Source organism: Vicia villosa, linkage group LG3 (assembly GCF_029867415.1).
Source record: "Vicia villosa cultivar HV-30 ecotype Madison, WI linkage group LG3, Vvil1.0, whole genome shotgun sequence".
Lineage (NCBI taxonomy): Eukaryota > Viridiplantae > Streptophyta > Magnoliopsida > Fabales > Fabaceae > Vicia > Vicia villosa.
Window position 1 is genome coordinate 47,942,461 of NC_081182.1, and position 72,089 is coordinate 48,014,549.

A 72,089-nucleotide genomic window follows, 5' to 3' on the forward strand; every position below is an offset into this window, starting at 1 on the left:
ATTCGCCTCTTCCCCCATGCTCCTGTTTATTCCTCCACAACCAAATATAATAGCAACCTGTAGCCCAAATCAGCCGTTAAAGCAACATAAAACAATTGGAATTGGTAATGTTCCTCATAAACCACTCATCAAGCTCTAAATCAGAGAAAATTGTTGCATTAAACTAATTGGCGTCAAGCGATTTCACACTTGCATGGCCCTACGGAAGTCTCGCATCACATGCAACATCAACTCATTAACGTGCCCACACAAACTACACGCAGTAGTACCTAACCTTCAAGGACCATACATGTTCCCATTTTGCACTTTCCACCTACTCGTCAGTGTTCAAAAGCTCATTACACATATCCTTAATTGAGTTAGAACCATCCCCAGCCTCAACTAAGATAAATATGTCATCTCTATTATCGGTATTAGGCAGAATAATGGCTCTTATTCTATTTAAGATTTCTTGTGGAAGCCACCCATGTAAAAGTTGCTTCCATTCTCCATTCTCGTTCGCCAAATCTTGTACATTCATTTCTTGCACATATTTTGGTATCTAAAAATCAAGGTCTTTAATTAAAACCCCAGGATCCAGCCAATTGTAACCCAAGCATCAATATTGACACCATTTCCAATGCTCCAAATTCTGGTCTCCCTAAGACATGGCATCATGTTGTACAAAGTTGTTCACAAACTAGAATCTTTCCTACTGGTTTTGTGTTGATCATGCCTCCCAGTATTAAGATAAATGCCTCTTATCACTCTACTCCACAAGTCATTTGAATTGGTTAACAATTTCCAACTAAGCTTCATTAAATAAGCTCTTTTCATGACCTCTAAATTCCTTAACCCTAACCTACCATAAATCTTTGGTTTCGTAAGAGTAACCCACTTCACAACATGGATTCTCTTCTTATCAGCAATGTCTCCCCAGATAAAGTTGCGTTGTAATCTTTGAATCTCATCAATAGATGCTACCGGAAACACGTTAGTCATTCTAGCATAAGTCGGGATCGCTTCAATGACACTCTTTGCCAATGTAACTCTACTTGCAATTCCAACTTTCAAGTCTTCTCTCCATATGATTCACTATATATTGATACTTCCCAAATTTATTACTTTCTCCAAAGTTAAAATCTGAATCATCTTGGCCCTCATGCTCTGCGGCACATTTTTAGAGAATAGGATACTTGACTTATCTTTACTAACCTCTTGCCCAAAAAATTTGCAAAACCTTTTAAGAGTATTCATAACATAATTCATTTTCTTCTCAGTAGCTTCTCCAAACAGTTAAAGGTCATCAACAAACATGAGGTGTGAGATATCCTAGGACCATGTTTTCCTAATTGGATTGCACACCAATTGTTAGCCCTCACTTCTTACGCTATCAAATGAGAAAGTTTGTCCATACATAATACAAAGGGTCTCCTTGTGTGATTTCACATTGTGGTTGAAAGAATTCACATCTAGCTCTAAGCCAATTAACATTTATTTTTATACTCGATACAGAATGCATGATAACATTAGCCATGGATTTTGAAATTTTTATCTCATTTAGCACATACTAGATGAAATCCCATTTGAGTTTATCACAAAATGACACCAAACCTTCTTGACAAAGTCGCAAACACTCTTACCTACAACTTCCCACGATTTTTGGTAAAATCCAGCCGGATAACCATCTGGTCCTACCGCTTTCCAAGTATTCATAGCAAATAGAGCCCTCCTCATCCATAATAGTTTCATCTAGTCTCTGAACCTCAGACTCATGCAGCTTAGTGAAGGATATATCAATTGTTAATCCTCTATTTTTAAGATTGGCATTATATTTGGTAAAACTAACTTATGGAGAACATGTTGAACAAGATGTTCTACCAATTAGAGCAACATGTCGAGCAAGATGTTCTATGTAGGATCATACGACATCACATCTGTGTACAACTAGTCTTTTGGAATATGTTAGTTTGTTAAAGATGTAGAATATTCTGAGAATATTATGCAATACTATGTGGTGCTTAATTTAAGGATAAAGGTTTTATGTATTTCTAAGATGTATTCTTAGTTTCTAAATATGGAGATTATTTAGGAAACTAATGATTGAAGACCTATCTTTGTGGAGAAGATATTAGAAATTTTTTACAACTGCCCTGCTACGATTTTAAAGCCTAATCCAGTCCAGAATATTGTTTTAAATAGAAAGCAACATACCTAATTGAGGCGTGGAACTTAGAGGGTGTTAGTTATTCATTGTTTTAGGTCTTGTGCAGTCTTGTTAATTGTGAGCCTCTATAATATTATCTTGATAGAAGAGTATGAATGTCTCATTTGAGTTGTACGTTTTCTTGATCATTCATAAGCTTTTAAGCATTAAGTGATTGTGTGTCATTAAAGTGTGTCTTCTAAAGTTTTTAAACTGATAATCACAGTTGTGATTGAGGGGGATTGAGAAGGGTCTCATACCTAGGTGAGTCTTAGGTAGAAGTATATCACGTGTAATGATTAAGTGAAAAGGAAGTAAATCAGAGGTTGTTTACATAGGACTTTGAATTGATACTATCATAGTGGATGCATCCCTGGCTTGGTAGCCCCAGAGTACGCGTGGTTGTACACCGATCTGGGTGAACAATTTTGTGTGTTTATTTACTTTTCAGTACTACTTTGAATTGTATTTACCTTGTCATTGTGTGTTGTTCAGAGATAAGTGTCTTGACATCTCTCAGGACATCTGAGATCTAAATACCAAAATTTCATTAGTCATCTCCTTCTCACTCCAATCATAGTTAAGGGAAACAAGTTTTTGTAGAAGTTACCCACAAGCACATGAAACTAGTTTTTATCCTTAACCCATCTTCCATTGTCATCCTTGAGCATAATAATCTTGTTTCTCCTTCTTCTATTTATATCTTTCATGTGATAATATCGAGTATTCTGCTCACCATCCACAAGCCATTGAGTTATCGACCTCTGGAACCACATTAATTCCTCCTTCTCAAGGATGCTACTCAATTCTAAATGCATATTTTTCTCTAACTTTATCACACCCGCAACATTGTATCTCCGCTGCTAGCATCTTTGAATACCATTGAGCCTTGCCACGATCTTTCTCTTAATAGTAATAACATGATAAAAATTATGCACTTTCCACCTTTTAATCTCCTCTTTAACATTTTTCAGGTTTGTATTCAAATTATCACCATTTTTCCAAGTATTATCTAACATCACTTTATAATTGGAATCAGGAAGCTATGCACTCTCAAATTTGAATTTTTGAGGCACCTTAAAGTTCAAACACAACTTCAGGGTAATCAAAAGAGGTGGTGATATGAGAATTCAACCTTGGTAAGCACTTTAGCTTGAGCATCCAGGAATCCCATTCTCCACTCTTCATTGCTAAGCACTATATCTAGCTTCTCATAAATCCGTTGCCCCCATGGAACAAAGGGTCTCTCCAAGTGAACTTTGGGCATGCACTCTCCATATTTAAAAGCTTGCATTCATTAATCCTGTCACGGAACAATTTGTATTTCCTGGATGAAGCTGGCGCACCACCTTTTTTATAAGTACTGTTGGCTATATCGTTAAGGCCACCGGTTAGCAACCAAGGATCTTTCACATCATCTACAATGCTTCTTATGTCCTCCCACAAAATGTTTCTATTACTATCGTTTAGGCTTGCACAAATGGTCGTAAAGAGCCAATCTTTGCTAGACCAGTCCTTAATACGACTATGAATAAACTGAGTCTCTTTGCAAGAAGTTGAACTACCACCCTCTTTGTCTTCCAGGCTACACATATACCTCATGAAAAACCATTATTTTCCATAGTTATACTACTGTCAAATCCCAATCACTTTAAAGGATTTGAAAGTTTAATGTGGTCACTCCTTGTTTCTAATACAACAAACATGCCAGGTTTATAAAGAGCCATGTAATGTTTGCTATATTTGTAAAAAGATATACTAGCCACACCACGACAATTCCACACAAGCAATTTGTTGGTTGTATTCATCATCAAAACATTTCTTGAAAAAGGTAACTCCTACAGTCCAAAAACCTCAATTCAAAGGCTAAAATCCTGCACAACTTTTATCATATCTTCTTGCTCCATATCTAAGGAACGACTAATAACTTTTGCAGTGTCCTCAGCTCCCAAGCAATTATCCATAACTTTTTTACTACTCACGTTTTGCTTATTAGCAGCGGGATACGTTCTCAGTGAGTGTGGCGGTCTGGTCCAATGTTTATTGAATTTTTTATCATCTTTGTTTTGCTTGATTATTTCCATAAGAACTAGTAGTATTAGTGGCATGGTCACTATTCACGTATTTTCCTTTTTTAACAACAATATAATCTATTTCCATCACTTTTCTCTCTCTTCTTTTGACATTAATGAGCTATGATTGGTTACTTTTCTCTTGTTTTCCACTGAAAGCTTTCTCCCATGTAATTTCCACCAATTAAATTTTGTTCAGTGCTACCCTTATTTATCGCGCCTATTCCATTCAGTTTTTTATTATTTAAGTCCATCACATTCAAGGAAATAACCAACCCATCATATGTTCCCCCAAATTACCCTCCACTGACTAATAACTCCCTCCTTGATTACTTCAATAATCTCCTTAATATTATTTGTATCATACTTATTTTGCCTCTCCATTATAACAACATCGTTATTATGAATATTCTTCATAACCGAATCATTTAATTCAGGAATCTCACCACTAATGGAAACAAATCAGGATTTGATCCAAGTTCTTCCCTCATTAGCTCTTGTCGTCATTTTAGTTATCCAACCATCCACCCTTTGCACATTACTCTCCCCACATTAATTTCCTTGTTATGTAAATCATTCTCAATCTCATGCATTAACGAAGCAAATCTGGACCTATTATTATTCCCAACCACATTAAATACCGTCAGAGTTTTTCTTCCTCCTCCGACCATCATCACGCCTTATTTTTATTTTCTCTTTCTCGGTTTCCTCTGCTTCTGAACCACTACCCACAACCCTTTAGTTCCGCCTCCTAACAGTTTGCCTCCGTTCGAAGTCTCATGCCCACCCATTCCACCTCTCTTAGTTTGTCTCTCCATTACAACTTTTCCTTTGTCTCGATACCCTTCTACATAATGCTCAAACCTACCACAGTTTATACAAAGAAGTTGAAGTCATTCATACTCCATGTTGTAATTTCTTCCTTTGGTCATGAACATTTCTAGCAAAGCTTTTGTCAAATCTACCTGTATACAAATCCTAACATACTTCCCCCTTGCATGCATCATTGTATTCTTGTCCACCTTGACAGTCTTCCCAGTCTTGTTCCCAGTATGGTGGAGCACTCTACAGTCATAGTACTCTATAGGTGATTCTGTTATTCTCACCCTCACTACTACCGATTGAATAATATCACTTTGTGGATGAAAATTTGGACTCCATCCATTCACCATGAAATAGTGATCATATATAAACCAAGGGCCATTCATCATAAGAACTGTATGATCTTGGTCATGTGAGAATGTCACTAAATAGTAACCTATGCTTAGATCTATGATGTTTATTATATCTTTCTTAACCCAGATTTGCTTCAGTCTTGTCTCCAAATCTTTATATCTAATCCTCCTACCTAACAAATTGACAATAATACCTCGTCTCCATGGCTTATAAACCCTTTTCTCTTCAGCCTTTGAGAGAATAAACAGTGGACAATCATATCCTCAGATCTTCTGATCCTCTACACAAATACCTTCAACATCCTCATCTCCTCCTACATCCTCTTCACTCTCCGACTCATATCCCTCTATGGTCACTTCATTATTCGAGTCCTCATTACCACCCAACATCATCTCTTTATAAGTTTTGACAGGTTGGTTTCCAACGTCTTCTATCTTCCCATGCTCCTTCTGCTTTTATCCCTCATCTATTATCTTCTCCTCTCCTTCATCCATGGTATGATCTTTTTCTCCTTAGCCTTTTTAGTACTTCTATCCCAGAGATCTTCTTCTTCTAGTGTTTTGCAGTTCAAACCTACCAACGAAGCCATAAATTGCACAAATATATGATAATTTTACTACTCTCGTAGTTACTTATTTCTTGTCATTTTAACAGTGTTTTAAAAATCAGATAGAACCATCCATTCGGACCGGTCGAACTAAGAATAAGAGAGGTCATCGGTTTGGTCTGATTGTTGGACCGGGTATGCTATTGAATTGGTAGGAATCAGTCAAAACTGGTGAACCGACAGTTTTGGAGAACCAACAGGTTAAATGCATGCATTTTTTTATTTGACATAACGACACCGTTTTGATAATTTTTTTGAAAAAAATAAAATAAAAATAAAAATTAGGCTTTATTCAAAATTTATTTGGAACAACTTTCCTTTATGTGCAGTTAGACCTGTTTCAAAATTTATAATTTGTATTTTATATTATTTTGTTGTGAGTGATGATTATATTTAAAATTTGAATTTAAAAAATGAACCTTTGAAATTATGATATTTTGAAATTTTGTAGGTGTCGTGATAATTTTTAGGCACCGAGTCATCCGGTTCGACCGATTTAATAAATATATAGTTTTGTTATAGAGATTGGTTTACTCAATCGAGTTATCCAGTTTTTAATCTGGTTTAGTCACATGGTTCGACCAGTGACTTAGTGATTCGACCAATGAATCAGTGATCCAGTACCCTCATCGGTTTGATGACCGGTCCGATTTTTAAAACAATGTATTTTAGATTTTTTTCACATGATAAATTTGTTATTTTTTTTATATAATTATTATTTTTCTACAACTCTTTATTATTTATCATTTTTAACTATTTACTTCTTTATGCAATCAAATGAGTAATATGATAAAACATCAATTAAAGTTAAATTAAAATTTAAAAAATAATAAGTAAAAATGAATAATTATTTTAAAAGAAAATGATGATTAAAGAGGAACAAAGATGGTGTATCATTATATTTGTCTTATAGTATGAGCCTCATTTGTAATTAGTTTTCATATACATATATTTTTTTTTAAATGAGTATGTATATATAGTATGAGTTTTATAGTATGAGCCTCATTTGTGCACAGGGAGGGCTGAAGCCCAAAACAACAATAACCACACGATCATATTCCTCATAGCTGCATTACCAGCTAGATCAGTTATATAATACAAGTCATAAATTTCATTAGAACATTCTTCAAAGAGGGTAAACTCACTCATGCTTGCCACTCCTAGTTTAGCCATTCCATCAGCACATTTGTTTGCCTCTTAACACACATGAATCACTCGAGCTTTTATATTATGCTGCAATACCTTTTTGATATTCCTCAACAAGTTGGCTCTTTTTATAAGCATTGTGTTCTCCTTAACCAGAGCATCATACACTTCTTTGCAGTCCAATTGAATAATTACTCTACTGCAACCCATATCTTACCACTTTGATGCGTTCCCAAATCCTCCAGAGTTCTGCAACGCTAACCATACACTTTCCTAGAGGTTTTGCAAAACCTTTTAACCAAACACCATGATTGTTTCTAATGATTCCTCCGCACCCAATTTTACAAGCATCCTGAATATCTCCATCTGTATTTAGAGTGCACCATCCTTCATCAGGTTTAAGCCACTTTACATGTCTAACTACTTTAGGTTCATTAGAAATTTTGGATGCCAAAGCTATGTTTCTATTGTTGTTATGAACTTGCATCTAAACACCAAAAACAAGGTTGAATGAAATCACGTAGTCAACAACATGATTCCTTTGATCTGGCCAAATACCAAATTGTATGGTACCATGTGGTCTATATTGATTATCAGTCCTAATCAACCAAACATGATAGGTTGAAGCCTTCCAAGTAAAAAGTGTTGACGTCATACTAGGGAATATCAAGCAGACCGACATTGTGTAAATCCAAGAGTAGGCATGAAAGGACTACTAAGTCCACTTTATAGAGGTTAAGATGAACATGGATGAAAAATTGAAGGATAAAAACAACCACAAGGGTGTCACACTTCATAAAAGACCCATTACTAACCTGCTCCGTAACATGGGTTACACAAAATCATATTATTAATCTCAAACTTCACTTTTATTATTTTTACACGACATTAAAACACATCTGATAAATTTTGCAGCAGAAATATATTTAAAATAATTATAGTTCAAGTCAAAATGTTTAGTCTCATAATAGGCACTTTATAATATAATCAAAATGATTGCATATATCAATCATACATCTTAGATCGTCTCAAAAAATTAAATAGGATGTAACATCAAACATAAGGATATAATGGTTTCGGAAATCAAACAATTGCCCTGTAACACGGTGAACTGACTTTTATTTTTATATACGCAACAATGTTGCGGTGAGCAAGAGTCGCCACCGACTTTTATTTTATCCAATTAGGAAAGGTATAAAAGAACAGGAAATACCTTCTTTGAAAAGAGATTGAGTTCGGGGGGGTAATTTATGCAAAGGGAAGGTGTAAGGCACCCTTTGCATCCATGGTTTTCCATGGGCTCTTAATTGCTTTGCTTGCTCGTTTGTTTAGAAAATGTAGATGAAAGAGATAGGGACTTTAGCTTGTGAATAAGCGTTGCCCTTTTGAAAAATTATGAGAAAGAATATAATAAATAGGTTTGAGCATTGCAAGGCAATTAGGGGCAATTACCTTAAACTCAGATGATAGGTCTCTTTTTGCCTTTCAGAATGAAAGGGTCTATCCTTGCCATAAGAGGGCAGGAAGCCTTTCGTTTGGAGGTTGAAGGGTCATCGAAGCATCCTTTGCCATAAGACTGTCCCATGCCATAGAAGGGCAGGTAGTCTAAGGTAAGGATCAGAATAAGCCATTTTCGCAGACAGCCAGAAGATACCTCAGCCTTTTTCCGTAGGCAACATCCGAGGGTCGAGGTCATTTGTGTATCGAAGGCAGCATCATTAGGGTCGTGACCTTTTTATCGAGGCAACATGGCTGAGGTATCCTCGAATTCGAGGGACGTGGCTTATTCTGCAAAACACAAAGGCAACAGGCAACAAGGCAACAGGCAACAAGGCAACAGAGAGGGTTACCCAAAAAGCGTGCGTGTGTGCATCAATCACGTGATTCAATTCAGATATTTATCTTTTAATTAGTTATTCTAATTCAATTAACGAGTTGCACTCCCTAAATTACTAACCACGCAGTATATAAAGCAATAAAGGGAAGGGGGAAAATGAAACCAGCGGAGGAGAGGGGAATTGTAACCAGCGGATCCCTTAATAGGGTTTGACACAAGTAATAATAAAACAGAAAAATATTAAAGTCAGGGTTTAGGGTTACCAAACATTCGTAGCTTTGGCAATCATCGAATCCTGAAAAGGCAAACAAAATAAAAATAGGGTGAGTGTATGACTAATTCGGAGGCGAACATCTCTAACCCTAAAATAAGAAGGTTGAGACAATAAATTAAAATGAGCAAACAAATGAAAGGTACTTAGCTTTTTACATTTGATCTGATATGGCTACTAAGCGCTTTTAGGGTTGTCCCTGAAAGGCACGGCAAAAAAGAAGGTGAATGCAAGGCAAACCCTGATTTTAAAAGGAAACAAAATAGACTTTTAGGAATAAAATAGTGTACTTAGCTTTGAGTCTCGATCAGGTGCACAGTCAGAAGGCACTTTGAGAGGTAACCCTGAAAAGGCATAAAAAACATTCAGTGTAGGGCATGATCTTCGTAAACCCTGATTAGGGTACGAATTTAAATAAATAAGGAAACACAAACGATTTAATTAATTATTGGTCTCGCGACCTAATTAATTAAATCGGGATCAAAAAATTAAATCGAGAGTAAAAATAATTCTTTTATGATATTTTTGGAATTTGAATTTTTTGAAATAATATTATGATTTTTTAAAGTTTAAATAAATAATTAAAAGAAAAATATAATAGTTTAATATTTATATTAAAACATATAATTAAAAGAAATTATAATAAATAAATTATTATCTTTAGAATAAAAGGAAAATAAGTAGTTATTATTAGTAAGAAAAAGAAAATATTTAGAATTATATATATAAATAAATAAAAACAAATTACATAATAAAAAATAAAAAAAAATTAAGAAAACCTTAACTTATGATCAGGTGTGATGCGCGCAGGATGCACATGATAGATCTGCGTCTCTGGGTTCGTTGGATGAGACGCTGAATTGATCTGATGGCTGAGATGATGAGGGACCACAGTATCGCATGTTTCATAACGCATTGGATCCCCAGATTCTCCCCAAGGCGCGCGCGCGTTTCTGATTCGAATGGGCCAATGAGACGGAGACACGTCCTCATCTTCTACCTTCCGCCCGTCGTCTAAACCTAGGGCTTTACCGACGGTTCTGATTTCCATTGCCATAGACCTGCAAGATTACGAATACGCACAAAAGCAACAAAAATACTTCGCGAGGCCATGAACACGATCGTCCAGACCTCACGAACTCAAACATGCCCTTAATCGAGGTTAATTTTATCTGCACAAAAAAACCCTAAAACGAAACCTAACCATCGACAATGGTGTTTTATCATACATTCACGCAAACAACGAAACAATAACCCAGAAACGTTCTAAACAGCATGAGGATCAACAATATGCAACCAAATTCCAAGAATGATGCATGAATTAAAGCAATCGAAACAAAAAAAGTAATGACTTACTTTGCTAAAAAGGAGGTAATTCTGGGGGTGTTGGTCGCGAACAAGTATCTGATTAGCTTCAGTGGCGTCCAAGGAACGTATTGGAAACGATCAAACACCTTGAATTGACTTGTAATGCAAAATTGTAGTGTGAAATTTTTGCTGAACTTTGAACTCGGGTTTTGAATGCTATGGCTGCAAAATCGTAACCCTTGCACTATGATCTTGTTGTATATTTATAGAGGAATGATTAGGGTTAATAAAACATCAACAAATCTCCTCGAATCATTGATTTATTAATTGGAAAATTTGATTTGAAAATTAGTTATGAAACTTTCTAAAATTGGCAAATATTGGTTCAATCTTGTCCAATTTTATTTTGCACGAAAATATGATGATTATGGGACATAATTGTGATTGGATTTGATTGGAATTGGATATTTGATTGAATATTTTGATTTTTATGATTCATATAAATTAATTATCATATTTAAATGATAAAAAATTCATATAAAATCAAATAAAAGCCAAAATTTCGTGGGAATTGGGTTTGAGGCTTTAGATGACTTGTGGATCAAGATTGAATCAAAATAACTTAAGCCCATTTGCAAAATTTTCACATTCTTTCACATTTTTCCCTTCAAAATAGCTCAATTTTAGGAAGGCCAATCTCTTTCAATTTTTGAAGTATAGAAGTGTTCTAGGACTTTTTAGAAACCTTAGAGAGTCATCTAACCAGTGTCTTTGGTCTCACATCAAAATCTTTTTCCATTCTTATTTTATGTCCTTTTGAAAAACATGTTTTTTGTTGACTTTTGAAAAGGACCTATAATGTATGAAGCCATATCTCTTAAACCATTGACCTATGGACTTTGATTCTTGGACCATCAGATAGAGGAATGAATTCCCTTCAAAATGAGCTTTGGTGGGAATTTTTCTGATGAAGTATGAATATTTGGTGAATTTTCAAAGTTTGGTTGACTTTTTCAGTTCATACCCAAAATAGTAACTTTTGACTTTTGACTTCTCTGATCCTTTCTTGCATCATCATGATCAACCCTTGATCAAATGATGATTTTAGGGTTATGAGGATGTTGTTGACCAAATATCTTGAACTTTGACTGTATTTTTGGCTTGAAATGACTGTTTTGCCCTTGAGAGTCGACTGTTGACTTAATCATGATTTGAGGGACTAAGTTTTCTCTGTTTGTCTTGAAACTTTATATGGAGATGTTTTGGGATGTTAGTGACCCTATGGAACCACCTTGAGCCATTGATTCAATGATTTTCCTCTGAATTATTCAAACCCTAGTTTAGAACTTCTGTGTGGGAGACTGTGTTTTGGAGCTTTGTCTTTTGATTTGGTTTTGTGTATGAAAAATAGCATGGGCAAATTTTTGGGTATGACAGCTGCCCCTGTTCAATTATCTTAAACCTGAAGATGTAGAGTGGTTTGCGCGCCAGTCGGTATCTGAAGGTGGAAGATGATTGAACATAAGAATACCGAGAAATTTGCCCTATTTGAAGTAAGGACTTTTGTCGGAGATGGGCTTGTGGATGCCATCTGGTAGTTGAATTTTGAGAAGATGTTGTTTGCGCGTTGACCGTGTCATTACCGTTCGTGGTAGATGAATTAGATCCTTGGGAATTGATCGTGTCAGTATCGTTCGTGATACTTGAATTAGATCTTGGAAAGATGATCGTGTCTTCATCGTTCGTGATGATAGAATTAGATCTGAGGAGATAATCGTGTCTTCATCGTTCGTGATGATAGAATTAGATTCTCTTGTCGTGTCAGCACCGTTCGTAGTGACTGAATTAGACTGGGAAGGCCAGTGATCGTGTCCACACCGTTCGTGATGATAGACTTAGACCTCTGAAATTTGATCGTGTCAGTACCGTTCGTAGTATCCGAATTAGATCTTCTGTCGTGTCAGTACTGTTCGTAGTAGCTGAATTAGACTTTGAAAGTGATCGTGTCATTACCGTTCGTGGTAAATGAATTAGATCTTCGAGCGTTGATCGTGTTAGTACCATTTGTAATACTTGAATTAGATCTCGGAAAGATAATCGTGTCTACATCGTTCGTGATGATAGAATTAGATTCTTTAGAGGTCGATCGTGTCAGCACCGTTCGTAGTAACCGAATTAGATCTTGGAGAGATAATCGTGTCTACATCGTTCGTGATGGTAGAATTAGATTCTCTTGTCGTGTCAGCACCATTCGTAGTAACTGAATTAGACTGGGAAGGTCAGTGATCGTGTCTACACCGTTCGTGATGATAGAATTAGATCTCTGAGAGTTGACTGTGTCAGTACCGTTTGTAGTAACTGAATTAGATCTTTGAAAATGATCGTGTCATTACCGTTCGTGGTAAATGAATTAGATCTTTGAGAGTTGACCGTGTCAGTACCATTTGTAGTAACTGAATTAGATCTTGGAAAGTTGGAGATTTTGTTCATTTGTCTGTTCATGTATATGAAAAAGTAAAGTTAGTCTTTATGCAATGTCATGATGCGTGTATTGTGTAATGAGGTCCCTCAAAATAAATGAGAAACTTTGCATGTTATGTATGAGTTCATTATGAGGTAATGCATGCAGTGAATGAATATGTTTATGACATATGATATGTGAATATGATTTATGTTGTCTTGATTTGAGAAAATAAATCTCTATGTCCTTGTAATTTTGATGTCTGATCTTGTTTTGAAGATGCTCAGCTGGGGGTTTATAATTTCTACTTGGGGATGATCAGTAACTTGATGTTCCCTGACTGGAGATAAAGATATTAGTAAGCCATGTTGGAGAAGAGCAAAGTGTCGGAGAACCGGTGGTGTTGAAGATGTAAACTCTAGTGGGGAGCCATGTCTTTGTCGGGACGAGTATGTTCGAAGATATCTTCTTAATGATTACTCGGTGGGGATATGATCTTGTGAAATTGGAGCTGTGGGAAGGCATGGATGCCTTGAACATTGCCCCCAGTATTAGATTATCTGTCATTCCTGGATTTATATTGATTAGGACACACCACTGAGTATTGATCAAGGTGTCAAACTAGACTTGCATAGATTTGCCCCCGCTAGTAGGGACTTCGGAAAGATTCGCCTCTCGAGGACTTTATGAGATGTGCACTATGGGCGTCATGCCCCTCGTAATCATTGGCCCAGAACAATGCCCCATGTTGATTGGAAATAGACTAAGATTTACTTGGATACATGCCCCTGATTGTTTTTTGCATCTTTGAGAGATTCTCGGAATCTTGACTTGATTGCCCCTGATGAATGAGATCTGTCATGCCCCTTGTATATACAAGCTTTTGACTGACTGAGTCGGGCGTACGAGATGTCTCTGCAGCTTTATCTGGGGGGACTTTTTGAGATTCGTGCTATCATAAGCAACATGCCCTTGTATCATGAACTTAGGAATCATGCCCCTGGTTGATCAGGGTTGGAGGTAATTTCAAACTGTGCTTGGGTGAAGGCTCCTGGTTGTTCAGCAGTTTTGAGAGATCCTTTGAATCTTGGCTTGATTGCCCCGAATATCTGAACGCTTAGTCCATGGGGTATTTCAACCGTTTTTGTGCCCCTGAGGGTGATTATAATTTGAGATATTCATGCTCGAACTCAACGGAGTTCTGAAGACAACTTGTCCCTTGAGAGGGTTAAACTTTTCATTTGCAGCTCATGATGGAAGTTTTCCTGGTGTCAAGTACTTGTTCATATGCAAAGAATGTTTAGTATGAGAAATATAAATCTAATGCAAAGTTCATGTTTGTCTTGAAGTTTAAAAGGAAATTTTTTTTTGAAAGGATGTCAAAACATCGATTTTTTTTAAAGATAGTGTGATACCAACTCAAGCGTTTAGCAAAACTCCTAGGAGTCGGTTTACCGTATTCTCGTTTACAGTATGCTTTCGAATTAACCCTGCTTCAATTAGGACTTTTGAGGGTTGTAATGTGGCCAAGTTCACGGTTTTAGAAGAAAGGATTTTTAGGCTCAAAATTTTATTGGCACCCACCCCCTTCGTGATGTTCTTCAACCTAAGTTCAGTTAACTTGACGCGAGCATTCATCCTTCAAGAGGAGCTTGAGACGTACGATTGAGGAGTCGATGAGGTGTCTGGACATGGCAGTCACTTACCTTTTATTCTTGGTGTCTGATCACACGACTTTGTTCTTTTGTTAAAGATCTATTTTTTTGTTTCCCTAACTTTTGCCTGGACAAATTCTTTTGAATGTCATATTTGCAGTCCAGCGGGACGCCCTAATTTTTGCCTAAGTCATTTGTTTTCAAGTTTGTTGACTTAGCGGGCTTTCTTTTTCTTTTCTTTTCGATTCATTTTTCTCTTTTTTTTGAACAAGTCATATGAGACGTCTTCAATTTATTATCATTGGAAAGATTGTGACTGCCTCATTTCTTGGTTGACGAGGGATAGTCGTTGTTGTACCGTCATATTTTGACCTCCTATTGTGCGAGAGATGACCATTGCGGTCTCGACTTTTTCTCAACCTTTTGAAGGATAACCATTTTTGTTTCCTTAGGTGCGAGGTCCTGCTGAATTTTGAACACCCAATCAGGTTAACTGAACACTACCCTGCCCCTAGGTTAAATGTGAGGGTTTTTTCGTATAGAAAAGAAACTCCTACTTCAAGGCTCAAAAGGGGTTGGCAAGGGATTAACTTCCTTATATCTCCAGTTTTTGGGAATTTGAAACAATGCCTGTACATCATCAACAGGGTTTTACTCGAAAGCACACCATTTGAGATTATTGGAATTATGTGTTCGTCATTCTCCCTTCAGAGTCATCATGCTTTATCATTGAGAGTTTGGTATCACAAGCAAATAAGAACATATTAGAGCGAGAGCGAATGAATTTTTTCAAGACAAACATATCCAATGGATCGTTATTATAGTTCAAAAACAAACAAGTATTGCATATAGACAGTATTGAACAAGAACAAGAAAGATTACTCATGAAAATGCATGAGAAATTACGAATTGCCAACATTGAGGAGATTTTCTCCGTATGGACTTATTGCTTCCGAAGGTCCATTGAGTCGAAGGAGAACTTCAAATCTGGCCTGCAGGTGTGAATATGATAGCCTTTGCATCAATCAGGTCTTGTACCTTATCTCGGACTGGTTGGCAATTATCAATCAACTGACCAAGTGCCCCAGAGAGGAAACCAAACCAAGCGTTCGTATCTGAACTACAGATTACTTCTAAGAAGAAGATTCTGACGAAGCCACAAAGGAGTTGTAAGTATCAAGCTTTAGGGATTTGAGGCAGAAAATGAGAAGCTCGTTGTCTGGAAACCTGTTATGCAATGATGTGTATGAAAATGCATATGCAATGTTTTCAAGGATCTTTTTGGAACCCGATTTGCAATATTGAAATGTAATTGCAGCTTTGTTGAAGAACTTCGACTTCCATCTTTGAACGTCTTTCTTTAAGAATCAAGCTCACCATATCCAGTGGGTCATAGCCTCTGATTCGGGGTACGTTACTTTTGAGTTTAAAGGCATATGGCTAAAGGAAAATAAATCCCCTTGCCCCTTGATAGGAACTGTACCCTTGAGTTTGAAGGCATCTGGCTAGAGGAAAATGAATCCACTTGCCCCTTTAGGAACTGTGCCTTTGAGTTTGAAGACATCTGGCTAGAGGAAAATAAATCCTCTTGCCCCTTGATAGGAACTGTGCCTTTGAGTTTGAAGACATCTGGCTAGAGGAAAATAAATCCTCTTGCCCCTTGATAGGAACTGTGCCCTTGAGTTTGAAGGCATCTGGCTAGAGGAAAATAAATCCTCTTGCCCCTTGATATGAATTAAGGCTCTGGGTAGTCCTTCCATAACAGTGCCTGGGAATTATGCATCCTAGATACTTAAGATCCCTGAAAAAGGTTAGTCAGCACGTTATGTAGAAGCATAGGGTAGTACGAACAAGTAAGTCCTATAAACAAAACCTGCAAGGAGATCAAGTGGTTAAATAACAAACATGTCACACAAGAGTCCTTAGGTTTATAGCTTGCATGGAGTATGACCACGTGATTACCCTTCCCCAATAGGTACTTCTAAGGATAAGGATGAAATCAGCAACAGGTTTCTACCAGGTTACTCAGAATTTTCAGCCCCTTCTAAAGCACCCTCGAACATGGCACATGCATACCACGCAATGATACTCTAGGAAGAAACCTATCTGAGTTGTAGTATCGGGTCGCGACCATGACTTGGCATGCACCAAGAATAGCCCTCCCACTACGTTCCTAAAAGTTAAGATGGGTTAAAGGTGACTAAAGGTCCTTGAGCTCCGACGCACCCAAAGATACATGCATAAACCTCTCTCATGCAAAAAAGGTACACAATAACCAATGGAGGCCTAACTCAAGCGCGAACTTCATTTTGACCAATCCCAAGCATGCACAAGGGAGGTCTCCATGACTATGTCGCTCCTATCTTAAGATGCACTCGAATCCGGGTGTAGGACTCATCTTCCATTCAATACCCAAAGCAACCTTGAAAAGTAAAGCAAACAAACAAATAATTATTAAGTGATCTAATCTCTAAGGTAACCCCTCTTTTCATTTGTCCCCAGCAGAGTCGCCAGTTCTGTAACACGGTGAACTGACTTTTATTTTTATATACGCAACAATGTTGCGGTGAGCAAGAGTCGCCACCGACTTTTATTTTATCCAATTAGGAAAGGTATAAAAGAACAGGAAATACCTTCTTTGAAAAGAGATTGAGTTCGGGGGGTAATTTATGCAAAGGGAAGGTGTAAGGCACCCTTTGCATCCATGGTTTTCCATGGGCTCTTAATTGCTTTGCTTGCTCGTTTGTTTAGAAAATGTAGATGAAAGAGATAGGGACTTTAGCTTGTGAATAAGCGTTGCCCTTTTGAAAAATTATGAGAAAGAATATAATAAATAGGTTTGAGCATTGCAAGGCAATTAGGGGCAATTACCTTAAACTCAGATGATAGGTCTCTTTTTGCCTTTCAGAATGAAAGGGTCTATCCTTGCCATAAGAGGGCAGGAAGCCTTTCGTTTGGAGGTTGAAGGGTCATCGAAGCATCCTTTGCCATAAGACTGTCCCATGCCATAGAAGGGCAGGTAGTCTAAGGTAAGGATCAGAATAAGCCATTTTCGCAGACAGCCATGAGATACCTCAGCCTTTTTCCGTAGGCAACATCCGAGGGTCGAGGTCATTTGTGTATCGAAGGCAGCATCATTAGGGTCGTGACCTTTTTATCGAGGCAACATGGCTGAGGTATCCTCGAATTCGAGGGACGTGGCTTATTCTGCAAAACACAAAGGCAACAGGCAACAAGGCAACAGGCAACAAGGCAACAGAGAGGGTTACCCAAAAAGCGTGCGTGTGTGCATCAATCACGTGATTCAATTCAGATATTTATCTTTTAATTAGTTATTCTAATTCAATTAACGAGTTGCACTCCCTAAATTACTAACCACGCAGTATATAAAGCAATAAAGGGAAGGGGGAAAATGAAACCAGCGGAGGAGAGGGGAATTGTAACCAGCGGATCCCTTAATAGGGTTTGACACAAGTAATAATAAAACAGAAAAATATTAAAGTCAGGGTTTAGGGTTACCAAACATTCGTAGCTTTGGCAATCATCGAATCCTGAAAAGGCAAACAAAATAAAAATAGGGTGAGTGTATGACTAATTCGGAGGCGAACATCTCTAACCCTAAAATAAGAAGGTTGAGACAATAAATTAAAATGAGCAAACAAATGAAAGGTACTTAGCTTTTTACATTTGATCTGATATGGCTACTAAGCGCTTTTAGGGTTGTCCCTGAAAGGCACGGCAAAAAAGAAGGTGAATGCAAGGCAAACCCTGATTTTAAAAGGAAACAAAATAGACTTTTAGGAATAAAATAGTGTACTTAGCTTTGAGTCTCGATCAGGTGCACAGTCAGAAGGCACTTTGAGAGGTAACCCTGAAAAGGCATAAAAAACATTCAGTGTAGGGCATGATCTTCGTAAACCCTGATTAGGGTACGAATTTAAATAAATAAGGAAACACAAACGATTTAATTAATTATTGGTCTCGCGACCTAATTAATTAAATCGGGATCAAAAAATTAAATCGAGAGTAAAAATAATTCTTTTATGATATTTTTGGAATTTGAATTTTTTGAAATAATATTATGATTTTTTAAAGTTTAAATAAATAATTAAAAGAAAAATATAATAGTTTAATATTTATATTAAAACATATAATTAAAAGAAATTATAATAAATAAATTATTATCTTTAGAATAAAAGGAAAATAAGTAGTTATTATTAGTAAGAAAAAGAAAATATTTAGAATTATATATATAAATAAATAAAAACAAATTACATAATAAAAAATAAAAAAAAATTAAGAAAACCTTAACTTCTGATCAGGTGTGATGCGCGCAGGATGCACATGATAGATCTGCGTCTCTGGGTTCGTTGGATGAGACGCTGAATTGATCTGATGGCTGAGATGATGAGGGACCACAGTATCGCATGTTTCATAACGCATTGGATCCCCAGATTCTCCCCAAGGCGCGCGCGCGTTTCTGATTCGAATGGGCCAATGAGACGGAGACACGTCCTCATCTTCTACCTTCCGCCCGTCGTCTAAACCTAGGGCTTTACCGACGGTTCTGATTTCCATTGCCATAGACCTGCAAGATTACGAATACGCACAAAAGCAACAAAAATACTTCGCGAGGCCATGAACACGATCGTCCAGACCTCACGAACTCAAACATGCCCTTAATCGAGGTTAATTTTATCTGCACAAAAAAACCCTAAAACGAAACCTAACCATCGACAATGGTGTTTTATCATACATTCACGCAAACAACGAAACAATAACCCAGAAACGTTCTAAACAGCATGAGGATCAACAATATGCAACCAAATTCCAAGAATGATGCATGAATTAAAGCAATCGAAACAAAAAAAGTAATGACTTACTTTGCTAAAAAGGAGGTAATTCTGGGGGTGTTGGTCGCGAACAAGTATCTGATTAGCTTCAGTGGCGTCCAAGGAACGTATTGGAAACGATCAAACACCTTGAATTGACTTGTAATGCAAAATTGTAGTGTGAAATTTTTGCTGAACTTTGAACTCGGGTTTTGAATGCTATGGCTGCAAAATCGTAACCCTTGCACTATGATCTTGTTGTATATTTATAGAGGAATGATTAGGGTTAATAAAACATCAACAAATCTCCTCGAATCATTGATTTATTAATTGGAAAATTTGATTTGAAAATTAGTTATGAAACTTTCTAAAATTGGCAAATATTGGTTCAATCTTGTCCAATTTTATTTTGCACGAAAATATGATGATTATGGGACATAATTGTGATTGGATTTGATTGGAATTGGATATTTGATTGAATATTTTGATTTTTATGATTCATATAAATTAATTATCATATTTAAATGATAAAAAATTCATATAAAATCAAATAAAAGCCAAAATTTCGTGGGAATTGGGTTTGAGGCTTTAGATGACTTGTGGATCAAGATTGAATCAAAATAACTTAAGCCCATTTGCAAAATTTTCACATTCTTTCACATTTTTCCCTTCAAAATAGCTCAATTTTAGGAAGGCCAATCTCTTTCAATTTTTGAAGTATAGAAGTGTTCTAGGACTTTTTAGAAACCTTAGAGAGTCCTCTAACCAGTGTCTTTGGTCTCACATCAAAATCTTTTTCCATTCTTATTTTATGTCCTTTTGAAAAACATGTTTTTTGTTGACTTTTGAAAAGGACCTATAATGTATGAAGCCATATCTCTTAAACCATTGACCTATGGACTTTGATTCTTGGACCATCAGATAGAGGAATGAATTCCCTTCAAAATGAGCTTTGGTGGGAATTTTTCTGATGAAGTATGAATATTTGGTGAATTTTCAAAGTTTGGTTGACTTTTTCAGTTCATACCCAAAATAGTAACTTTTGACTTTTGACTTCTCTGATCCTTTCTTGCATCATCATGATCAACCCTTGATCAAATGATGATTTTAGGGTTATGAGGATGTTGTTGACCAAATATCTTGAACTTTGACTGTATTTTTGGCTTGAAATGACTGTTTTGCCCTTGAGAGTCGACTGTTGACTTAATCATGATTTGAGGGACTAAGTTTTCTCTGTTTGTCTTGAAACTTTATATGGAGATGTTTTGGGATGTTAGTGACCCTATGGAACCACCTTGAGCCATTGATTCAATGATTTTCCTCTGAATTATTCAAACCCTAGTTTAGAACTTCTGTGTGGGAGACTGTGTTTTGGAGCTTTGTCTTTTGATTTGGTTTTGTGTATGAAAAATAGCATGGGCAAATTTTTGGGTATGACATGCCCCAACTCGATGTTACATGATCAGAGCAGAATTCTACTAAATAAAACTATAAACTAAAGGCGAGCTCCATTGGCTATCTTCCACTTACTTCCACATAATCTACTCCCTAGTATTTGCGCGTTACCAACATAGAGACAACATCCAAACAGAAGGGGTGAGTAATCATAATCAATTATAAAAGAAAAAAGAAAGAATATATTAAACAAGTATAAGTAACAAGTCAACAACATCAACACATCATAAACTCACACCTCAAACATCATAAGTAACTCATATACGACTTCCATCACAAGGCTCACATATAATCACATAACATATACAAGTATCACCGTATCATATTGGACCAACAAAATTATGCAATGCCACATAAAATGCTATGCAAACAACACTGACTAAATGCATGTGGTACCGATTTATGAATATTTGGGTCCATTTTTCTCCATGATCCTCACCATAGGATCGATTACCTCTTGGAACTGGAGCACGCAAATTGCTACCATCACCATAAGAAACACTTCACTAATGCCTCATTATAGGAATTAACTACTCGCACTCGAACAACCACCATAGAATCGAGGCCACAACATAATTAGAACCAAAGTTCCGACAATATGGATGCACGATTTATAACATGCGGTAATAACATCATCAACATCAGTTCCACAAAAACAACCTCAAGCTTTATCATCATAACAAGTCATCATAACTCAACATTATTACAACAATGCAATAACTCATTAACAAAACATATAAACAATCAATTAAAAAAACATAATAGACATATGAATAATACTCAAACAATTAACGTTTATGGGAAAATTCAATGTGCATGAGTCGACACATACATGTTACAGGTCGACACATGTACTCTCGTTTTAAATTTTGTACCGTCTATTTCTATGTGTTGACACATACAACCTCTATGTGTCGACACATGCGTTAAAATTTTCCAGAAATCACTTTTCTAAAGGCTACGTGTCGACACATAGCTCATTCAGGTCGACACATACTATTGTTTTAGCATGAAAATTCAGTTTTTAATCATCTAAACACCCATTTACATACCAACAACTTATCCCACGAATTCATATAACAATAATTCAATTTTCTTCTATTTTAACATTCTACTTCCATCCATCATGTCATGGGATCATGGATTAACAGCACATCTTAACTATAACACCAAATTCATCATCACCAATCAGCAATTCATCCATTCATGTCAAATCCAATCATGGTTTATGAAGCACACAAATCAATAATTCAATTTACAGGAGTAACATCATCAAATATTTCACAACACAACATATGCATCAATATTCATACCGATCACTATCAATCAAAACGATTAAAATACTATATCTACCATTCCCTCATATCAATTATAATCGAGAACCATTATCCATCCTTACCTTAGATTATCTCTAGGAATTTCTTCTTCACTCACTATGGATGAATGCTCCCTTGATTCCTCTGTGCCCTAGCCTCTTTCTCCTTTTTCTCAACTTTTCATGTACCAACAGAATGATCTCTCTTTTCCCTAATTTTCCCGATTCTAGTATTCACTAGACCCTCACTATGTCTTTTCTCATATGTCCTCACTTATTCTCCTGCAATTACCTCCATGCCCTTAAAATCTCTACACCTCCTAACTTATTTTATTTTCCTTATTATTTCAATTACTAGCAACATAAAACCATTATTTAATTATTCTAATATATTTTCTAACACAAGGTCTTACACCCTCACCAATAATCTCATCAACATAATAAAACACCAAAATATTCAAAAATAAACACATAAGCAAAATAATTCTATATTAGGGTGTTACATTGGTGTTCGGATTGACGAAATTCCAAGTTTAAATGGAAATGTAATATACTCTTGCACGTGTCTAAGACAAGTAACATGTCAACTCTTCTATTATTTTCAAAATAGGTTTTTTCTTATATGTCACAATCTTGTTATTCCAAACTTCACACGTGTTATTTGTAATGTTATCCAACTTAGGTCAATGATTGACTATATCTTCGCCCATGTTGTTTTATAAATATTGTTGAGATAACTTCATGCTTCTTTATTATGTGTCTTCAATCTATTCATATGAGATTTGTATCATGGTTCAGTTGTGCTTTTTACACATTGTCACACAATGCCTCATACCTCATATATGAAGTGTAAATTTTCTTTGATAGACATGTGACATTACTTCCTTTAGTGCGGACAATAAACCCTATAAATACAGAACAAAACAACAATGAAAACAAAGCACAAAATAAAAAATTATCCAAATAAGTCCCTGACAGTTATTCATGCTTCTCGTAATTTATGAACAACCAAAACATAACAATCATGTAAATTATAAAAAAACAAAAAGTACCTTTTATTGATCAGATGTAAAGTTTCAACTATAGCTCACAGGATCTCCTATGTCACTTTCAAGTAATTTCATAAACGACTTCAAATTATCCTTTGTCTCGGTATCAACCACATCATATACAATAACATAAAATTAATTATTTGCATATTAAACAACCATTGATAGGAGTTTCCCCTCACAATATTATTTCAAAAAATACTCATCAAGATCTATCAATTACTTACAAAATGTGACTGTGTGAGAGGAGAAAAAACAACGACAAAGAAAGTATAAAAGGTGTAAGACTAAATGGGGTGCGAATAGGCTTCCTACGAAGGATTTATTAAAGAAACGAGTGGTAAGTAGAATTTGGCATGACATAGCTAAGTGGATAGGTAAATTGGTCGGTGTGGCGGAAAAGTGCTCCTTGAGTTTTATGGATTGGTACTCTTATTGTAAAGGTAAGAAAATGAAAGAGGGTAAATGGGGTGTGATATGGCTAGCTACCTCTTGGTCTATTTGATTACTTCGTAATGGTATTTGCTTCCGTAACGATGGGTGGAGTGTTGATAATACGGTATGGAATATAAAGATTTTTAATTTGGAAGTGGTCGGTTCTAGGAGAAATTACCAATTCCAACTTTAGTTTCTACGAATTTAGCAAGCCTCCTCTGAATTTGCTTTCGTAATTTATTTGGTTGGTAATTTTTTGCCCTTCCATTTTTTTGTCGGGTTTTTCCCGTTTCTATGTAAAAAGGTTGGAGAATCCTTAGTTCTCACATTTATATCAACTTGCTTAAAAAAAAAAACTAAAAAAGATCTAATTATTTTCTCTTTTTTGTGGAAAAAAAACCGTTCAACTCTTTTATTTTTTAATTTCCTTTCTAAATAAGAGACTAATTTTTCATTTCAAAATTATTTAAATTTTATTATAATACTTAAGTAACTGCTAATGTCGATACATGTTATAATTCAAAAACGGTTTAAATAGATCATCACTCTACAAAATATTTAATAAAGGTAAGTTTGAAATATTTTGAAACAAACTAATAGCTGCTTTTAATTAAAATTTAGAGTTTGCAATTACTCCCTCCGTCTCATAATAAGTGTCCCATTTGAACTTTTCACGGTTCTTAAGAAAATGATTAGATGTATTGATTTTAGTGATAAATTTAATACCATTTACTAAAGTACCCTTATTTATTATAGGTAGTGGAGTAGTTGGAAAACGTGAAAGTTAATATATAGGGGTATACTAGTGGAAAAAATTAATAAATATTGCATTGATTGACTAAAGGGACATTTATTTTGAGACACAAGAAAAGTGCAAATGGGACACTTATTATGAGACGGAGGGAGTACTATGAATGAGCTATTTAATATATTATTAATTTTTTTATAGGAGTTAGAGGAATTTTCCTCTCATGCATGGGCCCACTTAATGGCACTTGGCAATCACCCAAACCCCATAATTCTCTAAACCCTTCCCCTTTTCTTCTATAAATAACACTCTCTCTTCTCCTCTTTCTCCTCCCCCTTCTTCATTTCTCTTCTCTTCCATTATATTGCTTTCTCATATCAGTAAAAGCAGCTACAACCAACTGCACCACCACCACTCTACAACCATTGTAAGCTCCTTTTTCTCTTCTATATAATTCATTTTTCGCTTCATGTGTTTTTTTTTTTTTGTTCTATATAGTATCATTTTTGTTTTCTTAGATTACATTGTCATTATTGTATTCCACTTGTCCAATTTCTATGAATTTGGCCGTTTCATTTCCTTGCATGTCATTCATTTCTGGTATTCTTAACTGTTAAGATAACATTTTATTTTATTTAACATATTTCTGTTTTGAAAACATGTTAATAGTAAAATAATGGAAAATTATTGTCGGTGTGAGAACGTAGTTGTAAACTTCAGCTAGAGTGTTTTCCTTTTCCTGGTTCTTCTGCTGTGTTCTTTTTTGTTTGAAGGGTTGATTTTGATTCCGGTTAAGTCACGTTGTTTCATTACTTCACCCTTTTGAGTTTTTTATTTTAAATTTTTTAAAATAATTTAAAAATAGTTATGGGTTTTTGTTTCATTTATGTGAAAAGAAGTTGTGCACACGAGAAAAGAGAAAAGCGGTTGGAATTCGTTTTTTTGTTTGGTTTTCGGTGTTTTACTATTTTACTAACGCGCTCTCAGTTTTTTCCGACGCGCTTGAGTTTGGCGCGTGTGTATTCTCTTCCGCTTCACGGGCCGAAAATATATGCGAAGTTTGTTTATGGGCTTTATTTAGTTAGTGGGGGGAGGTCTTGTGTTGTGTGTCAGAGATATGGACCGTACACGTGTGATTCAGCTGGGCCCGTGGGCTATTATTGACTCGGACCAATATAATAGTTAATTTAATTGAAAATAGTACTCCATTTACTTTCCAAATAAAATGTAAATAATGAATAAAAGAATATTTAAAACCTTGTCTAAATTTTACATTACTTAATAGCTTATATATAATATGACACAATTTGAATTTTGACAAGTAACATAAAGGACAATAAGGTAGAAAATAAAATTGATTATGCTTTGATTATTTAGTTTTATAAAGTAAGCACGGTCTATTTAGATTATTTTGGTATAAAAAATTTTAAAAAAAGAAATATAATTTTATAAAATGAGAGATCTTGAATTCGAATCTACTTTTAAATTTTTTAAAAGAGATTTTGTCGCCTATTGTAATTCTCTCTAACTCGAGAGATAAGTCTATGCAGTTGCGTGTTGAGAATATCCGATTTATAATAATATATAATTTTATAAAACAATCTTAAACAAGTTTTTAAATTTTTTATTTTACTCCCTACATTTTGTAACCTATTTGATCATTTTACAAAAATTGAACAAAAATGTTTAAATAGAAAAGAATAATGAAACTCTTACAAAACTATACTAAACAAATATTAGTGTATAGGAGAAACTATTGCTATGAAATTTATATTTTTTTACAAAAGAAATATTTCAATTATATATATATATATATATATATATATATATATATATATATATATATATATATATATATATATATATATATATATATATATATATATAAAATAAAAAACAAGATAAATTCAAAAAAATAAAAATAAATTTTATCTGTTTTGAGGTCGTTCTATTTAGCCGTGTGTAATAATATTTTATATTTAAAAATAATACTTTACACTATCTTTAATAATAAAAATTATATTTATTATTTATATTTATTTAATTTATTTAAAGTAGGTATACATATATCCGATTCACTTGAATAAAACTCTCTCCATTTTTATTTATAAGTAAATTTTAATTTTTTACATTCATTAAATAAATGATGTATCTAGTCTTTTTTTTTTATAAGCAGATGTATCTAGTCTTTATATCAACTCAAATACAACATTTATTGAATGAATCTAAAAATGAATCTAAAAAGTTAAATTTTAAATTGAGGGAATATTTTTTGGTCTTTATTATAAAGTAAAATTATATTTTAAATAAATTAAATAATCTCATTTATATATAGAATTCAAATACATTGAATACAAAAAGAAATAAAAATAATGCATTGAATATGAATGTATAAAATGAGTTACTTTATTATATAATAAAAATGGAGTAGTATCTCAGCAGAAAAAAGAGAGTAGTATTTGAATATAATTGCAAACCATATTTATGATATTTAACTCACATTTATTATAAAAAATAAAAAAAAAGTTGTTTATATTTATAAGTAACGGAATTCCTAAAAATGAGTTATTCTAGACATTCTTTTTAGGTGTAAGATTGATTGAAAGGACATAAAACGGTTAATGTCGGTCCTATGAATCATAGCAATGTTCCATATCTGTCCTAAGTTGGCCACTCTATGCTGACACAGTACTCTTATCTTCATGCACTTTTTTCATCGTGTCATATTTTTTCTTTACTCTTTTGTCTACTCCCGTTACTTATTCACCTTTCCATTTACAACACAACAGAGATAAGATAACGGATTAATAAAATAAAACAAGTGCAATAAAACAGAGAATTTTACTGGTTTCAAATTTCATTCATTAAACTTAACATGATTTTACCGGTACCTTTTTACTTCTTTCCAGACAAATTACTCAAAAAAAAGTTTACTGTTTTGTTTTCTCTTCATATGACTTGTCTGTATGTTTCTGCTACTGCTGTCGGTTTTGGGAGTTCAGAACCTATAAAATTGTAATCCCAAGATTTGTTGTTTTTTAGCATAGACATAGGCACTGTATAGACAAACATTAGGCCAGTGATAGAAAACTACTGATTCAAACGAGCACACAGAAAACAAATACTGTATGCTCTTTCCATGTCTGATTTTTTCTCTCTTGTCTCTCTAATAATTGAACCACAGCGTCTTTTTTTAATAAAAAAAGTAGTATTAAGTTGTTTTTTTTCTTCCAATTCTTTTTTTAGTAAATATATTTTTATAATTTTATAGTACTAGCTAGGTTATTAGCATAGTGTGTATATAGCTGCATGATGGTACATTAATACACTTAGTGTATAGTTAGTTTAATACAAGTACCCTTAGTTTATACACTATATATATGAACTCAATGTAACAGTTACAGTTAATCTTCAATAATGAAAAGTTATTTTCTCTTTATGCTTTCTTCTTGTGATATCAACATGGTATCAGAGCTCATCGCTTGAGCTCTGGTGACCAATCCCTTCTCTTGCTCGTTCATCCTCTTCGGTTGCACAAGCTTCTTCGGTTGCACAAGCTTCTTCTCCCTCGCTTGTTCATCTTCTCCGATTGCACAAGCCTCTTCTTCTCCTCTTTCTCCGATTGATCAAGATTCGTCATTCTTTGTTCTTCAATCGTTTCCCTTCTCTTCGCCATGGATCACCAGAGCTATGCGGATTATGCAACAAACTCTTCTAATCCGTTCTACCTCCATCCGAACGAAAGTCCTGCGCTGATTCTTGTTGCTCCACCATTGGACAACAAGAACTACCACACCTGGTCCAGATCTATGATTCTTGCATTGATTTCAAAGAATAAGGAAAAGTTCGTTGATGGTACGTTTCCGAAGCCGTTCGTCACAGATCCTCTGTACGCTCAGTGGATCCGATGCAACACTATGGTCCTCTCTTGGATTCAGCGATCCATCTCCGATTCGATTGCGAAATCAGTTTTGTGGATTGCAACGGCTTCTGGTGTTTGGAACAATTTACGGATTAGGTTTTCACAGAGCGACGTTTTCCGCATCTCCGATATCCAAGAAGAACTCTATCGCTTCCGCCAAGGTACTCTCGATGTCTCTGAATATTTCACTCAATTGAAGATGCTTTGGGATGAGCTTGAGAATTATCGCCCTCTCCCTTGTTGTACCTGTTCTTTTGCTTGTTCATGTGGTGCTGTTGATTCTGCCAAAACATACCGTGAACAAGATTATGCTATCAGGTTTTTGAAGGGATTGAATGAGCGATTTGCTCAATCCAAGTCCCAAATTATGATGATGACACCTTTGCCTCACATTGACAAGGTTTTCTCTCTTGTTATTCAACAAGAACGTGAGCTTAACTATGCCTCACCTTCCGATCCCCCTGAATCTACTATTTCTGCCCTCCATGTCAATGCTCATTCTAGCAAACAGCCTTCTGTTTCCAAGGGCAAGGGTAATAGAGTGTGCACTCACTGTGGACGAACGAATCACACTGTGGACACATGTTTTCAGAAACATGGTTATCCCCCTGGATTCAAACAGAGGAACAAAATTCAGACTCCTGCTCCTGCTCCTCCACAACCTCAAGCCAATATTGCCACTCATGGTTCTGTGCCTGCAGATACTGCTTCAGGATCCTCATTTGGCTTCACTCAGGAAGAATTTCAAAGCATTCGTGCCCTGCTTCAACACTCAAAATCCACTCCTACCATCAATTCCATTACCACGTCTCCCCTAGCCATGAATTCCAACACACCATCAGGTTTTGGTAAGACTTCTAATCTTTGGATTTTAGATACAGGAGCCACGGACCACATAACCTTTGATATTTCAAATTTCTCTTCCTATCATACCATTGTGCCTATATCTGTCTCTTTGCCTAATGGTTCCAATATAGCAGCTAACATCTCTGGCACTGTGAACATCACTTCCACTCTCACTCTCTTTAATGTTCTCTATATTCCCACTTTTCATGTTAATCTGATTTCTGTTACCAAACTAACTGATAACATGAATTGTTCTCTGAATTTTTCTTCCAATTCCTGTCAAATCTTGCAGAACCATTCGAGGAAAACGATTGGTACAGCTAAGCTGCATAGAGGCCTCTATCTCATAGACACTCATACTTCTTCTTCTCATTGTAATTCTGCTATTTCTAATTCTTTTGAAACTTGGCACTATAGATTAGGCCATGCTTCTGATTCTTGTATGCTTACTCTAGCTAAGAATTTTCCTATTATACCTTCTAATAAAGATAATATGTTACCTTGTGATTCCTGTCATTTAGCAAAACAGAAAAAGCTTCCTTTTCCTACTAGTACTTCATCTACTATTGCTCCTTTTGATATTCTCCATGCTGACCTATGGGGGCCCTTTGCCTCTGAATCTATTCAAGGTCACAAATACTTTCTTACATTGGTAGATGATTTTTCTAGATTCACATGGATCATTTTTTTAAAATCTAAAACTGAAGTCAGGCAGAGTATTATTCACTTTGTTGCTTCTTTAGAAAATCAATTCCAAACATCTTTGAAGTGTTTTAGATCTGACAATGGTTCAGAATTTCTTACCCTGAGCCAATTTTTTCTTTCCAAAGGCATTTCCCACCAGAAATCCTGTGTTGAAACACCCCAACAGAATGGGGTGGTAGAGAGAAAGCATCAGCACATTCTTAATGTAGCTAGAGCTCTTGCTTTCCACTCTAACATGCCTACCTCTCTATGGAATTTCAGCATTAAACATGCTGTGCATTTGATTAACAGAATCCCTAGCCCTCTCCTTAAAAACAAATGCCCTTATGAACTTCTTTTTCACACTTTTCCTGTTCTGATCCATCTCAAGGTTTTTGGATGCCTTTCCTTTGCTTCTACTCTTCAAGCTCACAGAACCAAATTCCAGCCTAGAGCAAGAAAGGCAGTCTTCCTTGGCTTCAAAGATGGTATAAAAGGGTATCTCTTGTATGATTTGTCCTCTCATGAACTCTTTGTTTCAAGAAATGTAGTTTTCTATGAAAGTGTTTTTCCTTTCAAATCTGTCCCTGTCCAAACTTCTCTGCAGGATACCTCTACTACCACATTGGATAATACACTGGATAATAACACTGTCCTTGAGGTTGAACCTGTCCTTCTGCCAGTCAGTCCCTCTCTTCCCTCAACTATCCCTGTACCTGTCCATAATACCTCTAATTCTGACCCTGTGGTCCCTACCAACCCTGTTCAAAGTCCTCAAGTCATAGACTTTGACCCTAATACTACATCTGAACCTGTCATGACAGATGCTATCCCTATTACTGCCAGCTCTCTTCCTAATCTTTCCCCACCTCCCTTAATTCAGCCTACCAGAAGATCCTCTAGGACCAAACACCCCCCTAGCTACTTGCAAGACTTCCATTGCAATCTCTTATCCACTAGTCCTCAGCAGTGTCCCAATGTCCCTTACCCTATTTCAAACTTCTTATCATATCAAAACTGCTCCAATGCCTACAAACATTTTTGCTGCACCATATCCTCTATCCCTGAACCCAAAACCTTTACCCAGGCCTCTAAGCATGAGTGTTGGAGACAGGCCATGAATGCTGAGATTTCTGCCCTTGAGTCTAACCAAACTTGGACTCTTGTAGATCTTCCTGCAGGTAAAGTACCAGTTGGATGCAAGTGGGTCTATAAAGTGAAGTACAATGCTGATGGAACCATAGAAAGATATAAAGCAAGACTTGTTGCTAAGGGCTACACTCAACTTGAGGGAGTGGACTACTTTGATACTTTCTCTTCTGTTGCAAAGATCACAACTGTCAGGGTCCTCTTAGCAATTGCTGCCATCAAGCATTGGCATTTGGAGCAGCTTGATGTCAACAATGCTTTTCTTCATGGTGATCTCAATGAGGAAGTGTATATGCAACTCCCACCAGGTTATGGCTGTTCTACCTCTTCTAAAGTCTGCAAACTCACAAAATCTTTATATGGTTTGAAACAGGCTAGCAGGCAATGGCAAGCAAAATTATCCACTGCACTTTTAGCCTTGGGGTATTCTCAGTCTGAAGCTGATCACTCTCTTTATACCAAGTGCACAGCTTCACATTTCACTGCCCTTTTAGTCTATGTTGATGACATAGTCCTTACAGGTGATTCCCTCACTGAGATCAAGTTGGTCAAATCATTCTTGGATCAGAAATTCAAAATCAAAGACCTAGGCCAACTCAGATTTTTCCTTGGTCTAGAGATAGCTCGATCTTCTTCAGGCATTTTTTTGAACCAAAGGAAATATGTGCTAGAACTACTTGAGGACACGGGCTTTCTTGGTTCTAAACCTGCCACAACTCCTATTGATCCTACTTTGAAGTTATCCTCCACCAATGGTACTCCCTTGGATGATCCTTCCTCTTATAGGAAATTAATTGGCAGACTCCTCTACCTTACAAATACACGTCCTGACATTTCCTATGCGGTTCAACATCTCAGCCAGTTTGTTGCTAACCCGTTTGTTTCTCATTTCAAAGCAGCTACTCGCATCTTACGTTATCTGAAGACATTTCCTGCCCAGGGTATCTTCTTCTCTAGTTCCAGTGCTCTTAAACTTCATGGATTTGCCGATTCGGACTGGGCCCGTTGTCCTGACTCCAGAAAATCTGTCACTGGTTTTTGTGTTCTCCTTGGTGACTCCTTACTTTCATGGCGCTCCAAGAAGCAGAACACCGTTTCTCGTTCCTCCACTGAGGCAGAGTATCGGGCACTTGCTTCTCTAACATGCGAGATTCAATGGTTGCGTTTTCTGTTTGATGATTTTCGCATCCCTTTCTCTGAGCCAGCTTCCATTTACTGTGATAGCAAGTCTGCTATCTATTTGGCCCATAACCCTACCTTTCATGAGCGTAGTAAGCATATCGAGATAGATTGCCACGTTATTCGGGAGAAATTGGCATCTAATCTCATTCACTTGCTACCTGTGCCTTCTCACTGTCAACTGGCCGATGTTCTTACTAAACCTTTGCACTCACCATTATTTTCTTCTCTTCTGTCCAAGTTAGGATTGTGCAATATCCACATTCCAACTTGTGGGGAGGTATTAGCATAGTGTGTATATAGCTGCATGATGGTACATTAATACACTTAGTGTATAGTTAGTTTAATACAAGTACCCTTAGTTTATACACTATATATATGAACTCAATGTAACAGTTACAGTTAATCTTCAATAATGAAAAGTTATTTTCTCTTTATGCTTTCTTCTTGTGATATCAACATAGGTGTATCTTGTATATTCTGTTAAGCATCTCTTCATGGAAAAAGTGTCCATGATCATTGATTCTTTGAACGACACCTCAACAATTGTTTTTGTACAAGACATAAATAATTAACACGTCTAAAGGAAGAAAAGTACACTAAGAATCTCGTAATTTATATTAGAATGACTAGTTTGTCGTACTAGGATGTTTGGTTTCCTGCTTCACCACCCACCAACCCATGTCTAGTTTAATAAGCTTTTTCATCAATGGTTTCGTTTCGTTTACTAACACGTCAAATCTCTTTTTTTTACTTCTACCATATCAAAATTCCTGTATAATTCAGTTTCATTCCTCAAGTAGACAAAGTTGATAGTATAATATTCTAGTTTGTGTTCATACTTTCGGCTTCAAAAGTCAATTATGTCCTTTTTAACTTAACGTATCTTTAACTCTCTCTTGTTTTTCTTTATTTTTAACCGATAAAAAGTACGGTTGCTTAATAGATTACACGTGTATTCTTGTTTTTAATATTCTGGTTTTTCTTTTTTGTTTTTAATTATGACTTTTAACGAGTTGGTGTTAGAACTAGTTCACCAACCTTTACTTGTCACTTTCTGATAGAGAAAACCTTCTCTTTTTCTGGAATCAAAAGCCTGTTTTGTTGTTAACTAAACCATGTTTTGTTTCTTCTGAAATCCATGGGTGCAAGTTAACTATGGCTGACACAAAACAGGTCTACAGACGAAATGATAATTACCATTAAAAACTCATACACACATCAGTATCAGGGTTTGAACGGTATTCGTTCAAACCCTAGTATTAATGTTTAACTAAATAATATTGTTTTCTGTCGTTGAGCTATTATTTACTGACACAAATCATATAACTTTAATATCATAAAGATTACTCTAATACTGTGTAATGGTTTAGGCCACTGTACTGTTGGTTTGATTTCATGTAAGCAGGGCTGGTTTTGTGGCTGGTGGTTTTAATCCACTGAACTTCTGTAATACTGTATGTTTGCACCACTTGTGCTGTTGTTAATATAATTCATTGCTTATCAAAAAAAAATAAAGATTACTCTACATAATAAGCCATTTTCTTGATGAAGAAATCCAATTAATTTGGTACAAATAATCTAGATATTATTAATGAATGAATATTTATGATACATCAAGTCTTTTTCCTGGAGCTTACCTGAATACAATTATTGTCAATCTATATACTAATCATATTCATATTATGAAATCCACTAGTGATAGATAACGTATCAACCAAGTGCAGGTGTCATGTGTGACTGTTTGAAATATTATTAGAGTTTGTTAATTTTGTTTAACTTATATTATTAATAGTATTAATTCAACTTGATTGATTTAGTCTAGGAAAGGGAGGGAAAACTGAATCAGTTAGAGAGGTAGTTAAGTGGACCCAAATAAAAAAAATTCTATGTTAATTCAAAGAATAAAATATGAATGTCACACTTTCATTAGGATGTGAAAAGATAGAAAAAAAATAGATTAAAGTATATATAAGAGTTTTTGATGTAGACTTAAACTAATAATGAAATGAATTTTTGTGGTTATTTCACTCTCATCTGAGTCAGAATCGACTAATATCCTACCCAACTTTAAGACACAAGTCTTTCAAACTTTGCCTTTTTATGTGGAAATGGACAACTTGTCAAATCTCTATATATACTTTATTAATAAGTAATTTTTTTTGTGTTGTTTCTTTATGTACTTTTCTGTTAAAACCAAATTTTTTTTCTTATGGAAAATGACTCCTTCATGTTATTTAACTACTTTAATCGTTAGTTACTTGGCCCACTGAAAACATTTGTTAGCTCCTGGTTTCTCTGGATTGATTGATTGATAGAGATTTGCCAAAATAACATTTTTGTATATTAAATCTGTTTTTGAACTTGTTTGATGCTTAAATTTGAAAATGACTTCCTAAAATCATTTAGATTGTATAACAAAAATAGTACAACGACAAAAAAATTAAATATTATTTAGATTGTATATAAATATTGACCATGGATCCTCTCCTTCCCTCCTTTTCTCTCCTTCACAAAAACAAGTGTAGTAGAATTAATTGCATCAAGAAAAAATGATAAAAAGAATAAGAGAGAGAAAATATTAGAGAGATATAGAGAGAAAAGTGTGAAGGAGATAATTGGAGAGAAGAAATTGAAGGAGAGGATCCAAGTCCATAAATATTACAATTGATTGTTATTTTCCAGGCATTTTACACAAGAGGTAATCTTACCCAACTTTTTGAGTTGGGTAAATAAGAATTCACCAAATATTTTTGTTTCAGCTAAAAATGCGTAGGAAATGAATATAATTGTCCACTAAAATCATGACAAATATTTGCTCATTTATAAAGGTATCATTAAATAATTGCATATAATTCTTATGATATTTATAACTTCTTTGGTTTTGATGAAATTAATTACTGCATCAAGAAGGTAACAGGACTCATTGCTGGAGATTCCAATCAAAGATGAAACATATGCTTTTTCTACTTGTCACTTTCAAGGTACGTAAATCATAATTTTCACTTTTCTAGTTATTATGTAACTTATTATTATTTCTATAATTTAATTACTAATAAATTCGTACATACGCACAGATTTTAGTTTATTTTAGTTTAGTATACGCATTTGTTTATCTCATATATTTATTTTTGATAGAAGATTAAAAAAAATTAAATTAATAATAAATTTTTTCGTGTATAAAATATTTAAAGAAATATTTTATTTTGTATATCATTTTTGGATTATAAATATCATCTTTCGTATATAAAAATATTAATTAATAATATATTTTCTCGTATATAAATATTATTTCTGTTTAGATATCATTTAGAAAAATATCTAGATCAATAGTAAATTTTCTTATATAAAAATATTTAAATCAATAATAGATGTTTTTTCCCGTACACAATTTTTGAATCAAAATTTTTTGGATCACAAATACTATATTTCATATATAAAAATATTTAGATCATTAATAGATTTTTCCCATATATAAATATTATTTATGTTTAGGTATCGTTTACAAAAATATTTGAATCAATTGTAAATTTTCGTATATAAAAATATTTAGATCAGTAATTATTTTTTCCGGTATACCTTTTTTTGAATAAAATTTTTTTTATCATAAATACCATTTTTCGTATATAAAAATATTTAGCTCAATAATAGATTTTTTCGCGTATACAAATATTATTTTTGTTTAGGTATCATTTACAAAAATATCTGAATCAATAGAGTTTGATACTAATAGAATTTGACTATAAATAATAGTAGTATGTTACAATTATATTTCTCTTATTTACATTGATAATATATATATTTGTGAAATGACATCAATTACAAATAATTTTTTTAATATTTTACTGTGCAAACATTATTATAATTGTATAAACTTCATTAATGACATATATTAATATAATAATATTTTGAATCATATAAATTAAAGTTAATGATAAGTGACACACATTTTTGTATTTTATCCAATAATACACCTTTTCAAGTATATTTTTAAACTAAAGTTATTATTATTTTCTTAAAAAATATTATATCTTAAAATAAAAATTATTTCAAATTATATTTCTTCGTTATTAATATTCAATTACTAAATTTAATTTTTAAAAATTAAATACTATTTTAAATGTAAACTAACAATCATTTAAAATGATCATAATAATATTTTTATTAAAAAATAATTTATTGGAATATTTTGATTAATAATTTATTAGAAATAATAATAATAAAGTTATAAAAAGTGAAAATTGAAAAGTGAAAAAATAAAAAGTGAAAAGTGATAAGTGAAAAGTGAGTTGGAAAGTGAAAAGTGAGTTGGAAAATGAAAAATGAAAAATGAGTTTGAAAAAATTAAAAAGACATTTTCTTACTCTCAAATTATTTATTTAGACTAAGTTAACAAAAGACTATTTTTATTATTTCCAAGACAATAACTTTTCTTATACTATTGATTCACACAAACATAACATTTAAGTTTATTATTTTCATGACAATTTTCTTCCTACAGATTATAAAAAAGAAGTTGACAAAGCTACGAGAGAGAATGGGGTTTCAAACAACACACAACACTATGAAATCAAAAGATGACTCAAACAACACTCATGGACAACAACACTCTTTAATTCCAAGGGCACTCAACTTGACTCATCATTCTTTAACCACAAATAATACCAAATTCATTCACTCTGGCTATGATTCATGGCTGGTAACACACCCTTCAGCATTGAGCTCATTCGATAGATTGATGAAAGGTGTCAATGGAAAAAGAATCGTCGTATTTTTAGATTATGACGGTACCTTATCACCCATTGTAAATAACCCTGATCGCGCTTTCATGTCTGATGAGGTAATTATTAGTATCTTACCACTTTTATATATAATAGATCAAATACATTCATCATTCAATTAATATAAAATTAACTGGATGTGATGTCAGATGCGTGCAGCAGTATCTGAAGTTGCTACTTATTTTCCAACAGCAATAATTACTGGAAGAGGCAGGGAAAAAGTGAGTTCTTATCATAAATTTTCCTTATTTTTATTATAAAAGAATAATAATAATATATATAACAATTTTGTGGTTTAGGTAAAAGATTTTGTGAAGTTAAATAATTTATATTATGCTGGGAGTCATGGTATGGACATAATGGCACCATCAGTGCCAATTAACCAATGTGACAACACTACTCTTCACACAAATGTAAGTAAAATGAGCAAGTACACTTGAAAAAAAACCTTTGATATTTTCAAATGTTTACTCTTATAACTTGAATGATCCTTGATGTTAATTTTTAGGGCAACGGAGTTCCCTTTCAACCTGCCAAGAAATTTTTGCCTGCAATTCAAGAGGTCAGAAAGTTACATGGGATTATTTTTTGCTGCTGCGTGTTTTTAACATTTTTCCGTTCATCAATAGTTTCATGCATCGTCGTATCATTACGCACTGTATCAAACATATATACATAAATTGAACAAGTTTTTGCAAGAAAAAATCATACAATATGGCATGAATAAATACATTCAATGCATATTAGAAGAGTAGTATATGTTTCAGTGAGAACTAAGTGTTTGGTTATTTATGCAAACAGATGTTAAAAAGATTAGAGGATGTAATAAAGGGCATAGAAGGTGCAAGTATAGAAGATAACCAATTCTGTGTCTCGGTACATTTTCGGCAGGTTCATGAAAAGGTAACAATTAATTTCTAATAGTTTCCTCCAAATTATTTTTATATGGGTCTACATTTAATGGTAATGATTATGTTTGAGTTTAGGATTATAATGTTTTGGAAGAGAAAGTGAAGTCTGTGCTTGCAAAATATCCATTGTTCTGCATGAATGAGGGTAAAAAGGTATATACTAGATTCTTATGAAGTTCATAATTTGTTTCCTCTTTGGTACTAAAAATATTTTTTTATAGGTTATGGAAATAAGACCATCAATAAAATGGAACAAAGGAAATGCTATAGAATATTTTTTAGACACATTGGGATTAAGCAATTCCAACAATTTTCTTCCTTTGTATATTGGAGATGATAGAACTGATGAAGATGCTTTTAAGGTAAAATCTTACTTAGTTATCTCTTTTTCCTTTACCATGCATGTTATGTTATGTTATCATCACTTGATATAACTAAGACGCATATATGCGACCGAGTTGGTAGTTATGGCTTAATTTCCTCGAATTTCTGTAGGTTATACGAAGTAGAGGGCAAGGTTATCCGATTATAGTGTCTTCGACTCCGAGAGAAACATGTGCTTTGTACTCTTTGCGTGATCCGTCAGAAGTACTAATCTTCTTGTCAAGGCTAGCAAAATGGAGGAAGAGATTTTAAGAAGGCCTTCAAATATTGGTAGTTAAGACATAGGATATAGATCATCAAAGTAATAAACAAAGTTATTTCCCACAATGGTTTTAAAGAAGTGGGAGATTTGTTAAGTATTTCCTTCGAGTAGTAGTTGGTATGTAAAATAACCTTGTATATATATGTTTCCACCTTGTAAAATAGCTTTTCATATAGAGTTGTGGTTTGATATCAATGAATCAAAGTTTAAAGAGTATAGGCAGAAGCTTTATATGATGATAACATTTATAACATTAGACCACAGGACATAATATAATTGCCTACAAAGTTACAAGCTCTAGAAACTTTGGATGAAAACCACTTGAAAACCTTGAGAGCACTTTCAAGCAATGCATAAACTGGATCAAATATTTACAAGATCAGTATATAGGAGCACTTTCAGTAATATTATTCTGATCTTTTGTGTAAGTGTGTGCGCGCGCACAAAAGGATCAATTGTCTAAGGTTTAGTAGGGTAAGAAAAAATTTCTAATTCATAATAACTAATAATGATAAACCATCATCTATTTAGATCAACACTGTTCAATTCAATGCAACAAAATATCATAACCAGTAGCGTATCCAGGAGATTGTAGACAGCTTCTTCTTCACTCTAAATTGGACAAAAAAGAACTAATTAAGCGTATGCCCCTCTTTTCCCGAGTATTCGGATACTTCCTGGATAGTTTACCTTTCAAATATTCGTCTCTCGTTTAAAAGCAAATTCAACCAATCAAACTTATCTTTTTTGCCTTAGCGTGATCCCAAAAGTTTTTTTTACAAAGGAGTATGCTTTAACCATTCGAAACGAAGACAAACAAATATATTAGCCTACAAGCGTGAGCAACAAGCAAGTTTTAAATTGATCTAAGCATCACTACTTAAAATCAACCAACCAATACGTGAGTTTTCTACTAAGAACTACGTAGTCTTGAGATCCTCATCGCACAAGAGGATACGTAGGAGCGGTATCCAACGTCTCGTCAGACACCATAATAAAGAACTTATCTTTAGTCCTTTATTTCTTTTTAAACGCACAATAAACTAGAAGATCGCAAATAAACATCACGCTAACTCTTTTACGAAACTAATTAAATTGGTTCCCATTGAGTATGATGGATGTAAGGGAATTTCGTTGGTCATCACAACGAAATTCAGGTATAGGAGTTGGTATCCGACTCCTATACCTGAATTTCATTGTGATGACCATTTTCTTTTCTTTTAAGGGTTTTATCGATATTTTCCCTTTCTTTTGAAATAAATAAAGTTGGGTGGCGAATTTGTGTTGTATTTCGAGCATTCCTACGCTTGGGTATTTTTCGCGCCACGACACTTGGCCTTTTATCTCAGAATCTCAGCATTTGAAGACACTTCTATAACCTTATTCTTCAAAGGAGATACCAACAACTTAGCATCCTCTTCCACAGATTCTCTTAATAGTTCTTGAGACTGCTTCTTCAACTTCCTGACCAGAGGTTTAACATATTCCTCTTCTTCTTGTTCCTCTTCAAGAGGTAGAACCATCTTCCTCAACACACATGAGTAGATGTGATAGAAGAAAAAGTCACCTTCTGAAGTGTTCTATCAATTGCTCCATTTATTGTCTTGGTAGGCATGAAGACAAAAGAGGATACAAACCCATTTAAAACTTTCTTAATGGTCACAACTTTCTTCTTGGTTGGCTTCTGAACCTCATTCTGATTTTCAGAAGCATCCACATTCCTCTTCGGCTTCTGAACCTCATTTTGATTTTCAGAAGCATCCACATTCCTCTTCCTTGAATCTCTATACACATCCACGGGTGCATATGGAATGTCTTTCATTTCAGAGTCACACCAATCTCTTCTTTGTACAACCTGATATACTCCAAAATCACTTCTCAATTATCCAACTTAGATATGACAAGAAAGTCATCAATATAATCAGTTTTGGCACTCCTGATTATCAGACTACCTTCTAACTTCACCACAACCTTCTTACTAATTATCTTCATATTGCATAGAATGGTACCAGACAATATGCTCCCATAGGTTACTTTCAAGTCTTGAGTAGTATTCGTATCCTGTAAATGTTAAATTAATCTGCTATGATGAAAGAGTTCAGAAAGAAGTCTTGCATAAGGCATATTTTTATTTTTATGCTTTTGGCTCTCCTTGATAGCTTCACATAGATTATGGAAGATGTATGCATCCAGATTCAACTACTACTTATTCACCAACAACCAAATGAAATGCTTGTGATCCCAAGAAATTTGATCGGTACTTCCTTCCTTAGGAATCAGACTACTAATCAAGATTCTGAATAGAAGTCTATAAGCAAGAAACATGTTCTTCACTAGCCCATAGTCATCAGCATTTGTGAATGTAGTTGACTTGATCGATTCAGCTTCTTTTCTTCCATCCTTAAATTTCACAACAAACTTTCCTTTATTCCTTACTCCAATAAGTTGAGCAATATGGCTGAGTAAATTGGTCACTTCTACACCCATTACTGCAGATCTAATCTTAACTTCCTTGAACTCCTTCAGACTTATCTTAGCTCTAGACTTCCCTTTCTTGGATTCATCTTCAACTCAACCATCTGAGCTCAGCAGCAATAGCAACTTAATCATATACTTCATCCCTAACCCAGAAATACTTGACAAGGTATGGGTAATTAGGACCATTAAGCATATCAAAGTAGTTCATCAATTTTTGAAACTCAAAATGCTTTTTCAAAGAAAACCCATTTGCAGTGAACGATTCAAAATCAAACATTTGTTTAGTTATTAGCTTGAGATCATCCTCTTTGATGTCCATTGTCCAGGGTTTGATATGAAAAGTCTTTCAATATTCAACAATCATTTCCCAAAATATAATTAAAATAAAATAAAAATAAAATGAAATTTTTCTAATAGAGATGATAAATCGGTGCCTATAATTCTTTTAATATATAAAAATATTTGAATCAATATTATCAATACTATTAATAACTTTATATATAAAAATATTTGAATTAAATGATTTCCGATTGATGTTAAATTTTATAGACATGATCTATATGAAGTTAGCTTACAATCTAACGGTGAATTTTGTTATACGGATATGCGGTAAAAATTTATCGGAGGTGTCACGTGAGTTTATAAATTATAAGCTCAAAAACATACATGTCAAACATAATTCTATTAATAATGAGCATTTTTTTCAAAACTCAATTAGATAATGAGGTTGTTTGATTGTGTTTTATTTTTTAATTTTTAAAAATAATTTTATAAATTAATATTTAAGACCTATTTTTTCATAGAATAATTAATGATTCTAAAAAGTATGAATGACAAAACTTGTTTGATAATTTATTTTAAGAATATGGATTGAAAACTAAAATATAAAAAATACAATAATTAAATTATATTAATTTGATGAATATGTGATAGTAGAAATGATGTAGGCTTAATTATTTATTATATAAAATAGTTTTTATTCGTTGACTCATGTTTTAAAATTTAAGAAATATTTTTTTACAAAGATATATAAGATTCATATAGTATGCATTTACATAACAAAAATATAGTATAGATTTATTCATCTTTTTTATAAATATTTAATACATAATAAAATAAATTGAATAAAAAGAATGACAAATTTGTGTTTTTCATAACAAACTTGTGTTTTCATACATCATAACGGTCTCATTTTTTTTATTAGAACAAATATTATAGCAATTTTTATTATAAATATTACCATTTTATCATTAAAAAAATACCATATACAAAGGTATATAATTATGGGTAATTTTAATGTACATATTCCTAATACTAAATTAAAATATATTAAAATTTTAAATTGTATTTTATCTATAAACTAAAAACCATTTTAATATGATCTATTCAATAAAATTGAGTGATATATAAAACAAAATTAAATTATTTATTATTATTATTAAATTTTAGAGATAATGAAAATTCTTTAATATGATGAATACTTTACCATCATTTATATATATGATTTTTAGCAATATTATGTTAAGAATCAAATTTTAAAAAAAATTGAGTAAGTATAGTTTCTTTCTATTAATATTAGGCCTTATTATTATTAGTAAGGCAGTTATTTTAAAATAAAGATAAAAGTTTTTTAATATAGATTTTTTCTTATTACAAACTCTAACATTTTCATATTTTTAAAAAATTCAATCAATTTAATTATTTTATTATTTGAAAAAAAATGATCTTTATATTGAATTATTTAATTTATTTGGACAATTTTGATTGTGTTTCGCTATAAAACCTTGGCTGAAACATTTCTTTTTATTAAAGATGTTTCTGGTTGTTGCAGTAGCTGGAAGGAAAAAAAAAAAAAAAAAAAAAAAGTTAATTTATGATATTTTGTGTTTGGCTGAAACATTTCTTTTTATTAAAGATGTTTCTGTTGTTGCAGTAGCTGGAAGAAAAAGAAAACAAAAAAAGTTAATTTATGATATTTTGTGTTTGCAGTATATTCTTAAGAGCCAAGATTTCTTTCCACTTTTGAGTTTGATATTTTATGTGATAAAGTAGTAAATGTATTTTCAACCACAAATGAAATTTTGATAATAATAATAGTAATAATATTTGGACAATATTATTTGGACACTATATTTGTTTTGAAAGAAAGTTTTAGCTGTCGATGATTATTATTATTATTATTATTATTATTATTATTATTATTATTATTATTATTATTATTATTATTATTATTATTATTATTATTATTATTATTATTATTATTATTAATTAATAATAATAACAATAATATATTAGAAAAAAGGAATATGAAAGAAAAATAAAATATTGGTAAGTATAAAGAATATCTTAAATAAATCTGACAATGAATTATTAATAACGTAATAGGGAACATACGGTAGTGGTGGTAATTAATTATTGAGATTTATGAGTTAAAAAGAAATAAATAAATTTTAATTGTTATTAACAATAATATTTATTTTATAAATACTCTTAAATATTCAACTATTGCAATAGTATTAATATAATGTCTTCATCTTTTTCTAAAAAAATACATTGTCTTCCTATATTATTAAATATTTTCTGAAATTTATCTAAAACTATCATTTATCTTATCATTTCATATGTAGTACTTGATCATAGTTTATCACAAATCATCTCAATAATTGTGAAATTATCAATAACTGTGAAATTCTTTTAGAAGAATTAAATAAATTTAGAGAGATATAACAATGCATATATTTATAAAAAAGTGGATTGAACATAATCTATAAATAAAACAAAAACAAAACAAAAAAACCTATATAGTATAAGTTGACTAAATATATTTATCATGAAAATATTTTGATTTTAATTAAAAAATTTAATTCAAAAGTAAAAATAATCTACACCAGACTCGCGCATTGGGCAGGGACGGGTTATATTCTAGTTGGTAATTAAGATATAGGATATAGATCATGAAAATAATAGTTTACCACCCAAAGTTATTTCACATTTATGAAGTTTATCATGAAAATATTTTTATTTTAATTAAAAAATTTAATTCAAAAGTATAAAATAATCTACACCGGACCCGCGCATTGGGCGGGTTATATTCTAGTTGGTAATTAAGATATAGGATATAGATCATGAAAATAATAGTTTAGCAGTACCCAAAGTTATTTCACATTTATGAAGTGAGATATTTGTTAAATATTTCCTTCACACAGTTGAGTAGGTATAACCTTGTATATATATTTTTCTATCTGGTAAAAAAAGTTCTAGGATAAAATACTTTCTCAAAGTTGGAGTTTGATATCAATGAACCAAAGTTTAGGGTCCAAGCAGAACCTTTACATATGACAACATTTATAACATTAGACAACAGGACATAATATATTGCCTACAAAGTTACAAGCTCTAGAAACTCCGGATGAAAACCACCTGAGAACATTGGGTTGATGATGACAATTCCATCCCTCTTCAAGCAATGCATAAAATGGATCAAATATCTGTAAGGAGGATATAAGAGTATTTTCAGTAATAATATTCTAATTTTTGTGTATAAAAGATCAATTGTCTAAAGGTTTAGTAAGTGAAGCACAGACAAATAAGAAAAATCTTTCTAGTTCATAATAATTAATAATAAACCAGTATCTATTTAGATCAACACTGTTCAATTCAATGCAACAAAACATCATAAACAGTGGCGTATCCAAGACATTGTAGATAGAATGCAACCGATGCAAATTATTTAAGTTCAAAATCGTCAAAATCTAATGATGGCACGCAAATGTTACGAAATTAAATTGTCTAATGACTATGAAATACAGCGGTTTAAAAAAAGTAAGGTAGGGATAAGTCAACAAATGGCATGAATTTTTAATCATAAATGACTCAACATGTGATGTCATAACAAATGATACACTTGCATATGACAAGACTCAATGAAGAACATGCAATTCTTTAAAAAGCCAAATCCAGAAAGTTGTTATTAATCATTGCTTGCGCTTTCTGCCTATAGAATACCGAACCATTAAGCTCTTCTACAGAATCATTAACCCACTTAGTGGATAAGACTGAGTTGTAGTTGTTGTAGAGTCTTATAAAAAAATTCAAACCCCTAAATCTGAATTCTGAGTGAGATTTGTTACCTTGTTGAGATGTTGTTATGTTCACGGTTGTTAGAGGCATTGCATTGCATGAAGGAAGGAAGTGGAAACTGAACAGAGGAGAGAGAGAGAGAGAGAGAGAGAGAGAGAGAGAGAGAGAGAGAGAGAGAGAGAGAGAGAGAGAGAGAGAGAGAGAGAGAGAGAGAGAGAGAGAGAGAGAGAGAGAGAGAGAGAGAGAGAGAGAGAGAGAGAGAGAGAGAGAGAGAGAGAGGAAGGTTTGCCCAAGAGGAGGAACGAGGAGATGGAGTTTAGTGCATGAGAAAGAGTATCGGCGAGAAGATCAGTGCAAAAAAAAAAAATCCAGAGGGTTCAAAATGCAAAAAAAAAAAAAATAGAGGGTGGCATGTTTAAGTTTTAAGAGTTCAAGGCGTGCAGGTGCACACAATCACCAACACCTAGGTCCGCCAAAGCCTGATTAGATGGTAAGACAAAATCATCAATATCATAAACTCATTCATGTTAAACAATAAATTTTTCACATTCCACATTTTCATTAAACCAATAACGGCAGGAACCTATACACTCTACACATAGCATATTATATTCTTCAACCTTATAAGTTTGAATTGAGTATCCCGTTTATCATGTGGTACAGGCTTTGAAAGGAAATAGTTGACACCAATGAAGTTCCAGAAAATCTAAATTTTCTGTGACCTCTAGCAAATTAGTTTCATTTTATCACCTTTGTTGGTGCTAAATAAAGCCCTTAAATGGGGAAAGGAAGAAAGTGAAAAATACAAAGCATTACCCGATAAAAATGGATTACGATCAGCGCTGATATGGAGAAATATCTTTCGAACCCTTTTCAAAATTTCCAAGTTTATTAACGGCACTACTTGACCCTTCACCTTGATGCAATGCTTTCTTTTTACCTTCTAAGAGAACCAAGCACAAGCAAAGCCACTTATTAATTATTATAATCATTGTATTTATATTTTATGATATCATTATAGAAAGTTAAAGTAAAACAGCTAATGACAAATCTGACTGACTAGTGCAAATAATTAGTGGTGGATGAATGGTAATATGGCAAGCTGGCCACAGAGAAAGAACCATATAGATAGATACCTAGTTTCTCACGTTGTCTATAATGATTCTGGCCACGGCTGGAAAACCTTTCCCTGAAATTGGAATTCAAATTTCGTGGCACATTGTTGGATCTAGAAGCCCTTCCCCTTGAGCTGAAATTCGAATTCCCTGGTCTCTCAGATCTGTAATTTGCATTCTGATGTTTGTTGTAAAGCTCACGGTCATAATATTTCTGCAGAAACTTTAAACATTAGAAACATATTATGTTTAACTGAATCAGCAAAAATGACAGTAAATAGAACATTTGCTGTTGAAAGGGAGAAATAAGTATTAACCTGGTTGTAAACAAGTGGATTTGGCATGAAAGACCCAGTGCCTCCACTAAGTCTGGGAAGCCAAAAAGAAACGCTTTGATTTATGCCTTCATGCGAGTCAGAAGCAAGTGTTGGTGGCATGTCAGGAACTACGGGAGCCACAACGTTCGCAGAACTTGAAGGCTGCCTATTCAAATGATATTGCTCTTGAAAATCCATTGGCAGTTCAAAAATGGGAGGATAAGGCAAAGGCTCTAATGGTTCAATCTCGCAGTATCGCCCATATTGAAGATTTGTCCAATATTTTACAAAATCACCATTAAAAATATCTGAAAATTGGTTCCCTAAATAATGTGAAGCTTCAACATGACTGCTATTGCTGATTGAGAATGGAAATTGTATCTTAGATGAACCAGATGCATATGGTGATTGAAGCGCATGAACATTTAAGGCGTCAGATTCAGCAGTGGTGTTCTCATGCCTGAAGATGTCTGCCTTCTCAATTGATGGACCATGAGTTGGTTTCAGAGGCAAGGATGAGAATCTGGTCTCTGAGGTTGAGTCTGAAGCTGGTGTGTTTTTACAGATTTCTGGGTTCATCACAATACTATCTGTGATTATTACAGCAGGTGGATGAACACTGCCTTGTCCCAAATTTAATGAGCTTCTGCCACGGGGAAACCCTTGTAGTTCCGGAAATTGAACTACATCTAGAGAGCAAGATATGTTTTGTGGCGGTGGTGAAAAAGATGCATCACTTTTTTTCACTCCCAAAAGTGCCTGCAAGTATCCTTTGGACTTGAGACTCGTACAACTTTTCGTAGTACTCTCAAAATGATGCTCTTCCTCTTGCTGCCTCACTGCCTCATTGTTTTTTAAATTTGTACCTTTTACTGCTTCCAGATATTCAATCCTGTTATTTTCAGTCATATTCCCAACACCAGGTTCTTCCTTAGCAGCAGACTGACCCATCAGTGCATGCAAATATCCACTCACCTTAAGAGTACTTCTACTTTCTGAGATATTCAAACAATCAGGCTCTTCCTTATGCAGTCCCATATCTGATAATTGGTTATCAGGCTTTTGGTTATTATATTGAGACTCACGAGAAGCTAGAGCCTGTTCATCCTCAGATTCTTGACGCGCTGACTTTCCAATTTTTTTATTTCTTACATAAAGATTATAAACATTTACATGAATCCAATAACCATTCCCATTTCTATTCCATGTGCTTTTGAAAAAGTAATCAAATTCAGCGATTAAATTCTCATCCGTGCATTCGAGAATTCTCAGTATCCTCTTAGCACCAAAAGCAATTGCATTCTTTATCCTAAAGAAGCTACCTGTAAAGTAGATTATAACCAGGAGATCAGGTAAATTACTCAGAGATACTATAACCAGACATTCAGATATTCAGATAGAAGAAGAAACACAAGTAATTGGAAAAATAAGCCATCTTCTTGAGAAAATACTAGAATTAAAAAACAGGAAAAAAATGATAAAAGAAGTTGAAGAGTGCAATAAAACAACTTCTAATATACCATAGACAGAGCATGAGAGAGAGGCCACACAAATAATCCATCAGCTAGCTTGTATTAACTCTAGATATATAGTTTATTATCCTTGAATTTAAATCTAATTACAGGTCTAAGAGATAATCTAAAACTTGCAATAGTTTGGATCCACATAGATACTACTCAGCTTAATTTAAAGTATGTAAAGACTTTGTTTATCAAAATTCCGTTTGTGGTTGAAAATACATTTACTACTTTATCACATAAAATATCACACTCAAAAGTGGGAAGAAATCATGGCTCTTAAGAATATACTGCAAACACAAAATATCATGAATTAACTTCTTTTTTTCCTTTTTCTTCCAGCTACTGCAACAACAAAAACATCTTTAATAAAAGAAATGTTTTAGCCAAGGTTTTATAGCGAAATACCTTTATTGACGCTACGCCCCAGATTGTTGTAAGCACACAAAGGATCTATAATATCAATATATTTGGTAACAAAATGTTTCTCGTCATTTTCCAGACTGCGCGGCATATTACCGTAACAAGTCTTACAAGCATTAAGAAACAACTCGGTGAGCAGTAAGTCTTGGCCTTGGCAATCTTTTCTTGGAGACTCGGCTATTATGATTTTGAATTCAGAAAAAACAAAGTAAAGGCTATCAGCCATAATGAAGAGATCACGTTATTCTAGAGATATGATACACACAAGAAATTTTCACAAACCTATCATATTAGGAAGTGAGCTTTTGGGCACTGGTCCACTCAAGCTAACACAATAGTTTTCCCAGTCAAATTTACCGAAGAACTCCAGAAATCGAAATAGTACCTAAGATTACGCCAACAATAGTATCACAATAACATGATTTTCTTTTCTTATTTTACATAAGCCACATCAATATTAATCTTTACACCAAAGAAAACAAGTTTTTCACCTGAAGTGGTCCAGCAAAATCATTGTTGTAAAGATTAAATATGTATAATACCAAAATTTCCAACCCATAGGTTGAAAAGAGTCCACTGTTGGAACCCAGGATTCGGCTCTCGTAGTAACACCAAGCCTTTATCAATATCACACTGCGCTTGAACATATGATTATGTCCAATCAAATGATCAACCTGAAACAATAAATTATTTGTTATAGATCTTGCAAATATATATATATATATATATATATATATATATATATATATATATATATATATATATATATATATATATATATATATATATATATATATATATATGCTTGATAATCCCAACTTTCAATAATAGTGTATTACCTCCTCTAAAAAACAAAGTGAACATAAACCACTCAATTGATTGAAAGATATGTCAACCGCAAAACTGTCAATCAAGCACTTTATAACCTTCACCTGACATTGGTCAACAAGAAGAAACACATAAAATGATAGAAACATATATATTTGTATCAATTACAATGCAAGAGCAAATATTTGATATAGGGGAAGGTCAAATGAGAGCAAAAGAGACAATCTCATAACATCATCTTTCATTCTTCCGACTAGTTTACCTCCAAGGTTTTAAAAAATGGTATGTTACCATGAAAACGACCGCGATAAAACGGTATCAGAAGGACAGAAGGTGCTGATACAGATACTATTGTTATTCATCGCTTTTGTAATAAAGAAGAAATTGTGGTTAACTCACATCGCGTCAAACGCAATCACTGTCACAGCACAACACTTACCGACCGAAATCACAAAAGCCTTTACAGGACCGCAACACGACAGCGGTCGTTATTTAAAACCTTGCCTCAAACACAAGTTCACAAATACTACCTAATCCTTTTCGAATTGGCAAATTTCGTACTAAATTTAGAAATCACTAACAATATTCAGATCAGTCATACAACAAACATAGGAAACAAAAACCACAACACAAAACATTGAATTAAAAATAAAAATGCATTGCATTGGATAACACCATAATCAAACTCAACCAATCACATACCTCTGCTTGGACAAGCTTAACCTCTTTAACCCTAAACTCAGCAAACTCATTTTCCTTTTGATTCTGTATGATTTGCAGAATCTCATGAATGGAATTTTCAGGCAAAATTTGTCTGATGCCAAAAACTGTGAGATCAATATCTCCATCAGGTAAGTAAGTCTTCAAAGGCACTGATCCAAATTCAAAAACCTGAAACAAAGAAGAAATCACGTTATTGTTCATACAATTTCAATTATCTTCATCTTCAACCATCAAAGATTCGATACTCACAGTTTAAAAAGTATAAAGAGATTTTGTATAAAGAGATTTTGATGTTTAAGAATTGAAAGTGATAAAAAAAAATCGCATGGAAGAAGGACAATTTCTGCCTTATTTGTTAGGGCAAAATAGGGTAAAAAAAAGAATTTAATGTCTAAGGATTTTTTCAATAGATTATGTTACATAAATAACTATATTTCATTCAATTATTGCCTATACTTAACTGAGATAAAATTAACTAAGATAAATAAAAATAAAATCTATATGCTCAAAAATACAGACATTGATGAAAGACACAAGATTTAAATACATAGATATTTTATGTCGGAAATAAATGAGTATTATTTGAACCCAATAATATTAGCTATTTGATGCATGAGTGAGTGACTGGTTTAAATTTAATGGTTAAAAATTAAGTTTTTTTCATTTTGAATTATAATTTAAAATACATTTAAATAGTTTGATATTGTTCGAATACATTTCAATCCCCAAAATAATAATCAGGAGGGAGGTTAGAATTGACTCTCAAATCGGACTAAACCAAAAAAAAAAAAAATCAATGTATCAAATTGGGAATGCGTCACTTCAATGAATTCAATGAATCTGCATTCACAAAATAGTTAATACTTTATATGATCATTATTATAAAAAAAAAAAATCAATTTTTAAATACATTAAATAATCAATTTATTTGATTTATATAGTTCAAATACATTGATTATTAAATATATAAAAAATATTATTTTTATAATAAAAATTAGAATGAGTATTATGACTGCAGAAAAAACAATTAACAAATAAAAAATGACAGAATCAGATTTTCTAATGTAACAGCATTGACTGTAATGAGAATGACTCTATTGAATTTGGACTAGTCACCAGTTGATAAAAAATGGCAGATTAAAATCATTTTACTGTACAAAATAGAGTTTAAAACTAGAATCGTCCGATCTTAAATCTACGTCTCAGATCTATTACAATCTAAAATTGCAGAAAATTCCCACAACATCGCATCCAAATCGAAAAATGATATCATAAAAAAGGTTACAAATGAAGCATAGTTTTGGTACCTTACAAGGGACATGGCTAGTGATGAGGCCCTTTAAGTAAGAAATAATATTATTTCGAAGTGTTTCTGATTTATGATTCAGTTGAACACATTGAAGCAGCTCTGTGGTTCTATTTTCAACTTGTGACCATCTCTTTCCTTCAACCACCCTAGCAACAAATGTTTTTTCACTAGACAAAAGACCATTTGGAACAAAATTATTGTTCACCATAGTTGATTCTCCTAGATTTACACTTCAAAGATTATAACTTTAATGTCCTGTGTCCTGCTTAAAATAAAGAACTGAGATTATTAATTCGTAAATATTCGTCTCAAAATTAAATAATAAGCTAAACAAATATGTGTAACGTTTTTAGTTGTCGCAATTATCCATGAGATCGACAAATGAAAAGTAATACTCTATCTGACCACACAGTTCAATTGTGACAAAATTTTTATTTATTAGATCTTACTTATATACGATTTAATTGTGATAAATTTCAAACAAATAGTACAAATCGTCTTTAAAGATTGTTCTTTAGTATATTTTATCGGTGAAAAACCATGAAAAAAAACCCAAAATTATAAGAGAAAAGAGGCAGCTCAAATAAGATCTGTTTTCAACAATATGTATAGTCACTAACAAAAAAATTAAAACTTGATTTCAATATTAAAGTTCTGAGACTAAAAAATGGAAGCATGAAGCATATGTGATACATACACGAGCAAATGTAGATCAACATGAAAATGAATAAAAGCAAAAGATTGCAAACAATTTGATGAGAGTGTTAAACATTAAAATATGTCGATTTTTTTTTAGTTTAGAATAGATAATTGAGATTACCTGAAAGTAATATTAAGAACACACCATAAGAATTGAAATATTGATTTGTTAGTCTTGTGGTGTCACCTTTATGAAAAGATATATAAAAGCTAGAACAATTTTGCGGAATTCCAGAATGACAGACACACACATTGATATTTGTGAAATATATTACACTATTTTTGTTTTTATTTTAAATATAAATTCAAAAGTAATATTTTACAAATTTTGACAACTAAAAAAAGTTGAAAAACACTACTTATTTTTAAACGCAAAAAGAAAAAAGACCAAATACATTGGTTAAGGGATATATATCCTAAAAAGGATTTAATATTTATACTTAAAATTAACAAATACCATATTAACTTTTCATTATTTTTGAGATTTTTATTTTTTTTAACAAATATTTATATATTTTTATTTATAATAAATTGAATATTAAATAATTTTCTTTCTTTAATGAGAAAAAACCAAATTTGACTTATGCTTTTCTCTTAATTTTAATTATTTATATGGTAAGTTATTACTTTATATTCATGCATCTAATTATTTTACAAAATTTAAAATAAATTGTTGAAAAAATCTTAAATCCTACGATAATGTTTGTAAAGAGGCTTTATTCCGAGTGACAACTGTCACCTTAAAATACGATTTTTCAAAAATACGTTAAACCAAATTTTAATTTTAATATGATATTAGAGTATATTGATTGAATCATAGATGATTCATCAGCTATATCTACACATCAAGGTCAATAGTTATAAATGTGAGGGGATGTATTAGATAAATTTTAAATCTTATTCTTGGATAAAGATAAAACGTAAAAACATTTTATGTAAATATGCACGCATCCCTTACATTACAACCGGATTTTATATGGATGAGTTATGTGAAATTTTAATTCTGATAAAATATAAAAAATTTAAATTCAAATAAATTATAAAAAAGGGATTAAAAAATAAAAAGATGATCATTTAAAAAAAGGCAATGAACGTTAAACTAAATCTGTTTCGAGTAATTTTATCAGGCATTACAAGAGAAATGGTTAAATTTAATTTCAACATATTCAAGCTATAGATAAGAAAGTGAAAGCATAAGTAAAACTTACGTGAACATGTGTGAATTAAGACAAGACTATCCCAAAGGCTACGCAGCCTAAGCAAAGGCTTTAGACATCACAATTGACCTTAAAACACAAGACATAAAAAAAGTTCTAAAAATGTGAAATTTAGTTATACATATATAAAATAACATATTAATCATATATATTTGTAGTGATATATCTGTAAAGGTCTATGAAAAGGCACTGCGAGGAAAAACCTCATAAGACAATCACCCTAGAATACAAGGCCCAGATATAACCTCCACTCTGCTGGTTACTTGCAATGATGAAAACGTTAGAGGTTACATGTGTATAACTTATAACCATATTTGTATAAGGTCTTGGTCGCAATTCCCTAAGTAGAGAAGTTACCAATTCTTATGACTCCCCTAAGTTCATGTCCATAAGCCTTTATAAATACCTTAACTTTAGGGTTAAAGAGGAAAACTCAAGACACACGGAATACCCCAAGAATACAAAACTTCTCACCTCAGGTGAGCTTGCTCTCTCCATACCCAAAAACACCATCAAACGGGATTTCACACTATCGTGAGCAAGCCCTAAACCATCGAAAATCCTTAAAGCCTCGGGCCACCCCTACCAACAAAGGGGTGTCATGCGGTGCCACGCTTCTGTACTTTTTGACAAGTACAGTGGCGCCCACCATGGGGCCTCGAAAAAATTAACCTGGGTCGCGCATTCCATTATCATCACCACTTCAAAATTCACCAAAACCTCCACCTCTAGCATTAACTGATCCCAAACATGGTTGTTAGGATAGTGAAATCCCCCACACAAAAGGATATCGAAGATAGTAGTGATAACAAATTAATAGCAAAGATGTGTGCTACCATGGACGAACTACGCCGCCAAAATAAGATCTTGAAGGACAACATCTTCAACATACAACAACACCAACAAGAGGCTACCCCCACAAAGAAGATGGAAGTGCTGGACCACTAGCCATTTTTTAATGAAATATGGGAAACACATGTTCTCGAAGACTTTAAGTCTTCCTCTTTGGCGAAGTTTAACGGTCATATTAACTCTTACAAGCATGTCGCCTCCCTTAACACGCAAATAGCCATCATTGGGGCGCCCAATTCTCTGAAAACAATATCTTGTTTGGCACTTTCAAGGATGCGCCTGTAAGAACAAGATTTGGTTTTGCATTTGGCCTTAGATTTTGATGATAACATTACATGATATCTTAGATAACAACTTAAGTACTCTAATATTTTCTGTCTATTGTGTAGCTTTTGCTAAAGAGGTTCTAACTTTGAAGAAAAGGCGTGTGACGTCATCAGATTTTGAACTCAACACACTTTGACTCTGGAAGTAATCAATGTGTTCACAAATTTAGTCAAGTTCGAGAATTCCTCTATAACATCGGTTCTGATGAACGTTTGTAATAGAGTTTCTGATCGAGACTCTTATAAAAGAGCTTTTGGGGCTTCCTCTAGCTCTAAGATTTTATTGTCCAAGTTCCGAAGATTTTGAAGACAAGGTTCTGGAAGAACAAGTTTTGAAGATAAAGATTTGAAGACCAAGTGTTGAAGATTCCAAAGACAGGGTTCTGAGTGAACAAGTTCTGAAGACTCTAAAGACTTAGGCTATGAAGATTTGAAGACCAAGTGTTGAAGATTCTGAACACAAGATTACGAGTGAACAAGTTCTAAAGACTCTGAAGACTTGGGTTTTGAAGTTTCAAAAGACCAAGTGTTGAAAACTCTGAAGACAAGGTTATGCTTGAACAAGTTCCCAAGACTCTGAAGAATTAGGTTTTTGTGACTAAATCTTTTGATCCTTCTAAACATGCTTCAACAACTACTATTTGAAGCCTATGGAGATTAGAAGATAAAAGATCAATTTGGATTCACGTGAGGAAATAATAAGTGGTGTCTACTCTTACTAGGGTGGCGCTAGGTCGGTACTATTGTACATTATGGTCTATCACCCCCTTACTTGACCGTTGGAACTATACAGCTAGAATTACGTATTACAATATTACCCTTCAGCTGACTTCTCTTTGTTAGCTATAAAAGAAGACTTATAAGAAGATTTCAAATGATGTTATTACTCTGAATAACTCTGGAGATTACAAAACCAACGATGAAACGCTGCTAAAATCACTCTGATCATTTCTTTGTATAGTTTTGTAAGCAAGTGAAGTTTTGTTTGTTAACTTGCAGCAAGTGAGTTTTTGTTCAATACTTGCTTAACATTTTTGTGTTATTTGATTGTATTTCAACTTTGTGTAATATACTTTCAAGAAGCAACTCTATAAACACAAAACCTTTGTAATCAACGAGTGAATTTAATAGTTCATTGAGAGACTAGGGCTTTAGTCAGAATTCTCAAGAAGGCATTGACAGCTAGTCTTTGTGGTTTGCAACAAGTAACAGTTAATCTTTGTTGTGGTTTACAATATTGACAGGTAGTCTTTATTGTGGTTTTGTATTCATTTTGGTTATAAGGGATTAAGTCCTTGTTGATAAGGCGAAATCACCTTGGCCGGTGGACTGGAGTAACTTCGTTAACAGTGAACCAGAATAAAAATGATTGTGCTATTTATTTTTGTTCTTGTGTTCTTGCTTTATGTTTTAAGAAGAAATTTATTTTAAACCTTGAAACCTAATTCAACTTCCCCCCTATTTCTTGTGTTTCACACACCTTCAATTGGCATTAGAGCTCCGATTTTAATTTCATACACTTAACCGTGTCACATAAAGATCCAGAATTTTTCTATGAAACACTATGGCCAATCAAACACCACTGCCACCAGTTATCGATGAAAGAGAACACTACAACACTAAACCTCTAATCTTTGATGGAGAAAGATTTAATTACTAGAAGGACAAAATCGAAATTTTCTTTCTTGGTTATGATGTTGATATATGGGATATGATAGTCGATGGCTATGAAGATCTTGTTGATGCAAGAGGGTCAAGCGCTTACTTTTAGGCCATAAGCAATTGCTATTAGTCAGGACGCAACTATATTTCCTTATTATAGTGAACCCCAAGGAGCCTACCTGGCCCACCTAGCACACCTGTGTAGGCGCCCATGAGTGGGATGTTAAGCCCATCGAATCCCTCGAGGTGATGTTGGATTAAATAATCCATCAACACCTTGCGATGGTATATGGGCCTACCCTAAGCTTCTATCGCCAACTATTAGGAAATTATGAAGAAACTCGTACATCAGTTTGTTTCCAGTCGACACAAAAAGATGTCCATCACCAACCTGTTTAACATTTGACAAGGCCTCTCAGAATCCCTAAGGGAATACCTCGCCCGTCTCAATGGCGCCAACATAAAAGTCGTCCACCAGAACCAAGAAATATTCGTATGAGCATTTCAGAATGGTCTTAAAGTATGGCACTTCAACGAGCCTCTCGCCCAAAGGATAACATATTTTCTAGCAGAGGTGGTCATAAGGGTGGAATGCTACATAAATGGCAAGGAAAGTAACACCTAAAAGAAGGCTCGCCGCATAAAAGAGTGTGTTCTTAATGTCGAAAGCTCACAACACTCGTGGAAGAATAACTACACCTCACATTAGGGATAAAGCTACATTCAAGCAAGGTGGAAAGGTTATGGAGTGCTTTACGCCCCTAAACACCCGCCATGAACATCTCCACTTGCATGATATCCCTACGCCTCCTGTAACACGCCGATTTTTATTATTAATTATATATATTATTATATTTAATTAATTAAATTATTTGTGTGGTTTGTGAATAATTGGTTTGTTTTAATTATTTGATGTGTCGGGTTAGTCGGTGTGAGAGTGTCAGATCGTAGAATTATAATTAGTAATAATGTTGGTTTATGATGGAATTAATTAATTAAGTGGAAATTGTAGAATAATAAGTAAATGGGCTTAATTTAGTGGAATGTGAAGGGTAAGTGTGGGAGTGTGCTAGTAAGTCCATTAGTGGTTACTAGACTTAGTGTATTTTGTAAGGGTTTAATAAAAAAAAAATAGAGTTAGTAAGAGAAAAGAGGCAAACCTAGAGAAAAGGAAAAACGAGAAAGAGGAGAAGAAAATCTAATGAGAAAACTCAAAAGTTCATCAAGAAATTAACATAAATGTGAGTTTTTACATGGTTATTGGGATTGTATAATAATGTATTATGGGTAGAAACATGTTTAGGATGAAATTCCTAAATTTCTATGGTTTTGTGATTGATAAGTTTTGATGATAATCCTTAATATGTGATGATTAATTGTGTTTGGATTGATGAATTGGGTGAAAATTCATTCACATATATATATATATATATATATATATATATATATATATATATATATATATATATATATATATATATATATATATATATATATATATATATATATATATGAGGAGGGATATATTTACTCTAAGAGTAAGTGTTGTAGACCCACTTATTTTTATGAAGGTCTATTTTAGCAAGCATTAACTACAAAATAGTTAAATGCACCTTAAGATGCATGTTGTTAAAACACACCTTCATAAAAATAAGTGGGTATATTTTAGCAAACCCCACAGGAGTTCTCTAAAATACACTCACTTAATTTTTGAAGGTGATTTTTAGCAAACTGTGACTAAAAAATAGTTAAATGCACCCTAAAGTGCATGTTGCTAAAATAGAGCTTCATAAAATCAAGTGGATCTACGTTAGTAAACTCATATATATATATATATATATATATATATATATATATATATATATATATATATATATATATATATATATATATATATATATATATATATATATATTCAATCTCACTGGAACATATATAATATTCATATAATGTAACTTAAGTCATATAACTCAATGTAACTGGAACATATATAATATTCATATAATGTAACTTAAGTCATATAACTCAATGTAGCGGCAAGTTGTGAAAACGTTATAACTCAATGTAATAACGCACTGTAACATCATGTTAATTCCGTACTGTAGCGGCGCATTTAACTTAGGTTATGTTTGGGAGTTTGGAGGGGAGGGGAAGGGAAGGCTTCCAAAAATAAAATTTTAAAAAAATATAGGAAAATATTTGACATTTTTTGAAAAAATGATTTTGTTTAGAATGATAAAAGAGTCCTTATCATTACTAAATTTTAATTTTCAGAATACTATAACAACCTAAAAGATATTTGGAAAATTTATGTAAGCCCTTCAAAACCCTCTAAAATCCTCCTTCAATACAATTTTTGAGTTCCCCCATTTTAAGGGGTTTTTGGTGTTATGAATAAACTCAAACCCTTCAAAACCCTCCTACCCAAAATCTTTTTATCCTTTTCACTCAATTCTTCCTATTTTTCAAAGCCCTCCCCTCCCTTTTCCTCCAAACTCCCAAACATAGCCTTAAAGAATATTAATGTCAAAATTTCAATATGTGAAATGGTTCATCTCTATATACCAATATTTACTCTTATGGTGTACTTCCAGGTTATATAGTTCTCTATTAAGTTTAATCAAATTTCTTTCTTAAAAAATTGAACCAATAACACGTCATACACCCATTTCCCAACTTTCTTATGAAAATTAAGTTTAGCTTTTAATTCTTTACATAAAGCTGCAAGCTCTTTTGTTTTGAGAAATGTCCCAGTTTTACCAATACATATTGTTGTACCCCCAATTTTTGACCCTAAGATCTCACCTTATTTGTATTGAATCTCAAAGAGTTTGATCGTCATTATCACCATAATCATCATTCATTCGTCATTTGCTAACCAAAAATGTACAAAATAATTGTGTTCGTTTGTTGCTTGTTTCACAAGATGGGTGATTGGTCAACGAGCTCAGGAAAATTAGGATTTTGTGGCTTACATGGTGGCTCAATCTTTCTCATATGATCAAGTGATTTCCCTCATCAATATCCAAGCTCAAGCGTGGTACAGATCAAGATCAACAACTTTCAAATTTACCTAGCACACAACTAGGGTTTTGACCTAATTCTCTGGAAAGTTGACTTTTGGTTAAAACAAGGTCTTATGGCTCAAAACAAGAGTCAAGGATCTCAAATGCCTCATCATAATCGATTCATATCATTCATTTGGCTAAAAGAGCTTGATTCAATTGATACTTGGAAGAATACAATTCAATTGGAAAAAATCAATTGTCCAAGATCAACTTTGACTTTTGGGAAATTTGGTTAACATGGACTTTTAAAGATCAAAATCATGAATATATGATTATTGATGTCATTTGATCAAGATTAATCATGAAAATCAACCAAAGATTCAAAACTCAAAGTTAGGGTTTTACCTTTTTCATGAAGAAATTACATACTTAATGCTCAACTTTGAAAGCTCATAATTTCTTCAATAAGTAACCATTTTTTGTGCTCTAAAGGCTGAATTGAAGAGGAAGTTATGATATTCAACTTTGTCCTTGTGAAGGAACTTCCAAAAAATGAAAGGATTTTAAGTTATGGAGCCATGAAGTTGATGACTTTTTTCCAACACTTATAAATTTTCAAGGCATATTTGATCTCAAAAAGTACCCAACTTTTTTCCAATACAATTCCTTGGGAACTCTGTTGCGTTATAATTATAAATATTTTATAACTTTTACGAGTTAGGAGTATAAAATAAATTAATAAAAATACTCTGTTGAGATGCTTTGAACTTATAAAAATGTTAGATTGCAATGATACTTGTGGACTAATTGTTGTGTATTGTGATAATATTTTAGTGTAGGAATACTATGAATATGAATTGTATGTGAATAATTCATGAGTATGTGGTTGTATGTGCAATTGTGTGATAATTCAAGTGTGATGAATTATGGTGGATATGAATGAATGTTAAGATTAGAGAACGGTCTTAATTGCATATGATTGTTGTAATTGCACATGCATCATTTAGTCAAAAGGTGATGTTCGTTAGTTCTATGGGATCTAGTGACTTGTCACAAACCTAGAGTGGGGTTTGAAAGCTTAGGGAATGGGCTTTTGTTGTGTTATTGGTCTAGGGGACGGACTCGGTTTAAATGTAAAAACTGAATAAAGTAACAGGTGATTGGTACCACATGCATAAGTATTGCATTATGTTGCATTAAGTCACATTGTGTTTATGGTAAATTTTAGAATTGTGTGAATTGTGTGGAAAGAATGCATTTTGTGAAAATGTGAATTGTGATTTTATTCTTGAAAATAGTATTATGATGGAGTGATGCTATGTATGTAAATTATATGAAGTGTGGTGAATTCATATTGTGTATGTATGTTATTGGTTATAGGTTATTATATAATTTCTATAATGATGTGAATGTTCACCCTTCTGTTGGAATGATGTTTTATAACGACATCGCCCATGTACCGAAGATTACAGTTGGTACTAGTGTGCTCGGAGTTGGAGAAGCTACCTTTATTTATTTTTTGCATTTTTGGGTTTTGAGTCGTGCTCTGGTCATGTAACACCAAGGAACATTTTTTATTCATGTTTTGAAGGATATTTTGTATTATTTTTCTATTTTGTTAATCCTAATGAGATTATGTGATGTTTGGTTTTTATGCCTAAGGTTTTTAATAAAGTGAATTTATTATGAGACAATAGTTGTGTTTGTTCGAATGAATGTGATTCCGCTGTGAAAGTGCATATGTTGAAGTTTATGGAAAAACACAAATTTTATTATAAGCGTTAATGAGCATGACAGGTGTTTGTGGTTTTTGAATTATATGTGACACCCTTAAATGGATATGCATGATATATTACTCTGATTTATGTTATATTTTCCGCGGGGTTTAATAGGATGTTACATTAGTGGTATCAGAGTCTGGTTGGTCAGTTGACCAAGTTGTTAATGTGTTTATTCTTGTTTATATTCGATATATGTATGTGACACTACCAATATTGTCTGTTCTAACGAGAATTTGTTGTTGGAAATTCTCAAAACAATGGTTGGAGGCAGGAATCAACTGGTTGGAATTCAACCATGTTTATATCAACTATTTTGCTAAGACAATTATTTTTCCTGAGTCTGGGGATGATGTGGACTTGTTTATGTCTGTTAAACAAATGGAAGAGTCAGTGAAGGATGGCGTTATGATGTTTATTTTGTTGACAACCTTGAATGCTAGTTGAAAAGTAGCAATTGGTGAATTAGTAATTGTTCGCGATTTTCCAGAGGTACCTCTTAAAGATATAAGTGATTTACCACCAGAGCGTGAAGTGGAGTTCGCGATTGATTTTATTCCTAAAACTAGTCCAGTGTTGATGGCTCCATATCGTATGTCGGCATCAGAAATAAAAGAGTTGAAGAATCAACTTGAAGATTTGCTTGAGAAAAACTTTATTCGTCTGAGTGTGTTGTCGTAGGGTGCACCAGTTTTGTTGGTTAAGATGAGCATTTGAAGATTGTGTTAACAATGTTGAAGGAGAATATGCCTTGAAGTTTTGTTTTCATCGAAGATTGAAGTTGTATCTCGGTGGGAAGTTTTGAAATCTGTGTCTGAGATTAGAAGTTTTCTTGGTTTAGCATGTTATTATTGGAAATGTATTGAAGGATTTTCCAAATTAGCTTTTCCATTAACGTACTTGACTAGAAAAGTTCAAGCTTTTATTTGGGATGCGAAATGTGAAGAGTCATGAACTTAAGAGAAAGTTGACGACAACTCTTGTTTTAATTTTTCCTAATCCTGCATGACCGTTTGTTGTGTATTGTGATGCTTTGTTGATAAGATTGGGAGGTGTGTTGATGCAGAATTAGTAAGTTATGACTTATACTTCAAGGCAACTCAAAGTACATGAGAGGAATTATCCGACGCATGACTTGGAGTTGGCTACTGTGGTGTTTGTATTTAAGCTTTGGAGGCATTATTTGTTCAGATCGAGATTTAAAGTGTTTAGTGATCACAAGAGTTTGAAGCATCTCTTTGATCAGAAAGAGTTGAATATGAGGCAGAGAAGATGGTTAGAATTTCTAAAGGATTATGATTTTGGTTTGAATTACCATTCGGGTAAAGCAAATGTAATGACTGATGCATGAAGTCTTGGTGAAGATAATGTGAAGGATAATGGAGCGTGTGCGTGAATATGAGAATTGGAGATTTGAGAAAATAAACCTAAGGGTATAATTGTCCAAGTAAAAGTGACTAAACACAGGTGGAAATAAAATATAATGGAAAAATCTGAAAAACATTGACACGTCATCATTTTTGTTGAGTTAGCCAACCAAAGGTTTTAAGAGAGACTTTTTTCCAAATGTTGGGAGAATCCATGTGACTTTTTTTTTACGGCGGGATTTTTCGAAAAGGCCCCATATGACGGGGGTAAATAGGTATTAACCCTTAAATTTAACACATAATAAATAATAATAATAATAATAATAATAATAATAATAATAATAATAATAATAATAATAATAATAATAATAATAATAATAATAACAAAATAAACCACATTCATTTTATTTCTTCTTTTATCAAATAATTATACTAGATTGAACAAAATAATAATAGTTTCATATTCAACAAAATAATAATAACAACAATAATAAAATAATAATAATAATAATAATAATAATAATAATAATAATAATAATAATAATAGCAATAACAATAATAACAATGGTTTTATATTTAACACAATAATAACTTTAGATTAAAAAAAATAATATTAAGTCATTTTTCTTATTATAAACGGATAGAATACCCGCGGGTACGTGTACCATCAAATCTGTATATATGTCATAAGGAAACAAGTAAATAAATACTCATTTATTTTACATGGATACCCATTAAGCTATCCAACTCGTGTCCGTGACGGGTTTTACCCACGGGTACGAGTTTTTTTGCCATCCCTACCCTTAAATGAAAACTCAGATCAAGACCGATGTATTTAGGGCTCCACCACCTACGCTATAGAGTGATTATCTACTGATAAGTGCCAAAATGTACTTATTTTGTGTATGTAAATAGTGGCACTTATCGATACTTTTGTTAATACCATTTGAATAATTCCCCGTTTTGTGTAGAAATACGTATACTTTGTGAATAACTGTATTTTCATATACTTTTATACCATTTGATAGTTTTCCCTTTATTTTTATAGGTATTCATGCTTATTGGAGCCTTGAGGAATAAAGTGTCAAAGGCACGACTTCGATTTCGCAGTTTTGGTGCAAGCCCGCTTAGCCACCGTCAAGCGGACTTCCATAGGCTCAAAATAAGGATGACCAAAATCATCATTTTGGTTTCCATTCATTCATTATTGGATAGAACATTGAATAAGCTTTCTAACGCTTCGAACCGGGCGCAATTCGGAGTTACGGTTCTCAACTTATGGCGAAAACAAGATTTCACTTTTGTTGTCAGCCGCTAAGCGGGAGTACCTCCGCTGAGCGACCATGACAGATAGCAGCTCGTTAAATAGGGGTAAAAATCACATTTTTAGGTTATGTTTTGGGGTAATTGTTCCCAAATCATCAAACCTTCATTCTTAGGGTAGATTAGCTTAGAAAACAACTTCGGAGGTTGCATTTGGATGATTCGGGGTGGATTGAGCGTCGAACGGAGCTGACAAACCGGGAGATTTTCGGTTCATTTCTCTTCTTCTTTGTGTATTTCTCTTTGGTTGGGTTTTGTTTGTATATTTACTTGAATCTTATGTATATTTACCGATTATAATGTTATGTTAAACTTGCTTTACAAATCTGTGTTGATATTATCCTGGATTTTTGCTCTATGTTGGGGATTTGGGTTGCTTTAGAGATAAACTTCTTGAATCCTTATTTAGGATGATAATCTGTTGGTTCTGAACTCTAGAGATAGATTTAGAGCTAGCATTCACTGTTTGTATCTGTACTTAATGCTTTCGTGTTTGAGCGGTGCGCGAGAGATCGCCGACGCGAGAATACGGATGTTCTCATGACTTCGCGTTAGAGATAACCTTAGTTATGAGATGATCTCGTTTGTGCTCCAGAGATGGGCGCTTATGTGAGAGATACGTGATGACATAGATGAGTATCGTAGGTTGAGTATAACGGGTTGGTAAGTGTATGTTTGTGAAGAGTGGATATATTTACATTCCTGATAAGTTCTTTCTCTTCTAAGAATGTGTTTATTCTTACCTGTCTATATCTTTGTTTACTTTTTGCTCATTCAATCCCGAGCTCGAAACCGTAGAAATTGTTGAATGGCATCTCTCCATCTCTGAAGACGATAATTCCCGGATCAATATTTCCAAATCTTTTTTGTTGCTTGCCCTATACTGCATTCAACAAAATGGCGCCGTTGTCGGGGATGGTTGTTGAATTGCATCGCAATAGTTTATATGGTTTTGAGCTGTGTATATAACGTATATATTGTATAGTTTCACGTGTATATATTCACTTGTACACGTTTACTTGTCTATGTTCACCATATAGTTTTACTTGTATATGTTACATACAAGTATACTTTTGTTAGTGAATGTTGGTGAAACATGTTGATCTCGGATTAGCTCTTTACTTACAAATCTTCACTTTTCAACTTGTGAATCCAACATTCACCAATTTTCTCTTTTTGTATGATAATAATTGTATTTCTTTCATACTTGCATATACGTGTTTGTTTGTGTATATAGTTTTAAACCTTCGTTTTTATGTTTGTATAATTGTTGTACATATTTGTACCCGTAACGTTTGTTGAGTGGTTGGTTAGGACACTTTTTTTAGGCTTGTGCGTGAGATGTCACCATGGCATGAAGAGAGGAGGCTACTTTCCAAACACCGAAACAATAAAGGCGTCGAGCTAACGACGTAAAACAAGCGCTTATTGGGAGGCACCCCAACGGTTGTAAACATTGTTTATATTTCTATTTATGAGGTATTTAGGTGAAGTGGTGAGTGATTGGAATAGTTGTTTCTGTTCTGATTTTTCTGTCATCCGCTAAGCGAGCCTAGCTCCGCTAAGCGATGACAGTAAAATTTTGTTTTCTTGCTTTGTACCAGTGGAGTTCCTATTCCACTTGGTTCACTCCTTTTTCCCACTCTCACCAAGGAAAATTAGTAGTATATACTAGTTTTGTTTTTCTAATTCTTTTGTTGGTTGTTTATACTCGAATTTTGTTCGGTAATTCGAAGATTTTTTAGGTGATTTTCCAAAGCTTGAGTGTTTCATCTTGCGGATGTATGGTAGGATATTGTTTTTGAAGTCGTATCATTCAAGGTACTCATTTATCGCTTTCTATAGCATAACATGTTTAGGAAACTTTTCATTTGTACAATTACCATACCATTCATTCTTTTGCATTACTTGCTTGTTGATTGAATCACTTTAGTTCCCAAACCATAAATGTGAGGAAGCTTTCCATTATTCACATATGCTGGAGGCCACAATCTTTGTTTTAACTGGATTTTATTATGCTTAATCTTTTGTTTATGTTGATTTTATGGAAGCATGAAAAGGATCGAGGCATTTTGTTTCATTTTGAGCACAACCACCATAACCAAATAGTCAATTCACCTTGTGAGTGTGTGATCATTTGTTAATCCTTCTGAGCCTTTTTGTCAATATCCATGTTGTTTTTGCTAAACGCTTATCTTTGAGTGTTTAGTTCTCATTTTTGCATGGATGATTGATTCTTTTTTTTTCTTGAACCCTCAACCATGATTTTTGGTATGAATTTTTACCTTGCCTTAGAAGTAGGGAGTATTCATATGATGGTGTGGTTGAATTTAAGTTGGGGAGAGAAATGGTTGCTACTTATTTGGTTGTTGCTATGAGGGTGAAAAGAGAGAAAAAAAAAAGAAAAAAAAAGTGAAAAGAAAAGATTAAAAAAAGGAGAAAAAATTTTGAAAAACAAAATGAAAAGAGAAGTGAATAATTGTGCTAATAAGTATTGTGATTGGTTTGAGAAACTTGTGATTATGGAAGAAGTTTAATCGAGATTTTGTTGTTTGAATCTTTGGTGGATTGATCACTCCCTTAGGTTTAGGCAAGTTTTTGTTTCGATTAGCCTTAGGACTTATCCCTTGTTTGTTAACCAAGCCACATTACAACCTTGAAAAGTCCTTGTGATTCTTGCTTTTGTATCTTCAATGTGATTTTTGGATGAATGCATAATTTAATCTTTTGTTTGCAAGATTGTTGGATGAGTGTTAAAAGTCCTTCACCTTTGTGTGTTATTCATCCATTGATGAATTTTTGCTAGGTGTGATTCATGATGTGAGCATGTATTGTGTTAGAATGTTTTGTATGCTTTTTGTACTTAGGATTCGTTTCGTTTACATGTTGTCATTGTAGGATAGTGGTAAGTATTTACTTTGTTTATACGTTTTTGTATTAAACCATACATTTGTTTTTGGTTTTCAAAACTTGTTGATTCACAATTCTTTGGTTTATTACTTTCAATTCTTTAATTTATTTGACATTGTTTGAGGACAAACAAATTTTCACGTTGGCGAGAGTTTGATAAGTGCCAAAATGTACTTATTTTGTGTATGTAAATAGTGGCACTTATCGATACTTTTGTTAATATCGTTTGAATAATTCCCCGTTTTGTGTAGAAATACGTATACTTTGTGAATAACTGTATTTTCATATACTTTTATACCATTTGATAGTTTTCACTTTATTTTTATAGGTATTCATGCTTATTGGAGCCTTGAGGAATAAAGTGTCAAAGGCACGGCTTCGATTTCGCAGTTTTGGTGCAAGCCCGCTTAGCCACCGTCAAGCGGACTTCCATAGGCTCAAAATAAGGATGACCAAAATCATCATTTTGGTTTCCATTCATTTATTATTGGATAGAGCATTGAATAAGCTTTCCAACGCTTCGAACCGGGCGCAATTCGGAGTTACGGTTCTCAACTTATGGCGAAAACAAGATTTCACTTTTGCTGTCAGCCGCTAAGCGGGAGTACCTCCGCTGAGCGACCATGACAGATAGCAGCTCGTTAAATAGGGGTAAAAATCACATTTTTAGGTTATGTTTTGGGGTAATTGTTCCCAAATCATCAAACCTTCATTCTTAGGGTAGATTAGCTTAGAAAACAACTTCGGAGGTTGCATTTGGATGATTCGGGGTGGATTGAGCGTCGAACGGAGCTGACAAACCGGGAGATTTTCGGTTCATTTCTCTTCTTCTTTGTGTATTTCTCTTTGGTTGGGTTTTGTTTGTATATTTACTTGAATCTTATGTATATTTACCGATTATAATGTTATGTTAAACTTGCTTTACAAATCTGTGTTGATATTATCCTGGATTTTTGCTCTATGTTGGGGATTTGGGTTGCTTTAGAGATAAACTTCTTGAATCCTTATTTAGGATGATAATCTGTTGGTTCTGAACTCTAGAGATAGATTTAGAGCTAGCATTCACTGTTTGTATCTGTACTTAATGCTTTCGTGTTTGAGCGGCGCGCGAGAGATCGCCGACGCGAGAATACGGATGTTCTCATGACTTCGCGTTAGAGATAACCTTAGTTATGAGATGATCTCGTTTGTGCTCCAGAGATGGGCGCTTATGTGAGAGATACGTGATGACATAGATGAGTATCGTAGGTTGAGTATAACGGGTTGGTAAGTGTATGTTTGTGAAGAGTGGATATATTTACATTCCTGACAAGTTCTTTCTCTTCTAAGAATGTGTTTATTCTTACCTGTCTATATCTTTGTTTACTTTTTGCTCATTCAATCCCGAGCTCGAAACCGTAGAAATTGTTGAATGGCATCTCTCCATCTCTGAGGACGATAATTCCCGGATCAATATTTCCAAATCTTTTTTGTTGCTTGCCCTATACTGCATTCAACAAAATGGCGCCGTTGCCGGGGATGGTTGTTGAATTGCATCGCAATAGTTTATATGGTTTTGAGCTGTGTATATAACGTATATATTGTATAGTTTCACGTGTATATATTCACTTGTACACGTTTACTTGTCTATGTTCACCATATAGTTTTACTTGTATATGTTACATACAAGTATACTTTTGTTAGTGAATGTTGGTGAAACATGTTGATCTCGGATTAGCTCTTTACTTACAAATCTTCACTTTTCAACTTGTGAATCCAACATTCACCAATTTTCTCTTTTTGTATGATAATAATTGTATTTCTTTCATACTTGCATATACGTGTTTGTTTGTGTATATAGTTTTAAACCTTCGTTTTTATGTTTGTATAATTGTTGTACATATTTGTACCCGTAACGTTTGTTGAGTGGTTGGTTAGGACACTTTTTTTAGGCTTGTGCGGTGAGATGTCACCATGGCATGAAGAGAGGAGGCTACTTTCCAAACACCGAAACAATAAAGGCGTCGAGCTAACGACGTAAAACAAGCGCTTATTGGGAGGCACCCCAACGGTTGTAAACATTGTTTATATTTCTATTTATGAGGTATTTAGGTGAAGTGGTGAGTGATTGGAATAGTTGTTTCTGTTCTGATTTTTCTGTCATCCGCTAAGCGAGCCTAGCTCCGCTAAGCGATGACAGTAAAATTTTGTTTTCTTGCTTTGTACCAGTGGAGTTCCTATTCCACTTGGTTCACTCCTTTTTCCCACTCTCACCAAGGAAAATTAGTAGTATATACTAGTTTTGTTTTTCTAATTCTTTTGTTGGTTGTTTATACTCGAATTTTGTTCGGTAATTCGAAGATTTTTTAGGTGATTTTCCAAAGCTTGAGTGTTTCATCTTGCGGATGTATGGTAGGATATTGTTTTTGAAGTCGTATCATTCAAGGTACTCATTTATCGCTTTCTATAGCATAACATGTTTAGGAAACTTTTCATTTGTACAATTACCATACCATTCATTCTTTTGCATTACTTGCTTGTTGATTGAATCACTTTAGTTCCCAAACCATAAATGTGAGGAAGCTTTCCATTATTCACATATGCTGGAGGCCACAATCTTTGTTTTAACTGGATTTTATTATGCTTAATCTTTTGTTTATGTTGATTTTATGGAAGCATGAAAAGGATCGAGGCATTTTGTTTCATTTTGAGCACAACCACCATAACCAAATAGTCAATTCACCTTGTGAGTGTGTGATCATTTGTTAATCCTTCTGAGCCTTTTTGTCAATATCCATGTTGTTTTTGCTAAACGCTTATCTTTGAGTGTTTAGTTCTCATTTTTGCATGGATGATTGATTCTTTTTTTTTCTTGAACCCTCAACCATGATTTTTGGTATGAATTTTTACCTTGCCTTAGAAGTAGGGAGTATTCATATGATGGTGTGGTTGAATTTAAGTTGGGGAGAGAAATGGTTGCTACTTATTTGGTTGTTGCTATGAGGGTGAAAAGAGAGAAAAAAAAAAGAAAAAAAAAGTGAAAAGAAAAGATTAAAAAAAGGAGAAAAAATTTTGAAAAACAAAATGAAAAGAGAAGTGAATAATTGTGCTAATAAGTATTGTGATTGGTTTGAGAAACTTGTGATTATGGAAGAAGTTTAATCGAGATTTTGTTGTTTGAATCTTTGGTGGATTGATCACTCCCTTAGGTTTAGGCAAGTTTTTGTTTCGATTAGCCTTAGGACTTATCCCTTGTTTGTTAACCAAGCCACATTACAACCTTGAAAAGTCCTTGTGATTCTTGCTTTTGTATCTTCAATGTGATTTTTGGATGAATGCATAATTTAATCTTTTGTTTGCAAGATTGTTGGATGAGTGTTAAAAGTCCTTCACCTTTGTGTGTTATTCATCCATTGATGAATTTTTGCTAGGTGTGATTCATGATGTGAGCATGTATTGTGTTAGAATGTTTTGTATGCTTTTTGTACTTAGGATTCGTTTCGTTTACATGTTGTCATTGTAGGATAGTGGTAAGTATTTACTTTGTTTATACGTTTTTGTATTAAACCATACATTTGTTTTTGGTTTTCAAAACTTGTTGATTCACAATTCTTTGGTTTATTACTTTCAATTCTTTAATTTATTTGACATTGTTTGAGGACAAACAAATTTTCACGTTGGCGAGAGTTTGATAAGTGCCAAAATGTACTTATTTTGTGTATGTAAATAGTGGCACTTATCGATACTTTTGTTAATATCGTTTGAATAATTCCCCGTTTTGTGTAGAAATACGTATACTTTGTGAATAACTGTATTTTCATATACTTTTATACCATTTGATAGTTTTCCCTTTATTTTTATAGGTATTCATGCTTATTGGAGCCTTGAGGAATAAAGTGTCAAAGGCACGGCTTCGATTTCGCAGTTTTGGTGCAAGCCCGCTTAGCCACCGTCAAGCGGACTTCCATAGGCTCAAAATAAGGATGACCAAAATCATCATTTTGGTTTCCATTCATTTATTATTGGATAGAGCATTGAATAAGCTTTCCAACGCTTCGAACCGGGCGCAATTCGGAGTTACGGTTCTCAACTTATGGCGAAAACAAGATTTCACTTTTGCTGTCAGCCGCTAAGCGGGAGTACCTCCGCTGAGCGACCATGACAGATAGCAGCTCGTTAAATAGGGGTAAAAATCACATTTTTAGGTTATGTTTTGGGGTAATTGTTCCCAAATCATCAAACCTTCATTCTTAGGGTAGATTAGCTTAGAAAACAACTTCGGAGGTTGCATTTGGATGATTCGGGGTGGATTGAGCGTCGAACGGAGCTGACAAACCGGGAGATTTTCGGTTCATTTCTCTTCTTCTTTGTGTATTTCTCTTTGGTTGGGTTTTGTTTGTATATTTACTTGAATCTTATGTATATTTACCGATTATAATGTTATGTTAAACTTGCTTTACAAATCTGTGTTGATATTATCCTGGATTTTTGCTCTATGTTGGGGATTTGGGTTGCTTTAGAGATAAACTTCTTGAATCCTTATTTAGGATGATAATCTGTTGGTTCTGAACTCTAGAGATAGATTTAGAGCTAGCATTCACTGTTTGTATCTGTACTTAATGCTTTCGTGTTTGAGCGGCGCGCGAGAGATCGCCGACGCGAGAATACGGATGTTCTCATGACTTCGCGTTAGAGATAACCTTAGTTATGAGATGATCTCGTTTGTGCTCCAGAGATGGGCGCTTATGTGAGAGATACGTGATGACATAGATGAGTATCGTAGGTTGAGTATAACGGGTTGGTAAGTGTATGTTTGTGAAGAGTGGATATATTTACATTCCTGATAAGTTCTTTCTCTTCTAAGAATGTGTTTATTCTTACCTGTCTATATCTTTGTTTACTTTTTGCTCATTCAATCCCGAGCTCGAAACCGTAGAAATTGTTGAATGGCATCTCTCCATCTCTGAGGACGATAATTCCCGGATCAATATTTCCAAATCTTTTTTGTTGCTTGCCCTATACTGCATTCAACAAAATGGCGCCGTTGCCGGGGATGGTTGTTGAATTGCATCGCAATAGTTTATATGGTTTTGAGCTGTGTATATAACGTATATATTGTATAGTTTCACGTGTATATATTCACTTGTACACGTTTACTTGTCTATGTTCACCATATAGTTTTACTTGTATATGTTACATACAAGTATACTTTTGTTAGTGAATGTTGGTGAAACATGTTGATCTCGGATTAGCTCTTTACTTACAAATCTTCACTTTTCAACTTGTGAATCCAACATTCACCAATTTTCTCTTTTTGTATGATAATAATTGTATTTCTTTCATACTTGCATATACGTGTTTGTTTGTGTATATAGTTTTAAACCTTCGTTTTTATGTTTGTATAATTGTTGTACATATTTGTACCCGTAACGTTTGTTGAGTGGTTGGTTAGGACACTTTTTTTAGGCTTGTGCGGTGAGATGTCACCATGGCATGAAGAGAGGAGGC

General features: G+C 33.5%; 2 protein-coding genes across 4 annotated transcripts; one reads left to right on the forward strand and one right to left on the reverse strand.

Moving 5' to 3' along the window:
• The first annotated feature begins 24,885 nt into the window (after positions 1-24,885).
• LOC131661320 (probable trehalose-phosphate phosphatase C) lies at positions 24,886-38,881 on the forward strand. 2 transcript variants are annotated; one of them, XM_058930824.1, is made up of 10 exons: positions 24,886-24,979; positions 35,243-35,316; positions 36,834-37,172; positions 37,263-37,334; positions 37,413-37,526; positions 37,622-37,675; positions 37,915-38,016; positions 38,100-38,177; positions 38,246-38,386; positions 38,520-38,881. In XM_058930824.1, the coding sequence occupies exons 2-10, from the start codon at positions 35,281-35,283 to the stop codon at positions 38,658-38,660; spliced, it is 1,077 nt and encodes a 358-aa protein (XP_058786807.1). In that variant the 5' UTR covers positions 24,886-24,979; positions 35,243-35,280; the 3' UTR covers positions 38,661-38,881. The 2 variants fall into 2 exon arrangements, with proteins under 2 accessions (XP_058786807.1, XP_058786806.1); XM_058930823.1 differs by having other exon boundaries at positions 24,894-24,979; positions 35,246-35,316.
• A 5,538-nt stretch (positions 38,882-44,419) lies between these two features.
• LOC131661321 (uncharacterized) lies at positions 44,420-50,390 on the reverse strand. Of its 2 annotated transcripts, none has more exons than XM_058930826.1 (9): positions 50,131-50,390; positions 49,440-49,532; positions 49,092-49,274; positions 48,883-48,985; positions 48,586-48,777; positions 46,661-47,982; positions 46,365-46,557; positions 46,045-46,171; positions 44,420-44,636 (listed from the first exon to the last, which is right to left on the reverse strand). In XM_058930826.1, the coding sequence occupies exons 1-8, from the start codon at positions 50,350-50,352 to the stop codon at positions 46,065-46,067; spliced, it is 2,415 nt and encodes an 804-aa protein (XP_058786809.1). In that variant the 5' UTR covers positions 50,353-50,390; the 3' UTR covers positions 44,420-44,636; positions 46,045-46,064. The 2 variants fall into 2 exon arrangements, with proteins under 2 accessions (XP_058786809.1, XP_058786808.1); XM_058930825.1 differs by lacking the exon at positions 44,420-44,636 and adding an exon at positions 45,495-45,707.
• Between the last annotated feature and the right edge of the window lie 21,699 nt (positions 50,391-72,089).

Excerpts from the sequence above, each read along its gene's own strand:
- LOC131661320 (XM_058930824.1), top strand. The coding sequence starts at position 35,281 with ATGAAACATATGCTTTTTCTACTTGTCACTTTCAAG. Across the intron at positions 35,317-36,833 it reads TTCTACTTGTCACTTTCAAG|ATTATAAAAAAGAAGTTGAC; the intron begins GTACGTAAATCA and ends TTCTTCCTACAG. Across the intron at positions 37,173-37,262 it reads GCGCTTTCATGTCTGATGAG|ATGCGTGCAGCAGTATCTGA; the intron begins GTAATTATTAGT and ends ATGTGATGTCAG.
- LOC131661321 (XM_058930826.1), bottom strand. The coding sequence starts at position 50,352 with ATGAACAATAACGTGATTTCTTCTTTGTTTCAGGTTTTTGAATTTGGA. Across the intron at positions 48,778-48,882 it reads CTCACTTCCTAATATGATAG|CCGAGTCTCCAAGAAAAGAT; the intron begins GTTTGTGAAAAT and ends AAATCATAATAG. Across the intron at positions 46,172-46,364 it reads TAGACAACGTGAGAAACTAG|AAGGTAAAAAGAAAGCATTG; the intron begins GTATCTATCTAT and ends TGGTTCTCTTAG.